Raw genomic sequence first — 72,089 nt, 5'->3', positions numbered from 1 at the left:
AAAGGAAACCGTTGGGGTGGCTGTGCTTTGTAGGATGACTTACTTTGGCTCAGCTCATTTAATTAGTAAACTAAGTATCTTCTGAACTAACTGATCCCACTTCGATTTTGTCACATTTTCATTATTTAATTAGCTTGAAATGCAGTACACACCATTTATCAAAATAATAAACAAGGTAAAACAAGTTATACCTTCTTTTGTGTGCAAGTGTGCAACAGTTCACCTGAGGACCAGCAGTACTTCGGATATGGTGAGTGGACATTGAGATGGATGCCCAGCAATCATTTTTCACTCTACAGTCAATGGTCATACTTTCTACTGAAGTTAAGATAAATTTTTTTTTGCTGGTGTCTCACATCAGGAACACCTAAGAATTTTCCAGTGCATTTCTACTCAATGCCTATCCAAGGTGTGGAGGTGTAATTGGAAAGGGTCATCAGCATGATGGCTCAGGTAAATTACAGATTAAGTAGTTTTAGTTTTCACTGAAGCCCAACCACCTTTTCTAATCTGACACAGGAACACATTTTTCCCATTGAAACAATCAGCGTAACACTCAACCTAATACTTTTAAGTCAGGAGGTAAACATAAGTGTATAACAGAGAGGCAAGGGAAGATCCAAAGAAACCCAAGTCTGGGCCTAGTGGTGCATGCCTAGAATCCCAGCATTTGGGAGGCCAAGGCAGGAGGATTGCTTGAGGCCAGGAGTTTGAGACCATCCTGGGCAACAGAGCAAGACCTTATCTCTATAATAAACAAATGAAATAAACCAAATACATGAATAGAATTTTTATTTTGTATAACAATAAAGTTATTTGGGAGATTGGGGTGAGGAAATGTGTTTATGGATTTGCAGAGTTGACCATGATGTAGTGATTTCGGGTAAGCTTTGAGGGGAAAACAATAAGGAGAATCTTTTGAGAGAAGGTGACTCAGCAGTAACTTGACAAGACTGGAAGACTAATAAATGAAGGATCACTTTCTAATGCTGTGATGTCCAAGGCCTGGGTTCAAATTTGAAAAAAGAAAAATTATTTTCCTGCCCTTGGACTCACTTTCCTCATCTCTTAACTGATAGGATTTCATTAATCAGTGGTTTGGACAATTAAACAAAATGCCACAGGCAATGCTGATATGATTACCTACTGATACCCATGTACCGAGATGATCTCTAAGGTCTCTTCCAGTTCCATAATCTGAATTTTCTTTTAAAAGACATTATTCTACTTATTACTTTTGTATAAGTAGCGTAAGAAACTAGGGAGAGGCAAACCAGGGAACTATATAGATTTAGTCATTTACTCTTGTTTTTGTATCAGAAAAGCTGCTTCAGGAAGTGGGGTTGCAATAGACAAACTATTAACTCACAGTCCTCTATTGGCACAAAAAACCATTCTAGCCGTTTTTTGGTTGGTTTTCTTCCTGTTTGTTTTCTTTTTTTTTTTAAGACAAACTATTCACTCACAGTCCTCTATTGGCGCAAAAAACCATTCTAGCCATTTTTTTGTTTTTTTGTTTTTTTTTTTTTTTTTTTGACAAACTGTTCACTCACAGTCCTCTATTGGTGCAAAAACCATTCCAGCCATTTGTTTGTTTTTGAGACGAAGTTTCGCTCTTGTTGCCCAGGCTGGAGTGCAGTGGCGCCATCTCCGCTCACCGCAACCTCCGCTCCCGGGTTCAAGCGATTCTTCTGCCTCAGCCTCCCGAGTAGCTGGGATTACAGGCATGCACCACGCCCGGCTAATTTTGTGTTTTTGGTAGAGACGGGGTTTCACCACATTGGTCAGGCTGGCCTCAAACTCCAGACCTCAGGCGATCCGCCCGCCTGAGCCTCCCAAAGTGCTGGGATTACAGGCGTGAGCCACTGCGCTCAGCCTCTAGCCCATTTTATTCTCAAATCTTGGCTACCGGAACAAACATATTAGGGTTGAACCACAGCACCCTCTAGCCTGCATGTCTGCACAGCCAGAGGCTAGACTCCAGGATTCTGTAAGCGCTGGACTTTGTTACTTGGAAATTTTTTTCATACAATATGTTTTCTTATCATTTGTTTATGTAATTTATAGACTTCAAAAGTGTTGCTCCCTCTTCAAGTTAAAGGAAACTGTTACTCGTTTTAGGGAAATGGGTAACACCACACCCCTCCTCTACTCCACTTGTCTAACATTCCTTGACAGTTTTAATTTTTAAAAACTGCCTGTCGGATACTTTATCCCTACTAAGAAAAGCGATTTATAGCAAAATACCCTGGTATACACGGCCGAATCACTGAGTATATTATGATCATATGTTTTAAAAAGTATATGCATCTAATATTGAATGGAACCACATTATATTTTCTTAAACTGTGTTTGATCTGTAAAATGACTTTTCTGCATGGTTCACCCTAATAACTAAAAGGATAAATAAGAAACTAGGGAGAGGTGAACTGGGGAACTAGAAGACATATGACAGGCAGACAATTACTTCCACATATTCTTCGAAATCCAAGAACATTTTAACCATATGCATATATTACCTATTCAAAAGTTAATATAAAACATCTTAAGAGGAGACAAAATAAAAATATATGGTCATAAATTTCACTAGACTGACTTTCTTCTCTTTCCACATTTTTCTACATTCTTTTCTTCACTTTTCAGCAGAGTTATTAGTAAACATACTGATAATCTATTATTTCCAAACTTCTGGCAAATGGTTTTTAGAAATGTAACCCAAAGAAATATATCATCCAAGTACAGAAATCTCTGTAAGAGTTTTTACTGTACCATTATTTTAGAGTAGTGAAGAATTTAAAACATAGATGGGAGATAGTATAAATAAAATATGGTGCATTCTTTTATTAGAATACTATGTAGGCATTAAAAATATGATGTAATTATTGGCATGGAAATACGTTTATAAGAGAACGTTTATGATATATCTAATTTTTTTTTTTTAGAGACCAAGTTTTGCTCTTGCTGCCCAGGCTGGAGTGCAATGGCGCAATCTCGGCTCACTGCAACCTCTGCCTCCTGGGTTCAAGCGATCCTCATGCCTCAGCCTCCTGAGTAGCTGGGATTTACAGGTGCCTGCCACATACCTGGCTAATTTTTGTATTATGATAGAAATGGGGTTTCACCATGTTGGTCAGGCTGGTCTCAAACTCCTAACCTCAGGTGATCCACCCACCTCAGCCTCCCAAAGTGCTGGGTTTATAGACATGAGCCATCATGCCTGGCCAATATATCCAATTTTTATAACATATTAAATACTATTTTATAAATATACTTAAAAATAAATTCTTGGATTACTTTGATTTTTTTACTTTTGCTTTGAAAATTTTTTTCTTTTTTCAGTGGAAGGACTCATTTGGAGGAAGAGAGATCTCTGCAAGTGATTTGAGTTGCGTTTTTAATGAGACACTGAGGTTCTTGCTAATGAGCATTAAGGGATATTACAAGAGAAACTGGAGATGTGTATAGGGCAAAAAAGAGCAGACAAAGGAAGTCAGGGTCTAGGAAAGGAAGGCAAAATTTGCAGCCTGGACACCAGGAGTTTCCATATAGAAAATGTCACCCAAAGGAGGGCCCCTCTCCAGAAGGTGGAAGGCCAGTAGGTCTAAGAAAGGACTGCTGTGAGTGCTCAGAGCCACATTGGACCAGAGACCTTGCCAGTCAGGCAACTACCCACACTTCCTACGACAGAGAATTCACATGGCCCACCTCCAGGGACTGTGCCTTCAATCTGTGCTTTGGAGGAGCTATCTTCTATCTGAACCACAGACTCACCAGCTGATCATCTATCATGACAATGCCCAGCCCGATGCCACAAAGCCTTTTCTTTCTGCCACCACAGGGTTTCTCACCTTAGACATCTTCTAATGATGTCCTCAGAACACGTATTCGCCTGAAGGAACCCATTGGTGTGGCAGTGGCATGAAGAAGATGGGACTGACAAACTATAAATGCTTGAGAATCCTAAACTGAAGAAATGGGGACTGGACTCCACTGTTCTGTCTGAATATGTAGGAAAAGGTCTGGGAAGAAATGCATCACATTAGTATAGGATATTTTGGCCTTTCTGTGGGACAATTTTTTCACAATATTTTTATACAAGATTATTTTGATTTTGTTTCTAAGTATCGGCACTTTCATATTTGTTTATAGCTTTGATGGATATTTGCAGTTAAAATATTACTTTCCACATTCGTTTTTATTTTACTGAAAGTATTTTCTTTGAGAGACAACTTTTCTCTGTAAATTTTACAATTAAGATTTTTGTTGATGATGGCACCTCATATTTCACCTTTATTTGGGTGCATTATGTATTAGTTCATTCTCACATTGCTGTAAAGAACTGCTTGAGACTGGGTAATTTATAAAGTAAAGAGGTTTAATCAACTCACAGTTCCTCAGGGCTGCAGAGGCCTTAGAAAAGTTACAACCATGGTGGAAGGGGAAGGAAAGGAGAAGTGCAGAGTGAAGCAGGGGAAAAGCCCCTTATAAAACCATCAGATCTCTTGAGAAGTCACTATCATGAGAACAGCGTAGGTGGACCACCCCTACAATCTAATCACCTCCCATGGGGTCCCTCCTCCAACCTGTGGGCATTACAATTCGAATTAAAATTCATTATGAGATTTGGGTGGGGACACAGAGCCAGACCATATCATTCCGCCCTTGGCCCCTCTCAAATCTTATCTTTCTCATACGTGATTATTTCAAAATGCGATTATGCCTTCCCAGCAGTTCCCCAAAGTCTTAACTCATTTCAGCATTAAACCAAAAATCCAAGTCCAGTTCCCAAAAAGTTTCCCATCTCCATGTGAGACCACCTCAGCTTGGACTTCATTGTCCATATCACTATCGGCATTTTGATCAATACCGTTCAACAAATCTCTAAAGTTTCATATTTTCCCACATCTTCCTGTCTTCTTCTGAGCCCTCCACACTGTTCCAACCTCTGCCTGTTACTCATATCCAAAGTCGCTTACACATTTCCAGGTGTCTTTATAGCAGTGTCCCACTCCCAGTACCAATTTACTGTATTAGTTTCTTCTCATGCTGTGATAAAGAACTGCCTGAGACTGGGTAATTTATAAAGGAAAGAGGTTTAATTGACTCACAATTCCACAGGGCTGAGGGGGCCTCAGGAAACTTAACAATTATGGTGGAAAGGAAAGCAAATATATCCTTCTTCACATGGCAGCAGGAAGGAGAAGTGCAGTGTGAAGCAGGGAAAAGCCCCTTATAAAAACATCAGACATCATGAGAACTCACTCACTCTCATGAGAACAGCATGGGGGCACCAACCCTACGATCTACTCATCTCCCATGGTGTCCCTCCCCCGACGCGTGGAGATTACAATTCGAATTACAATTCAAGATAAGATTTGGGTGGGGTCACAGAGCCAGACCATGTAACATTATTACTACCAAATTTAATTTTCTCGAGTCAAGTTTTGCAAATCTAATCTTTTCAAGGAGATTGAATTCATTCATTAATTTTATTCAAATTTTTATTGTATATAGGCTTAGAGATTTTCAGTTTTATTTTGTGCTTATTATTTCTTCTAAGCCTAATTTGTTCTGGGTTAATGTGTGCACTTATCCTTCAGCCGGTTTCCTGTTATAAAGAAGTGGAGTCCGGAGCACTTAAAGAGACAAGAGAAAAGGCAGATGCAGAAAGCAGGTGGATTTGGTGGGGGGAAGATGAGACAATGTCTAATAGTTTCTATTTTCTCTGTGATGTATGAGACATAGTGAACAACTGAAAAGAAGGAGGAGAAAGGACATGAATAAGTTTTCAGAGAGAGGAGAAACCATCGTAATAAGGAAATATGGTAGGATTGCTGGTTGGTGTTAAATGCCCATTTGAGATATGTGGTCACAGATTTTAAGCGAGATCAGCTGTGTATTTTTCTTCCTCTATGTTCAGCCTAGCTGAGTTCAGGAGAGTGGCAGACGGTTGAGTTTCACCTGAGTTGGAAATTGGCAAGGTGTTTATGGCTGAGGAAGAAGCAGCGCTCCCATAATTATCTCTGCTCTCTCCAGCACCATTTAACTTTTACTTACTGATTATTTCCTTTGGTATCAAATATGCTGCAGTACCTGTCCTTCTTAAATAACAACAAATACAAACAATCTTTCTTTTATCCCACTCTTTTTAAGAGTCAAGCTACCAACCCATTTATCTGTTCTTCTTTAGGGTTTCACTTAAATGAATTTTCTGTCATCTCAGCTCCATTTTGTCTCACTTCATATTTCTCTCAACCCATTCCTATTAGGCTTCTATCTCATCACTCCACTGAGTTTATGCTTATCATAGAACCAGTGACCACCATGGTACAGAAGCAATAGTAATTATCAGTCCTCATCTTATTTGACGTCTGACATGTGGACACTTGGCACACTTTCTTCTCTCGGCTATCTTGATACCACACATCCCTCTTTCCCAGCCCTGTCCATATTTCACTGGCTGCTCCTTTGAGGTCTCCTCTGCAAGATGTTTAAGTAAAGAGAAAACTAGAAAAATAACTTTAAGTTTTCTAGACTAGAAAACTAGAAAAATTACTTTTTCTAGTCTATTTTTTATTTCCTTGGGAATCTTTTTTATTACCAAGAATTTTAAGATTGCTTATATGACCAAGACCTCCATAAATAGGTTTTCCAATGTTGGAAAATCCTTGAATTCCTAGATCCACAAATGAAATAGTGCTATTTTTGTGCATTAAATGAGAACAAATTGCTAATGGTTTATTTAGGGGTTTTGCATCTGTATTTATCAATGATATTACCTATAATTTTCTTTTGTTATACAATCCTTGTCCAGGTTTTGGTGTCAAAATTATCTTGGCTTTGTGAAATAAGTCAAGTAGCTTTGTATCTGCTCATATTTGCTCTTCTTTTAAAAAAATGTGTTTTAGGATAGTGATTAACTTTTTTTTTGTAAGTCTGATAAAGCATGGTTATAAAACTGTCAACATATTATCAACTTTTGAGGAAGAATTTAGATTATTTTTGCTTTTTAGTAGTTATGGTTTATTCCAATTTTATACTTCTTCCTGAGCCAATTTTGGTAATAAGTGTCTTGGTTTTAAATTTTATCTTTTTTAAATCTAAGATTTTCAAATTGTTTGAAAAAATTAGCTCATAATAGCCCAGTATAGTAGATATAATGAAGCATCGCTCAATATCCATTTAATTTTCCTCCACCATGCATTTCCATAGAATACAGGCCGGAAAGCTAACGCTTGTACCTCCAAGGCTTTCTTGCAGTTATTGATCTAGATGCAAATTAGGTTTTGCCAGGTAGTTGTGTAAGATGTGAGATTTGGAAGATAAAGTGAGGCCTAGGTCACAATCTTTTGCTTCAACTGACGCTGCTTGCCGATGTAGTCATTGACTAGGTATTGGCTTTTTATTACATGAGCCCTTCAGTGTTCAGACACTAGTTTTATGAATATTGGGCAGCAGATTTGACAGTGGTAGTTTCCTTATCTGTAAGTGCCAAGTAAGTCTTTGTGTTCTTGAGTTAACATTTCCAATGGGGTCTTGGTGATTGCATATTTTTGTGATGGTATTAGTTGTCTATTGCTGTGTAATAAATTATACCAAATGTTTAGCAGCTTCAAACAAACATATCTTAGGCATTTTCTGTGAGTCAGGAATCCAAAGTGGCTTAGCCTGCTGGTTTTCTCTTAGGGTTTCTCACAGAGTTGCAGGCAAGCTATCAACTAAGTCTGTAGTCATCTGAAGGCTTGACTGAGGCTGAAGGATATGCTTATCAGGTGGCCATTAGTGAGAGAACTCAATTTCTCACCATGTTGGACCTTCCACAGACCTGCTTACAACATGGCAATGGGTTTCCCCCAAAGCGAGTCATCTGAGAGAGAAATCGAGGGAGGAGAGAGTAAGAGAGTGTTCAAGACAGAAGTAGCAGTGCCTTTTGTAACCTAATCTCAGAGGTGACCTGCTGTCGTTTCCACTGTATACTGCTGTTCACACAGACCAAGTCTGGCGCAATGTGGAAGGAGACTATGCAAGGATCTGAATACTAGGAAGAGAGGATCATTGGGGACCATGTTGGAGGCTGGCTCCCACTATAACCAGCACTGCTTCAGCACATTTAAAATATCTGCCAACTCTGGAGGGATTTGCATTTTTAACTTTTGATTTCTTTGTTTTTCTCTTAGGTGGATAAATTCCAAGGGTGCTGACTCAAAACAAATTACTTTTTTTTTTTTTTTGAGACAGAGTCTCGCTCTGTCACCAGGTTGGAGTGTATTAGCGCCAATCTCAGCTCACTGTAACCTCTGCCTCCTAGGTTCAGGTGATTCTCCTGCCTCAGCCTCCCAAGTAGCTGGGATTACAGGCACACGCCACCACGCCCAGCTAGTTTTTGTAATTTTAGTACAAATTACAAAATTTGTACTGTTGGCCAGGCTCGTCTAAAACTCTTGGTCTCAAGCCATCCACCCACCTCAACCTCCCAAATTGCTAGGATTACAGGCATGAGCAGATGCACCCAACCAAATTACTTACAAAAAAACAAAAACCAAAAACACAAAACAACAACAACAACAAAAAAAAGTGAGATGGGAGAATTAGAAAGCATGTGAAAGCTTGACTTTAAAAAAATCCTAGAAAATGTTATGTTTGAGGCTCGTGTTCTTCATGCTCAAAAAATATTTTAATTCAATGTGGAGAGCATGCAGTTGAAGGTAGAAGGCTCTCAGAACTCTCACTCTCTGGGGTAGATACACCCAGCTCTGCACTCCTGAAATCAGCATCAATATGATAGCTGAAAACCTCTGCCCAGGAAAGCAATTTGTCACTCTACCATTTCCTCATTCCTTTTTCTCCTGCCAATTAAGTTCCTAAGGGTTTTTTCAACTCCTCTAATGTGAAGATACAATTGCATGGCTGGCCAACAATCATTCCTTTCTTGCTTGGTGTCAGGGTACCAGTTTTGTTTGGAATGAGGTGATAGATTGGATCTGTGTTCCCAATCCATTCCCATTCTACAATTGAATTATACATATACACCTCTCGACATGTGACTTTGTAGTACTTTCCAATGGAGTATACAGAGTATGTCTCCTCACTCCATTTATGTTGGACTTAGCCAGGTGATTTGTCTGGCAAGTGGAATGTTACTGGATATCACACGAACAGAGACTGTAAACGTATTTGTGTGCTTTTATCTGACTTCTTGCACATCTTCTTGCACTTTTCCATGAGAAGAACATGCTATGGGTGGCCAGTAGTGTCATAACGAACATACATGTGGAGTTGGCTGGGCATGGTGGCTCATGCCTCTAATCCCAGCACTTTGGGAAGCCAAGATGGGAGGATCGCTTGAGCCCAGGAGTTTGAGACCAACCTGGGGAATAGAGTGAAACCCTGTCTCTATAAAAAGTAGAAAAATTAGCCAGACATGATGGCTTGCACCTAAAGTCACGTCTCAGCTACTTTGGAGGCTGAGATGAGAGGATTGCTTGAGCACAGGAGGTTGAGGCTGCAGTGAGCTGTGATCATGCCACTGCTCTCCAGCCTGGATGACAGAGCAAGACCATGTCTCAAAAACAAACAAACAAAATTATATGCAGGGCAGACATAAAAACATACACGTCCCATATATATCCTGGATCCAAGCCCAGTCAGTCCTGAGCAAACCTAGCAGAGTCATAAATGACCTACATGTCCATAAGCGAGGAACAGATACTTGTTCTTATAAACCACTAAGGTTTGGGGAATTGCTTATTTTGAAGCACAGTATTACAGGCAGCAATCTGCCCAGCTCCAGAGGATGCACTATAACCAGTCAAAACTAATCCTGTTGTTCTTTTCCAGACACTTGATTTCTAGATTATCTTGGCCAAATGACTCAATCTTAGCCAATAAATATATAAAAATTCTGCTGTAGACTTCTGGAAATGCTTTTGCTTCCCTGATAAAAATCTGTCAGCACTATTTTCCAACAGAATGTGACCACTTCATGTCTCTATGTCACATTTTGGCAATTCCCACAATATTTCAAATTTTTCATTATTATATGTATTATGATGATCTGCAATCAATGATCTTTGATGTTACTGTTGTAATTGTTTTGGGTGCCATGAACCATGCTTATAGAAAAAGGTGAACTTAATTGGTAAATGTATTCTGACTGATCCACCGACCAGACATTCCCCTGTCTGTACAGGTATGTACATTTTTATTAGGTGTAATATTATTGTACATTTAATAGGCGACAGTAGAGTTTAAACGTAACTTTTATATGTACTGAGAAACCAAAAAATATGTGTGATGCACTTTATTGCAATAATTTGTTTTATTGCCGTCGTCTGGAACTAAATAGGGATAACCTATTGCTCCTAGGATACAAACCTGTACGGCATGTTGCTGTACTTAATACTGTAAACAATTGTGACCCTATGGCAAGGATCTGTGATCTAAACATAGAAGAGGTATAGTTAAAATCTGGTATAAAATTAAAAGTATACCTTTTTTTTTTTTTGAGACAGAGTTTTGCTCTTGTTGCCCAGGCAGGAATGCAATGGTTTGATCTTGGCTCACTGCAACCTCCATCTCCCAGGTTCAAGTGTTTCTCCTGCCTCAGCCTCCTGAGTAGCTGGGATTACAGGCATGCACCACCATGCCCGGCTAATTTTGTATTTTTAGTAGAAACGGGGTTTCTCCATGTTGGTCAGGCTGGTCTTGAACTCCCAACCTCAGGTGATCCACCTGCCTCAGCCTCCCAAAGTACTGGGATTACAGGTGTGAGCCACCGAACCTGGCTAAAAGTATACTTTGTGAGACCAAGGTGGCAGGATCACTTGAGCCCGGGAGTTTGAGACCAGCCTGGGCAACTTTAGTGAGACCCTGTCTCTACAATTTTTTACGAAATTAGCTAGATATGGTGGTGCATGCCTGGTGGTGTGCCTGTAGTCCTAGCTACTTGGGAGGCTGAAGTAGGAGGATTGCTTGAGCCTGGGAGGTCGAGGCTGCAGTGAACCATGATCACACCACTGTACTCCAGCTTGACAGAGTGAGACCCTGTCTCAAAATAAATAAATGATAGATAGATAGATAGATAGATAAAAAATACTACACCTGTGGATGAGGCACTTATCATGAGTGGAGCTCGCCTGTTGGAAGTTGCTCTGGGTGCATCAGTGAGTGAGTGGTGATTGAATGTGAAGGCCTAGGACATTACCGTATACTACTGTAGACTTTACAAACACTGTACACTTAGGCTACACTAAATGTAGTTAAAAATTTTATCTTTCTTCAATAATAAATTAACCTTAGCTTACTGTAACTTTTTCACTTTATAAACTTTTTAATTTTTTAGCATTTTGATCTTTTTGTAATGGCACAGCTCAAAATATAAACACATGCTACAAAAATATTTCCCCTCTTTATATTCTATTGTATAAGCTGTTTTCTACTTTTAAACTTTTAAAAACTTTTTTTACTTTTTACTTTTTTAGTTAAAAACTAATATATATAAACATACATACACATTAACCTAGGCCCACAGATTGATGATTGATGATGAGATCATCAATATTACTGTCTTCCATCTCTGTATCTTGTCCTCCTGGAAGGTCTTCATAGGCAATAACATACATGGAGCTGTCATCTCCTCTGATAACAACACTTTCTTTTGGAATACTTCCTGAAGGACCTTCCTGAGGCTTTTTTATAGATAATTTTTTTAAGTAGAAAAAGTATACTCTAAAATAACAAAAAGTACAGTATAGTAAATACATAAGTCAGTAATGTCATTTATTATCATTATCAAATATAATGGCTATATATAATAATTGTATTGCTATACTTTTATATGACTGGCAGCACTGTCATATAAAAGTTTATATGATGATTCCTGGAAAAACTCTCCATACTATTGGAGATTGTTCATTTTGTAAGAGCAAAATGTGGAATAAAGGCAGATTGTTTCTGTTCAAATAGGCAATCCAAGCTCTTAAGAAAGCCAATCTCAAAGGAAGACATAAAACAGACTTCAATAGTTGGAGAAAAACCTACTCGTGGTACAGTGCTCCAGCAGAATTCCTCAGTGTTGGCACAGCAGCCATGGGCGGAGATGTAGCCTCCAAGCCAGCCAGAGGCACGAAGTCTGCCTGTCCAGCCAGCACATCTGCTTTAAACTGGCTGACTGACCTAACCGTTGGGAACATCGACAAGACAAACAAAGACAAAAAATGGATTCAAGAATACACCAAAAATCCTTGATGACATCTGTGCTTCTTTAGTGGAAAACAAAATGTCCTCTGATTTAGCTAAGCAGCCTCAGGGACGGATGACAAGCCAGCGTGCTGACACTCCTCATACCTGGCTATGAGATAATTGCCTGCTATGTTTGCAAGATCCCCACAGGAGCAACTGGAATGTGTTCAAGGAGTGATGGAAATAGGACAGCCAGTGAGGGTTTGTGGGGTGCATCGTAAATTAAATGGTGAACCTTGGAAGCCTGAATCCTTCACCAAAGAGTGTGGGGATATGGAAGTCAACGTAATTAATGGCAGGACCTAATGAAATGATCACAGAAGCCACAGTAGACTTCTAGAGTGGATTTGAAGTTATTCCAAATAGCTTTAAAATGAAAAATAATGATGTGGAAACTTAAGGACTAGCCACAAGGAGAAGATTTTAGAGATATGATGCCTTCAAGGTTTGATAATCTGATTGCCAACATTCCATTGCCTGAGCGCACTTGAGTACACAAAGTGAGATGGCAAACTAAATTTGTTCTCTAGACTGCCAAACTACTTTGTTTGGCCAGATCTGGTTCTGAAGATACATAATACTTACAGGCCAATTAGAGATTGGAAATATGGAGCCTCAAGTCTTTATTTAGATATATCTGATGTAGCCAATGTTATGGTCTATGTGGAAATTTCCAAAGGATAGTGTGACCGTGAAGAACTCCTTAAAACTATCCAAGATGGAATGCTGACAAACTCACAACAAACTCAAGAAAACCCAGCAGGCATGGTGGCTCACACCTGTAATCCCAGAACTTTGGGAGGCCAAGGCTGGTGGATCGCTGAGCCCAGGAATTCAAGACCAGTCTGGGCCACATGGCAAAACTCCATCTCTACAAAAAATAAAGAAATTAGCTGGGTGTGGTGGTGTGCATCTGTGGTCCCAGCTGCTCGAGAAGCTGAAGCAGGAGGATGGCTTGAGCCAAGGAGGTCAAGGCTGCAGCAAGCTGTGTTTGTGCCACTACACTCCAGCCTGAGCAACAGAGTGAGACGCCTTCTCAGAAAAGAAAAGAAAAGAAAAGAAAAGACAAGAGTAAAGAAAAGAAAAGAAAAGAAAAGGAAGATAAGAAAGAAAATAAAAGAAAAAAGAAAATCCAGCGGACCATGATCCTGTTTGTGATCAGAGCCGGTATTTAGACAGATCGCTAAGAAAGCATCTTCATGAAGAGATGGAGGTAAAGGCTGAGCTATTATACAATTTCTCAGAGAAGCAATGTTTATCCCAGCAGGGACTCCACATCAGGCCCATATATACTGGTATCAAAATGACTGAAGATTTTGTTTCTTTAGAGCATGTTAAACAGTGCTCCTGGTTTACTCAGTAATTCCATTTTCTGTCACAGATTCATACCAATCATGAAGATGTATCACAGGTGAAGCACATTATCTACCATGCATTGAAAGATGTTGCTGCTATACTAAAAACCAGTGGATCCGGTTTTGTTAAACTCCAGGGTCTCAGAGATGCCTCTACCCACGCACAAATGGAAGTGAAATATTGGCAGCTGCTCAAACTCTTCAGGCAAGATTCTGGTGGACTTTGAGGATCATGTTACCTCATCTTTTATTTTATTTTTAAACTGTATTGACTGGCGAGAGTACTCTGTTTAATATATATTTATGGTGTCTACAGATAATAAGTGTGTATGCATAGTAATTGCAGAATATGGAGCTTTAAATTGCAACTTCTCATCTAGTGCAGAACTTTTACTAAGCTCAAAAACAAAACCTCTTTGCAGTTCTGGAACAATACCTGCAGTTAACCCCCAGCTATTTGGTTGGACAACTGAGTCAAAATGTATTTACAACTATTAGGAGTCACTCTGGGCAATTAATGAGTCGCGTTTTGTTTCGTGTTTGTTTAGTAGCCCTCTCCCACTCCTTTGGAACGGGTTCAGAAGAGCAATGGAGAAAATAAACAGCTATGATGCAGTTCTTATTGTATTGCATAGGCTCGACATTGTATAGCAGAAGTCAACTACCATACAATTCTCAGAGTTAACCATTTTTAGTTAAATGGAGTTTTAATTTAAATGAAATTTTGCTGATTTTAAGGGTTAAACATTTTGCACTCAAGCATTCATATAATAAAGTGTTTATAAAATACCCTTGTTAAAAAAAAGTGATATCATCTTAGATTATCACACAATTAGCCCACTTCCTAACATCAGTTCCTAGTATTAGAGTTGTGACATATGGCAAAAAGTGGGTCTTCAATTTATATATATATTTTTTATGGCCAAAAAATTCCATGCCATTCAATTCTTATACGATATTTTAAGCTGATCTGTTTTAAAAAGTTTTGACATCTTGATTTCCTAAGAAGTAGAATGAGAATAACAACTATTTCAATAATTAACCTTCTATTATTAACATTACTGAGGGTCTACATAGAACAAAGGAAGTGGAAAGAATTCCAGTTTTGTAATCAAAAGGTCTGAATTAGGATTTGAATTCTATCAGTTATTCATCATTTGACTTTGGGGAAGTAACAGCTTCTGTGCTATATAACTCTTCTGTCTATAGTTACTGAGATTGATGAGATATTCAATGTGCATTGCATTTTGTAAACTGCAGAGGAGTCTGGATAGACAAGTTTCTTCTAATAGTACATGCCCCCAGAACAGCTGTGTGCAGTGACAGTGAGGCAGCAATTTTCATGGGATTATTTGAAGGCAGGACATCTGGTTAGAATCTTCTCTTGCTATTTAACATTAAGCCTGCCTATCTGTGATGATGGTGGGCCTACTGTGAAACTGAGGAAGGCATAGTTTCAGGTATCAGGGGCTTACAACAAATTGATCATATAGACTGTTGCAACTTAAGGATAGAAGCTGGATCTTGTTCACTTTTATGCAAAGTATAAACTCAAAAACTTGTTGAGAAAAATTGAACATTTGTATCCTAGAAATTTCTAGGCACTCCTTGGTATGATTAGGACATTGTGGTTATTTGAGAGGAAGTAAAGCTTCCCTGGATTTCTTAATGCTCCTGTAACAAACCCCAGCCTCCTGACACTCTTCACATAGAATTAGATCTATGTCCACTTGTCTAATTAATTGCTCTGATCTGGGCTGGGCACAGTGGCTCACACCTGTAATATCAGCACTTTGGGAGGTTGAGGTGGGTGGATCACGAGGTCAGGGGTTTGAGACCAGCCTGGCCAACATGGTGAAACCCCGTCTCTACTAAAAATACAAAAATAAGCTGGGTGTGGTGGCACACACCTAGAGTCCTAGCTATTCGGGAGGCTGAGGCTTGAACTCGGGAGGCGGAGGTTGCAGTGAGCCTAAACTGCACATTGCACTCCAGCCTGGTGACAGAGCAAGACTCCATCTAAAAAAACAAAAAACAAAACAAACAAACAAAAAAAAATTGCTCCTATGAGAACTGATTGTGCAATTTATTTTATATCCTTGAGAGAGCCAAATAATTATAATACAGACAAGGTCCCTGAATTAGTCTGCTTTTAGAGAACACTGACAAATACAGTTCCTAAATTAAGCCCTGAGGGGCCAGGAAGATGATAGTGCTATCTGTCTCAGGATGAAACACAGGCCTGGGAGATATCTCTAGGCCATAAAAGCTGAGCAGCATGAGGCTATCTAGCCCCTGGAAATATTTTGTTTACATAAGGAGCAAGTAATCTGGGATTTCAAGCCCCAGATGACGATGAGGACCATCCAGCAGGAAGGGATCAGAGTCAGTTCCAGGATGAGGAAGGTAATCCTGGAGGTAAGCACCAGGTGGGTCCATGGACTCCTTGTCCTCCACACAGGTATTATGCCAGGCTGTGCAGAGGCAACCCAGCTGGTCCAGCAGTGCCACAAGGAGGGTGGTGATACAGGGTATAGACAGCCTGCAGCTTCTTGGGCAGCACCGGCAGCAAGGCCTGCACTGCATCTGAATGGTGCTCTGTACCAGGCACGCACTTACAGCCCTTCTCACACCAGCTGAGATGGCAGCAGTGCTGTTGCCCAGGCAGGCATTCACCTTCCACAGGAGAAGAGTCCAGGCTTTCATTCACCCACCGGAACAGCTTCAGGATGATGCCTGGAATCTGCAGAGCAGCTGAGGCTATGGTAAGATTGAGAGGAGGTACAAAGGAGACCAAAGGGCCTCCAGTCGGTGGGGACAGTGGCACAGGCAGACATCACTCAAGGATGGCCGGAGGCCAGGTGGGGCAGAGACCCCACCCCACCCAGCCTCATCAGAATGGGAATGTTCCAGACCCGGGGTGCTGCACTTGTAGGAGGCCTGAGGGTGGTGGTGAGGAAGCCCTCTTGCTGATTTTGGGGACCACTGTGGCTAAGGAACGAGTCCTAGAGCCAAATGGAGCTGGAGCATTGGCTTATCCATTTACTAGTGCTGTGACCCTGGGCAATTCACTAAACCTTCCTGGGCCTCAGTGTCTTACTCTGCAAACTAGAGATTACAAAACTGCATTTTCAAATTCAACTGCATCTTAAGGTGTGGATTAAATGGCACATGATGAGCTTTAGAAAGATGTTGGATATTCTCATAATTATTATGTTACTATTATACCTCTGAGGCCCTTAAGAAACTTGCAGTAATCTCTGCCATAAGTTGTTCATGTCTAAGCCACCCCCCGACTTCACCCCCAACAACATACATAAACCCAGGCTTGAGCACCGCTAGAGTTGGACCTATGTGGATGTCACTGCAGTTCTATGTCGTGAGGAGATGTCCATGCCTCCCTTTTCAGTTGTATAAAAAATTTTGTGCAACATAGTAAGATTCTCTATTACCATATTCTTCAATGATTATCATATCAATGCATTAATTACCATCTTAATTACAAAAAGTATTACATAGTACACTTGTAATCAAGGACTATCAGAGTTGGAAGGCCCCTGAGGTGCCTCAGTCTCTTCTCGCTTCACTGTTGAGGAAAGGGATGCCCATGGAAGTTTGAGTGTTTTTCTCATAAGTCAGCAGAGCCACTGTGGCTGAGCTGGGGTTGAGCTACATTTTCTTTGTACTCCAAAAGCACCCTGGGGGTAAATTCCATAACATCCTGAAGAGTAAATGTGGACCGGAGGGACTCGTGTGCAAATTTCTTCTCCTATATTCTCCAAAAACAAGCAGACATTTTCAGAGTAGTCCAATTTCCCACTGAAAGAGGAAGTTAGATGAGTAAGGAAGAAGGCAAAGGCAAATATAACACAGGAAGTTCTTGTCCTTGTCTCAAGATATTCCCAATTCTAGCACATACCAATAAAGATGTGTTCTCTGAGTTGTTCGGTTTTCAGTAGCCAGTGATGCTTCTCTCTGTGCCTTTATCTAAGAGACCTGGACGTATGTGGTATATCTCGTGGTGTGTTCAGTGTTTCCTTTAGCTTGCTTTATATAGTCAAGAGGATATTTTCTGCCAAGGTCATGAATTAGGGGGATGAGAGAAGAGTGTTACACAGGTTGGACATAGCAGAGGGATGGAGTGGAATGAAGTCAGACATATTTAGCTGGCAGGAGTTCCAAAAATCCCTTCACTGCCTAAAATTCATGAAATCCTTGCTCATGTTATAGAATATATCACTCTTCAGTGGCTTAAGGGGGTACTTGGAGCCTGGGAAAAAGATTTGCTTATAAAGAGCAAGTTTTGGCCCTTCATTTTCACCTTGACTGTTAAGTAAAGCCATAACCCTACCAGCTCTTATCTTGTTCATTCTATGGCCACCTTCATTCAACAAATAGGAGAGCTCCTTGTGTGTCCTATAGCCTGCTCCCTTATTCCCTGTTTTATTAAGCCCTGTGGGGGCAGCCTGCCCCTGGGAGCCATATTAAATACTTAGCTCATAGTTTCTCTGGAGATGTTGCTAATGGGAGTTCTGACTCCAATCCTGCTCTCTGGGGTAAAGCCTAAAGAGATTCAGGCAAAGGATACTTCAAGCCTTCTTTAGTTAGTGCAGGATCTTCTCTCTTATACAGAAATTAGTCTTCAAAGCTGCTTATTTTCTCTTCTGTCCAGCACCAAGGAGGCTGCAATTAAGTAGCAAGGCCACACATATATTTTTGGATAGGGCTAACAGAGTTCTGGGCATTTTGGAGAATCACAATTTAAGAGTCAACAAAGGGGTTCAGAAGACCATCTAATGAAACCCAGGCTTTGTACAGACTAAAACCATGAGACCTCAAATAACTTAAGAGAAGTACAAACCTAGGCAGAGGCAGAACTGGAGCTAGTAGTCTTCTGGCTCCTAGACCAGTGCTCTTTCTGGCAGAGATACCAAATTGAGCTGGGCTAGTGGACTCAATTTCACAACTACAGACAGGCATTTCTGAAGGAATAAGAATTTTAACTTACATTCCTATGTGAGCTACAGCATAATATCAATATTTGCATTTAAAGTGCTTGTTTTCAGAGCACTTATATTCATTCTTCCGTTAAAGTAGACAACCACTGAGTAACAAGGATTATCAAAACTCAACAAAACAATGAAAGGAACTGGTGCACTTTCATGTCTGATTATTTCATTTTGTGAACCAAGTGCTCTGATTTCCCAGGGAGTTTCTAAGCCAGGGGTATGTCATGCCTGAAGATGGAAAACTAAGATAGCCATCTCTCCACCTATTTATATACATGTACCAAAGATTTAGTACTTGCAAGACCAGTTTCTTGGCATTTTGAGGCATGGGATGGGATGTGGGGCCTATGCTATAATATTCTGGTATCTAAGTTTTGATGTCACAGAATATCAGAGCTGGAAGGGTCAGTTTGTCTAATTCTGCAATTTAGATGAAGGAACTGAGACTCAGCAATTAAGTGGTTTGCTCATGGTTTTCGAAAAACAAAGCAATTTGAGCAACGTAATTGTTGATTGCATCTCTGTGGTTGAGTTGTTCATTTTCATTCTAGTCTACTCACCTCCTGTTCTCATAGTATACTACTATCAAATCCCAGTTACTTTCATTTCTATTTTGTTTTAACCTCAAAGGTATTCATCAGGAATAAATAAGCTACCTGGGATCCAAAATCCTTCCTAGGTCTTTTCTCATTTCTATGAAGATTGTGTGGTGACAGAATTATGACTTTGGTGTCTTAAGGTGATTTTGTCATTTTTGTTGCTATCGAGAAACACAACTAACAGAGGAAGCACAATTTCAAGAAGTAGTAGGTCAGATAGAGCAGCCTCGAAGAGAAGTTGGTGCCATTTACAAGATTTAGTTAATTTTAACCAGATAGTTATGTTAATAGGTTTCTGTTAAAGACTCCATTATAGTCACAGTACAAAGAACTGAAGTTATTTAAAACACATTATCCTCAACATTTCAACATATTGTAAAATTTCTATATTGGGTGCTAGTCTATGATGGGAGGAAAAAACCAAAGAGGACTGTTGTTTCAGCACATTGACAACGAAGCTATTTTAATCAATATGTATTCAATTAGTAGATTTTTCATTAAAATTTTGTATCTACTCAAGTGTATAATCTTGTACAATATTCAAATTTTACACGCATTTCCTATGTGTGCAATATAATCATATTAGTCAGGTAAACAAAACCATTTGCATGGTGCAAGAGCACATTTTACTGATGAGGGGATTTAAGCCCAGACAGTTGAAAGGATTATAGCCAGGTCACAGAGCTAGCTAACTCATTTACAGCTGAGATTAGCTCTAAATCTGGGCTATTTTGTTTGATTCTTATCATAATTCCTCCCCAATTATAGATCCCTCTGTAATGCTAATTAGCTGCTTTAAGTGTCTGGTAGACAATATGTTATTCTAGAAGTGCACAAGATTTGGGATTTGATAGGCAGAGGTCCTCCTGTTTTAGCCCCACCTCTGATAGCTCAGTGACCTAAATAGGATTTACTTAATCTCTCTGAAACCGGTTTCCTCCTGTGTGAAATTGGGGTAACACCTGACACATATTATAGACAAAGTATGATGTGTGTGAAATGCATAGCACATAGTTGGTGATTAACATGCGGTCCGTTCCCCAGTGAAGTTGAGATTGTATATTTCCTGAATTATAAGCTATGCTTTTCATTATGAAAGGCATACCAGTGAGAGCACCAAGTGTAACAGGCTCATGTCTTGATAGATAAATGAAATGAACAATGAGGAAGGATAGAAGGTGAGTAGTCTACAATGAAAGCACCAAGTGTAACAGGCTCATATCTTGATAGATAAATGAAATGAACAATGAGGAAGGATAGAAAGTGAGTAGTCTTTATGAATTCACCTTCTATGACCGGACCAGCTTCTAGTAGGAAAGGAACTGAGGGACAGCATTATAGAACGGCTAGATGAAAGTCCAGGTTTTAAGGAATCAAGCAGCCATTTCCCTATTACTTGTATAGTATTCTTTGAGAAAAGAATTAATATTGAAGCAGGAATTAAAATAATCTTCCCTGGCAAGGTTTTAGTGTAAGAGTGATCAACTTATTCGAAAAAGTAATTAAGTCCACACTTACACAGTGATTTTTCAGGTTATATAGTAATCACTATTTTAAAAAGACATGTCTTGAAGTTAAGTTATTTGATTTGAAAGTATAAAATCTTTCATGTACAACTGCAAAAAATAAGTATTTCTTATGCTTGGAAGTACCACGTCAGTGTCTGCATAGGGCAAAATAATAATAAAATTTATTTGTAATTATGTCAATATGCCCCAGTCTCCTAAAGGAAGAGGGAGAAGCTGAAAAGATCAAAATGAATGTTGACACAATCTTGTTTTACTTAAAATTTCCAAGTAAATCTGATCAAGCTTCCAGATTCATGCTGTCCAAAACCATAGCTACTGGGCGCAGGTAGCTAACTAAGTACTGGAAGTGTGGCTAGTTCAAATGGAAATGTGCTGTAAGTATAAAATATACACTGAGTTTTGAAGGCAGTATAGAAAAAAATGTAAAATATCCCAATAAATCATTTAAAACTTGGTTATAGGTTGAAATATTTTAGACACATGGAATTTAATAAAACATCGTTTTAGGGTTTTAGAAAATATATCATTAGCATTAATTTCATTTGGTTTTTACTTTTTTATTGTAACTATTAGAGAATTTAAAGTTATACATAGGACTTGCATTATACTTCTATTGCATAGTGCTACTCTAGATACAACTACCAATATATAGAGGGTCATGTTAAAAGCCATGAAAGAAATCTGCAAAATCAGTGAGGAACTCACAGGGCAAACTTGAGTTTTTCAACAAATTGTGCACAGAAAGAAAGAAGAAAAAAAGGAAAAAAAGAAGAGGCAAAGAAGAAAATGTAAACCGAGACTTGAGAGGTCTACTTCAATGGCAGTCTGAAATCCATGGACCTGCTCCTTAGAACAACCGTAATCGGTAAGTTACTTTCAAAAACCTAACCATTTAAAGTCTCCAGAAATTGGCTGGGCACAGTGGCTGAGGCCTGTAATCCCAGCACTTTGGGAGGCCCAGGTGGGCGGATCCCTTGAGGTCAGGAGTTTGACACCAGCCTTGCCAACATGGTGAAACCCCATCTCTACTAAAAACACAAAAAATAGCTGGACATGGTGGCTGGTGCCTGTAGTCCCAGATAGGAGGCTGAGGCAGAAGAATCGCTTGAACCTGGGAGGCGGAGGCGGCAGTGAGCCAAGATTGCACCACTGTACTACAACCTGGGTAATAGGGAGACTCTGTCTCAAAAATAAATAAATAAATAAATAAATAAATAAATAAAGTCTCCAGAAATTGTTTTAAGGGTATACAGCAAATGAAGAAACATTTATTCAACACATTCTAATAAATCTTGGTGGCAAGAACAGTGAGAGTCTGTGGTACTCAAGTCACAAAGTTCTCCTTCCTCCTCTATTCAGCCAGCATGATAGAAACTCCATTCTGGGCAGCCGTGGCCAAAGATTCCTCTCCCCTCAGCTGTCAGCATTTCTCATTGCCTCCAATTCTCTGTTGCAGAGGCTACATTCCAGGCCAGAGGTTGGAATCTCCCTTCCTTCACCAATCTCCCTCCCCTACTCACAGAGTGGAGCCTCTACTCCAGGGATGGTAGGCTAAGAATACTGGAGCTCTGGTCACCACTGCCCCAGCTTGCTGATAGGCTACTGCCTCTGCCCAGTTTGTAAAGCAGGGGTGTCACTCTTGAGAGAATTGGTCCTTTGTGCTTACCCATGGTTCTGGAGCAGTGGCTCAGATATCTCGCCCAGGGGCAAGAGGCAGTCCATAAGAATACAGTTCTGACAGAAGCCTCAAAAACAATGGAGATTTGGGTGGTAAGCAATTAAGACGAGGCTGGTAGCAGTGAAAATACTCTTGAGTAATACTATACCGATGGATACATACGTTGTGTAAATCCACAGAATTACACCAAGACTGCACCCTAATTCAAATTAGACTGGGTGATTATGATGGGTTGAGGTAGGTTCTTTGATTGTAAAAAATGTACCACTCTGGTGCACCAGAGATGTTGATAATGGAGTAGGCTATTGCATTGCATGTGTTGGGGGAGTGGGTATATGGGAAATCTCTGTACTTTCAATTTTCTTGACCTAAAACTACACTAAAAAAAATATTTAAAACAACAAAAGCAGCCCTGAAAAAGGATGTCAATTTTTTTAAAATTTCCACCTTCCATCCCACCACCAGTAAAAGGGGACTCAATATAGTGGATGACTGTGGAGCAATTTATGTGCTACAATGTAAGTAATGTAAAATGCTGCAGTTGATATGTAAAGTCTGGTAGTTCTTCAAAAGGTTAAACATAGTTACCAAATAACCCAGTAATTCCACTTGTAGGTATACTCACAAAAGTGAAAATAAAAAGGAATGAAGTACTGATATATCTACAACATGGATGCTAAGTGAAAGCAGCCAGTTACAAAAGATCACATATTGTATGAGTCCATTTACATGAAATGTCCAGAATAGGCAAATTTACAGAGATGGGATGAATAGTTGCATTGTTGGTGAGGTGAGGGAGCTTAAGGGAAATGGCTAGTTTTGGGGTGATGAAAATGTTCTAAAATTGATTGTGGTGATGGTGTGCAACCCTGAATGTATTAAAAACCACTAAATTGTCCTCTTTAAATGCATGACTTGTATGGTTTGTGAGTTACATCTCAAATCTCAATGCAGCTTATTTTTTAAAAATGTAGCCGAGGTGGGAGGATCGCTAGAGGTCAAAGAGTTCGAGACTAGCCTGGACAACATAGCAAGACATCTCTACAAAAAATTAAAAAATTAGCCAGGCGTGGTGGTGCCTGTAGTTCCAGCTACTTTAGAGTCTCAGGTGGGAGTTGGGGGCTTGAAAAAAAAAAGTTAAGATTTTATATAAATAGTGATTGAAAAACATTTTAAGTCTGTTTAGGATGCTACAGACGAGGTGGCTTATCAACAGAAACTTAGGTCTCAGTTCTGGAAGCCGGAAAGTCTAACAAAAAGGCACCAGATTTGCTGTTTGGTGAGGCTCCACCTCATCGTTCCGATGGTTTTCTTCTTGCTGTGTCCCCACATATTAGAACGGGCCTAAAGGAGCTCTCCAGAATCTCTTTTATAATGGCATTTATTCTATTCACAAAGGCTCCTGTCTCATGACCTAATCATCTCCTAAAGGCCCCATCTCCAAATACCACATTGAGGATTAGATTCCAACATTTGAATTTTAGGGGGTGCACAAACATTTGGTCTACAGCACAAACTAAAAAGCCATTTGCAGCAATTTTTGTGAACATTCATTGAGATGTGCTCTTACAAACACTTTGTTTTTTGTGCTTTTAAATATAAATTTTACAGAAGTACATTAGGTAAGTGGAAAACTCAAAATGCTAGGTGGTTAAGATGTAGTAGCGTCACTGCTTTAACATGAAACAGGGGATTTGGATCGTTTTCTACTAGCAACGGGACTTTGGGCCAGATGATCTGAATTCAGAATTTTAGGCAGCCCATGTTACTACATAATATCCTCAGTGAGGTTTGTGGAACACCACATAATCAACTTGTCTCTAAATTTCTCTAAGAGAAATAAATACACTAAGAGGAATAAATCAGGACTAAAGAAACCTCACTCCAGCTCAGGTCATATTTGGCCACCAAATGAATTTCAGTGTTAAACTTAAGACAATTATATCAACAAAGACTTTTAATTTTCAACTTTTCGTATCTCCAAACTGCAGCTAAGGGGACATATGCTGTACAGTTCAAGTCTCAGTTCTCCTGTATCACCTGTGAAGCAAATACCTACTTGTTTTATAAGGCTGACGTGTGACTCAAAATAAAAAAATGAGATGATGTGGTATACCAATGATCCAGTAACTCTAAAGCATGATGCAAATCCATGTTCATATTATGTTTTTTTTTAAAAGCAAAGCTTAATATTTATTATCTTGTTTTTAGAACAGAAATAACATTAAAATAGATGTTTTTGGAATATCAACATACAATCAGAAACAAAGTCCAAGAATCCTCCCCATCTCCAAGGCCTAAAGGGCAGCTATCCAGCTGTAGTCTATTTTCCTAAATTTTCTCAGTTCTTTTTCTTCAGATTTTGACAACTGATGTATAATGTCCTCTCCTAAACCTGTGTTATTTGTATCCTGGACCTTTTCGATAAAATCATTTTCTTCATCTGAATCTTCACTTTCTTTTTCTTCTTCCATATCTACATCTTCAGGAATTTCTTTAGCACTTTAACAATAACAGAATAAAAAAACACTATTAAAAAAAGTTTCTAAACAGTAACTTTCTAATTTGACACCTATGTAGAAATACCATACAAAGTAAATGAAGACTTTTCTTACTAAGTACACTTTAAAAATTATGGGTTATTTATAAAAGAGCAGGTGAATTTACAAAAGTATAATTTTAAATTATGTACCAAACCCTTAGAACACACAAAGATCTTTTTTGAAACTTATTTTCAATATATTTTACTTGACTTAATAATCCTATAGCCTTTAAATCGGTTTTAATTTATGAAATAAAAAGAAATACAGTGGAAGAACATTCTAAAAAAGGATAAACACAAACCATCCTGTTTCCCAAAACAGTGCATCTAAACCTGTCTTAAGAACTGCTTTACCTCTTAGTCTCTGTAGACAGCAGCAATGAATTTACAAACATGGAGCACAGGAAAGCAGCAGATGGCAGGACATGGGCTGGAGTGTGAAGAAGCTGGAATCAAACAGAAAACAGAGTTCCAGTTAAAATGGTTATCCTCCACCGCAGTCTGTTCCTACAGTGTCCTCACAGAGGCCCTTTTATTGTAAATGCCAAGAGTGAAATGTGAAAAAGCTTTCCCCATACAAAAGCCAAACCAAAGAAAAATGCATTTTTACCTTCCTACATTTATGCCAACAACCACCTCTACCCCTACCCCAGGTCCAGGCCAAAACAATCCCAGATCACAAGGTTAACTTATTCAGTTTGTTGTTAGTTATTTATTTGGGTATTAAAGTTGTACAGCATACAAATTACAGATTGACTGTGTCAAAACTCCAGCTTCGGGTGCTTTAAGTGCATTTAATCTGTTTCACATGGTTTGCTTTCATAATTACTTACCTCACTAACTGCGGGTATGTTTTCTGTTAAGGGTAGTTGTACCAGCTCATTCTCTAAAGTTTCATTTAATTTTTCATCCTGCAGTTGCCTGTGTTTTCCCAATATGAAATAAAATGGGGTTGTGGGAAGACTTTCTTCTGCTAGCAGCTATAAGGATTTAAGACAAAGGGAAATTATTTCAGAAGAAAGGAAGAACTGCTTTTGACTTAACAGTAAGTACTACAGAATCGTAAGTCTGTGAGGAAAGGGATTTTACAAATTATCCAGCTAGTATGATTCTCTCATTTCACTGAGAAAGCAGCTGAGGCCTAGCATCGCACTTATGAGAAGAGCTAACAGTGGACACTTAGATGACAGAATAAAACATGCATTTACCACTAGTTCTTCACCAAATCCCACAAAAATGACAGCAAAAGGGTTTTCGAAGGGCACATACTCACAATGATAGAAAATGAGGGAAAAGGCCTCAACAGTAACATGTTGGAAGCTGGAGAGCAGGCTGAAGGATGGTATTGAGCTCAGTAGAGCTGAGAAAGCACAATTCTAAGCTGGCTGTAGGGAAAGCCAAGCATCCCAGTTCATACTACAGAATCCTGCACATGCTCAGGAGTTGGTAATAATAGTAACTCTGCATGTGGGGTGAAAATGGGACTAGACAAACCAGATGGGCTGGTCAAAAGTCTATTTAGAAAGCACCCAGATTGCTACAGCTCCTCCTCAGCCACAGCAGAGGGCTCTAGGTCTTTAGGCTGGGTATGGGTAGCAGTGGTGGTGGTGGTGGTGGTATCTTCATATCTAGGCAGTTGTACTTCATTAGGGGGTTCTCAGAACACTGGCAGGCAGGTCTAAGTCCTTCAGGCAAGAACGCAGAAGAATTTTATATGGTTAATTTGACCAGCCTAAGTAAATAACAAGGGTTCGAATAACACGGCTATGTCAAGTTTATTCTATTTCTGCCAGAGCTGAGATGGCAACATCAACCCCTTTTCTTCCTTAGCCTACTTGATGTGAAGATAAGGATGAAGACCTTTGTGATGATCTATTTCCACTTAATGAATAAACATATTTTTCTTTTCCTTACAGTATTTTTTATTTTTTTTGAGACGGAGTCTAGTTCTGTCACCCAGGCTGGAGTACAGAGGTATGACCTGGGCTCACTGCAACCTCTACCTCCCAGGTTCAAGTGATTCTCCTGCCTCAGCCCCTCGAGTAGGTGGGATTACAGGCGTGCACCACCACGTCAGGCTAATTTTTGTATTTTTAGTAGAGATGGGGTTTTGCCATGTTGGCCAGGCTGGTCTTGAACTCCTGACCTCAAGTGATCCACCTGCCCCGGCCTCGCTAAGTGCTGGGATTACAGGCATGAACCACCGTGCCCAGCCTCCTTATGATTTTCTTAACATTTTTTTTTTCCTCTAGCTTACTTTGTTGTAAGAATACAGTATATAACACATATAACACAAATAACTGTTATTGGTAAGGCTTCAGATTAAGTTCTGGAAAGTCAAAAGTTATACATAGGTTTTCAATCTCTATGTTGCTCAAGGGTCAATTGTAATGACATTTGAGATTGTCTCAATAAATTAGCTCACATAGTGGAAGCCAGGGGATAAGTTCTGCACAGGCAGAGAACTTCCAAGTGGCTTTTTAACCCACTTTTAAATCCAAAGACAGTCAAGAATCATCAGACTCTGATGAAAACCTCTAGATGAAAGGCAGCAACCAAAACAAACCAAAACCAAACAAAAATGTGATGGAAACAGACCATGAAAAAGAAAAAAAGATGTGATGATAAAGATGAAGAAATCTTCCAGAAAACAAACAAAAAATAGGTAAAACAATAAGAATCATAGAGAACCATTTTAGAAGGTCCAGCACTAAATAATAGGAGTTCTAGAAAATAGAGAAAATACAGGGAAAGAAGTAATTAGCTCCTCCTTAGTTCTCTACTCAAAACCCTCCAAGGGGCCCTATATGTAACTCAGATAAAAAATCAGAATCTTTTCAAAAAGGCCTACCTAGACTTCCCTGTTTAAAATTATAAGCTGTATCCCGTGCATGCCGTCTTTTCATCTATCCCCCACCCCACCGTAATTCTTACCACCTTCTCTATTCCATATTTTACTTAATGCATGTTGTTTACTGTCTCGATCTTCTGGTGGACTGTGAATACCACAAATTTATAGGGACTTGACTACTTTTCTCACTACTGTATCCCAAGGGTCTAGAATGGTCCCCGGCATACAGTAAATAACAAAAAAATTATTGAATTAATCCAATGAGTTTCAAAGGAAAATAAACAAGCCAAGTTACAGATGAAGGAACAAGAATAAGAATGGTATTGAACTTCTAGTAATACTGGAAATTAGAAAATAATAGGACAATAATGTCAAAGTTCTGCAAGAATGATTTTCAACCTACAACTCTATAATAATCAAGTGAAAGAGAATAAAAACATTTCCAAACATGCAAGGTCTTCAATTGACCTCCAATGCACTAAAAGAATGCTTCACCAAAACGGGGGAGTGACCAAAGAAAGAGAAAAACTATGCCACTAATAGAGTAGAGGTCAAATAAATCCCCAGAATGATGGTGAATATAGATCCTAGGATGACTACTCTGTAGCAGGTTTCCAGAGCAATCAGTCCAGACTGAAGACAGTCAGAAGCCTCTTGGAAATAATCCTTCATGACTTGAAAAAATACCTAAGGTATCTGAAAACACTCAGAGAAGACTTATACAACTTGAGCAGAATTGGGGTTGAATTACATGAGAATAGAAAACTAAGCAAATGAAAAAAGAAGGCAATCATTAACTCCAGAGAAAATAAAAACTTGGTCACAAAAGGAAAAACAATCTGCCTATTACTACTACATGGCTTGGCTATGAATTGTGTTAATACAGCTATGACAATGACTACTAAACTAACCTATTTAACATTTACCCATATGGGGAAAATTGGGGGACAAGTAGGGAAAGTGTGTGTTGTGTATATGCAAGCAGTGCTGATGTAAAAAAGGGCTAAAAATTCAGCTTCAATAGATCAGAGTTAATAGATAATACCTAAATCTGAAAAATCTATAATTAGAAATATAAACATTTCTTAGAGATTTCTTAGAGATTCAGAGTTAAAAAAAAACTTCAGCTAAAAGATTTGAGAGTGATTGTCTTTGAGGGTAATGGTAGTGGTGATGGAGTTTTTTCTGAAGAGCCTTGTAAAAATATTTGACTCTTTAAATCGGAAGCATGTTACCGATATTATAAATTAAAACAATTTTAAAAGAGCACTAAAACTTTCAAGAGAGACATATCAGTTTATAAGTATATGACTTCTAATTCCATTTTAGGGTCAAGTGAAATATTTTTCTCATAGTTGACTTCTAAAAGGTAATTGTATCCTTTCAGGTGGGCAATGCATCCTGCTATGAATGGCTAAAACATACCTGTTTGCTTGTTGGTGTGAGTTTTTCTTCTGGAGACTTTGTACTGAATGTCAATAAACTCTGAAAAGAGAGATCAATTAACGATGCAAAAGACAAACTCTAGAGTGCAAATCTAAACAAGGTGTTATAGGGTGTTAAAAAATGGGAAGGTCAAATTTTTCATTTTGATATATATATTTGACAATAGAAAAGGAATAAAAGATTTAAACCTATTTAATAACCACTATGAGAGTTACAAGATTATGTCTGAGAGATACTTAAGAAATGGAAATGAATAAAAAATAACTGACAGACCAAACTCAAGCCACCATTTTAAAAACTGCAAATCAAACACTAAAACAAAAACAAAAACAAAACATTTACGCAATTTGAAGTATTTTAGTTGTCTTCTGCTTCTTTGCTGTCACAGAGTTAATGCAAGCAATACCTAAGGAACCTCAAAGGTGTGGGGTAAAATGATAATACATTTACATTAATAATACTGTTGTACTGAGCATATTAGACCTAATTTTTGGGGAAATAATCCTTTAATGAAGTTATTTCACCTAGAACAAACTCACACCAACAGTCATGGGCTATTAGTCTAAAATTCCATGTACAAAGTGATTGCCTTTTTTGAGGGGGGCAGTTACCTGTGATTTTGTTAGGAAGTAAAACTGGGATCTATTTAGCCACTGGTAAGCTTCTGAGGTGAAAGACTCAGGGACATCTCGTGGAACAAACACTCCCCACTGGACTTCCTCTCTGGAGATACCCTTTTGAATATACAATGGCCTTGGCTCACTAGGTTTAAATACAAACACTAGAGGAAAAAAACAAAGAAACAATAACATTTTGCCTGAAAAGGTTAGTTCTAGCCTTAGACTGGCAGATCACACTAATCCTGGGACTCACCCCATTGAGTAACTGGCCCAAGTCATGACTGTTTTAGGCTGATTCAAGAGGTATCTACTGTGTGCCTACTATGGGCCAGGCAGGTTAGGAATGAGGGCTATGAGGATGAAAAAGAGAAAGAAGAATTCCTGCTCCAGAGGCCAGGGCCTACTGCAGAAGACAGAAACCACAGTAGTATTTTGTCTGTAAGTACTAGAAATGAGATATGTAGAAACTGCTTCAAGAACACAGAGGATGACCAATTAAAGCTTCTCAGGGGCAGTTGGGAATGTGTCAAAGTGGTGAAATCTCCTGAATTTTAAAGACTGAGTAGGAACTGGCTTGTGGAAAAATAAGAAACGTATTGGAGCTCTCCTAGAACTAAGTATGGACTTACACAATGACAAAGTGTTAGGGCGAGGAAGGGCCGTGCCTCGAGCAAAATGGCTTCCAATTAACATCTGATTTGAAGGCAAGTTTGACTCAAATTATATTAAGAAGAAAACTTAGGTCATAGATATTCTCTTACTACAAAGTGTGGTTTGTACTTACAGTCTGAACCCACTGAAGACTGAGAGATTGCTGCAATATTCTCTGAATTAGGATCAGGTTCCATAACTCTAACGTTTAATTTTGCATTCCACTCCACTGAGGGGGGAAAAAAAAGGTGATTCACTTCTAAGGAAAGATTTACCAAAAGCTTTAAAAAACTTCCATTATTCTTAGGAAGAGGAATCTTATGCTTCCAACTAACACACATGGAGACACACTGAAACGATCTGTGGAAGGCTGCACTAAAGTGAGAGGCCGAAAGAGAAACACACTGGAACTTTAGCGCTCCTTGTACAAACTATGAAAAGATTATTATTTCACTGAAATTTATGTCTAGTGCTTTTCTGATGCTGCTAAATGTGGATAGTATGTTAAGCAGAGTTAACTGTAAAGAATACTGAAAAAAGTTACCACACACATTCATTTAATAAGCAACTACTATGCCTTCCAAACATACACTCAAATGGGTAAAATGTTCACATTTGTTAGGACTGTGACAGATTACATTTGAATTTAAGCTGTCAGGGGTAATGCAGATTAGTAAGCATTAAAAATGAGCAGAAAACATTATTCAAATTGTTATGAGGATGGGGATGTAGAGGGCATCAGAAAGTCACACACACTAAAAACAGTAGAAAAAGGTAAGGATAATGGAAGACGACTTACCAACAATTAAGCAGTTAATAAATAATGTCTATTACAGGCTCAGTATTCCAAATTTTGGTGGTATAATATGTCATGTAAAAAACTGACTATTCCAAGTACAGACCTGATGATATGATCCCTAAGTCCTAAAATGCCAAAGTTTAATGTCAACTCCCTATGCGCTTTGCTAGATCACTTTAGAGTAAAAAAAATCTTACATGCACAACTCAGCAGATTCCAACAGCAAAGAATGCCATTTTCAGTAGCACCAAGTAGATACTTTGAACATGTCAATCTCCCAAAGCAAAGGTGCCTAGATTAAAACCACAAGGAAGTTAGTAACAGTCAGTTCTATCAAATTCAGTTACAAAGAACTGCAGGCTTCCAGCGGCTGTATTAGTTCTATGTGATGCAGATTTTAATATAGACACATATGTTTTTGTTTATAATTATCCTGAAGAAAAAAGTGTCTAAGGAGTACAAAAGGAAGGGTTTAACTATTTCTTTAGGAAAATAGATCGGATGACCAATTCTTTAACATACTGTGCAGTATACCAATTAACATGTAACAGAGAAAATGTACATCAAATGTACAAAGTCATCTGACAAAAATCCTATTTTATTTACTGAGAAGAAGAAAACTTGCAATTTCAATTCTGAAGAAAGTTTTACAAAGTAAATTCAGAATCAGACTTGCTGGCAATTAGAGACGATCTCAGTAGGCATCTGATTCCGTTCTCAGGACCAACTACCTGAAAATGCTTCTGCTACTTTCCCCTGCGCCTCTCAGAAACGATGAGGTTGGCACATAACATGGTTTTTATGGGAATACACTGAAAATAAGAAGGTTTGGATCCCCTGAGGCTTATGTATGGCTTCTGTTATCATTCAGCACATCCATGAAAGTATTCCAAAGAAAAAATATGTAGGCCAAGAGTTAAATGTTAACCTGAATTTCAGAAATGTTGGCACACTTTGTGAACTCAGAATTTTTGGCTTTCCAGCATTTTTGGCTTTTCAGCTTGCCCCACTGACCTTCAGGCTACTTTTGGAGAGGGCATAAATGACTACTGAAGTTTTAAGACTTGCTTAAACAAGTTAAAAAATAGCACTACATACTTCCCAAATGATTTACCTACCTTATTTTCCCAGCTCGTTGGCAAAATGTACATTTAAGTTCCCATGTTATGGAATCCCATATTGTGACTATTTCCTCAAAACTAACGGCTAGTAAAGAACCATCTTCGGAGAAACAACAGTTAGTTGCCTGATATTTGTGATAACTACCAACAAAGTCACAGGTCCAGCCAACAGCTTTTTCTGTGGAAATATAAGCCATAATGTTCAGAAATTGTGTAAATGCTAGAGAATGCTACAGTAGTTCCCCCTAGTCTCCCGTTATCTGAGGGTTCACTTTCTGTGGTTTCAGTTCCCGGGGGTCAACTGAGGTCTGAAAATAGCTGAGTACAGTACAAAAAGATATTTTGAAAGACAGAGAAAGGCAGAGACAGAGCACACACATATTCACTTAACTTTTATTATAGTATATTATTGTAATCATTCTATTATTAGTTATTAACCTCTTACTGTGCCTAACTTATAAATTAAACTAATTTATTCCTATATGTATGTATAGGAAAAACAGTATATATAGGGTTCGGTACTATCTGCAGTTTCAGGCATCAGCTGGGGCGGTGGCGTGGGGGGGCTCTTGGAATGTATCCCCCACTGTTAAAGGAAGACTGCTACACAAGGAACATTATAAGCAGTAGGGATTAAGAAACAAAGAAACAAAGATACACACACAAATAAAAAATAAAATAAAAAAGAAACAAAGACACAAAACAAAAAAACCTGTTCCCCACAACTTCTTTAAGTCAGAATTGCTACAAAATCTGAACTGTTTTGAAATTTATGCCCTCTCCTGGAGACCTTGACCTCCCTCTAGTGGAGGAGTGAAAGGACTCTTGGTAAAAGTCCCTTTTACTTTACCCTAAAAAACCAGAATAATCAGCACATGATTAATCAAGAATGCCATTTAAAAAGAACAGATTTGAGGAAAAAGGCATGTAAAATGTAATTTCTTAAATCTATTAAAATTAAGCAATATCCTGTAGAATTCAATACAGCAGAAAATGTCCTCCCAGGATGGATACAAGTCATGAGAAAAAGAAATTAATTCCTAAAATTGTGCACACTTTAAACGTAACATATTTAATTCACGTACTGTATATATCAGAGTCATCTGTTAATATCCACACTTTGAAGTAACCATCTTTGCTAGCTGTAACCAAGGTGGGCTGTTCAGATTTTTCTGCATTGCAGAAACAGAGAGCTGTAATGCAGTCTTCGTGTGGCATGTTAATCTTAGTGTTAAGAATAAACCTAGCAGGAAGGAAACCACAAATTTATTCTTGCATGAGGACAAAGTGATGTATAGAAGAATTTCTGACATGCTGTACATTTTACAATAGCATCTTGAACAACAGGCAACTGATAATCACCTAGAATGACAAACAATTGAGTGCTCTACCTTTAATGGCCACAGGATGCAAAGAGTTCTAATATATCACCTTTGCCCTTTTGTAACTTTAGAGAACATTACGTGTACTAGTCAACCCAGTGGTACAAAATGAGAATAAAACAGGTCACCAATCAATGATACTCAAAAGCCTACTGTATCAAACTCTGCAGGAACTTGTATAGAACCCAGATTCCTGCCTACTTTTGAAAATAAAAAATGGAATGGCTGTGAAACACCCCGCTTGGGCCAAGGAAAAATAGACAGGAAACTACTTAGTCAAACTGGCTGGTCATTATTTACTATTTTTAGTCACCTAAATGACCTCTTAAAGCTTGTTTCGAGCTTAGAGGGCAACGCTATGAATTAAAGATAACTAGGACTGTGTTCTTAAAAGAACATCAAGGCAGCATAGGGTTGTGATTTTTAAAAAGCACAAGTTATAAAAACAGTGACTAGGGACAACCACTTAATCTCTCTGGGCCTATTTCTTCACCTATAAAATACAGACAACAGGCTTATCTTACAGTGTTCTTTTGAAGAGTAAGACAATGGGTACAAAGCTCTAAGCCAAGTTCTTGGCACACAGCAAAGATTTGATAAATGGTTATTATAGCCACAGTACGAGAATGGATTCCTTATCTAATCACAACATCCACGCTACACTATACTACGCTACACTTCTACCTATACTCCCTCTTTTCCAAAGGCAGTATGCTGTTTATGGAAGTGCAAGGGAACATTTGGATTCTAATCCTGGATTTGTCTAGAATTTGGTATTATGCCCTTGAGGAGGTGTCACTTTTCCATGTGTCTTTATTCATTATGAGATGACATTATGATTTAGAGGACACCAGTGCTTTCTCAGAGCAAAAACCTTAAAGGTTTTATTAGAATAACACCTCTCCCGTATCTCTAAATCTAAACCTTGTCAAGATGAAACATCTTAAAGACAACTGAAACCGTAAAATGGGAAGTGAAATATTTTATACTTTGAAATTAAGTGGCTACACAGATAGTATTACCCTTGTGTTTTCTTATTATACATCCACAGTTTCATTTGCAATTCAAGCTCAGTTTCCTTTTCTTGCCGCTGTTCCACTGTTGCAAGCCAGTTACCAAAGCAGCCAAATGCAGCCTTTGTTAGTTCAATTTGGATCAGACCATAATCATTAATATATTCTTGCTGTATAATATCTAACTGATGAGTAAAAAAAAAAAAACAAAAAAACCAAAATGTTTATTAACATAAATACACAAACGTTACAGCATTCAAGGAATGATAATTAACTACATCCAAGACAACTTCTATAATCTATAGTAATAGATTTTTAAATAAAGGTAAACATGAACTAATTGTTACTGTGGACACTAGAATTGTCATTAAAAAAGGGAACACATTATATAGTATCAATTTGGTGGTAATTATTCTTCAATGACCTTGAATATTAGCGATTACTAACACCCACTATATGATACAAGAGAACCGTTAATTTATAGTAGTGCTTTTCTTTTGTTTCTAAGAACATACAGCTTTACATCATCTCAAGGCTAGATTCTCCATCACTAGAAATAAGCAGAACAGAAATAAACCTACAATCTTTAAGAAATGAAAAAGATAGCCAATGTAAGTAGGCAGCATTTATTTATGGTTGTTTTACAAAATCCCATTTCCTTGCCTATACTAAGTAAATAAAATGCCTACTATTAAGTGTACTAAATGCCTACAATTTACAGGTATTATACTTGAGATAAGCATAAAAAGATTAATACGCTTCCTTTTTTTTCGGGGTCTAAAGGCCACGGTGAGAGAGCTAGTGTCACATTTGCTATGACAGAGATCTATAAAGAGTACTGTGGGGCACAAGAAAAGTGGAACATCTGGATTGGACTTATCAGGATTGTAAGAAGTGTTCCTCTTTAATCGACACTGAACATTTTATCTTCAATATGTGAATATGACAGTGTTTCACTACGAAGCAGATACAAATTTGTATTGTCAATCTACCTATTTTTGTTTCTTTATCCTTGTGACTCAAAGGCACAGATGTATAGGACAGCTAATAGGAAGGCATTCTGAAACAAAAGATAGAGAGAGCAAGTGCAGGGGTGCCAACTGGCTTACATTTAATCTGCAACTGTGGCCTCAACGGAATTATGCTCTGAACAACGGAACTAAGTAACCATGAATAATACTATGTTCAAGTAAATATCTGCACAGGATCTTGTTTTAAAGGCTACTAAACAAACTGCTTGACTCCAGTGGTATTGTAAAAAGCTTTCATTAATTTCAAGGCTAATGAATCAAAATCTTACATTGTATAACTGCTTATCACTCTGGAGAGAATAAAACTGCAAGTGGCCAGGCTTTCCATTCAAAACCAAAGCTTTAGTTCTTGGATCAATCATCAAACCAGTGAAGATACTCCTATCTGCAGAAGTAGTGACAAATAACAGGTGAAATCAGAGAAATATGCACTCTTTAAAATGTTCATGATTCCAAATCCACTGAGTTCTGCAATACCTTTCACTAGGCCTTGAATTACTGCGGATGCCTCAAGGTTTCGGTGAATAATTATTATCTCTGTGGGTAGAAAAAAATAGGTATTTAAATATCAATAGGTTAGAGAAAGCTTGTCCAACCTGTGGCTCAGGGTGGCTTTTTATGCAGCCCAACACAAATTCATAAACTTTCTGGAAACATTATATTATTATTGTTTTTAGCTCATCAGCTATCATTAGTGTTAGTATATTTTATGTCTGGCCCAAGACAATTCTTCTTCCAATGTGGCTCAGGGAAGCCAAAAGATTGGACACCCCTGGGTTAGAGCTTCAAGGTGAAGGAGTCATCTGAGTTTATATCATTCTGAAATATACCAGAATACAAAACAACCCAGTAAGTTCAATGAACTCAGAGTACTACTAGAAAATCAGGAATATATTTTGTGGTTTAGTGGAAAATCTAGGGGTGGGGATAGGGGTTTTCTGTTGGAGTCTTTAAGTTTTTTATCAGTTGTGCCTATTAACACATTTTAAGTGTTAATGCAAAATCTATCAAGAATATATCTAATAAAGATAGTTTAACTCTTTCATGCCACTAAATGAACTGTTCACAGTTATGTTCTTTTTTGAAAGAAAAGGAAGTGGATTTACAAAGACACCATAGTCTAGGCTGAGCAGTCACTGGTTGAACAAAGTTTTGGAGAAATACAAGACCACCTCTATTTCTATCAAATCTACAGGACTCATGCCCCGAGGTAACAGCTGTATCAAGAGAATCTTGCAGTATTCTTTTGAAAATGCCACGTTTATGAAAGCACCAATGTCTTCTTCCAAACCTTCCCTTTACTTCCCCACGTCATCCCACACTAAGACTTTGAAAATGTAAGTGGCACATCAATAACCAAATATACTTAGCCTCCACTTGATAAAAATAATTCTCAAAAACGTTGAATTCTGGTGGTGCCTGGGGGTAGAGGGGGGTGGATAAGAGAGGAGTAATGCAAGGAAAAGAAGGCTTATTAAATCTCATATGCTACTCTTAGTTTTATGTCTCTTTATTCTCTGTTCCCTACAGATGCTAGCTAATTTATGGTGTTTATATATTTCCTCACAATAAAAGTTTAGACTTACTATTATCAGAGTGAGAAGTGCAGAATAAATCTCCTGCAGGCGAGACTGAGATATGTTCAATAGTAGCTCCTAAACGTGGGAGAAACTCCTTATTCTTCTCTGTTGCATCGCGCCACTCTACAAGTACGGATTCACGACCGCCACTCAGCAGGCTGGTGCCTTCATATCCATCAAAGAAATTAAAAGGACGGTGTTTTGGGGAAAAAAGAGAAAGAAAAATATAATTAACACTTTATTTTTTCCTACCGTACTAGAGAAATAAACTCATTTAAAGCTACAAAAAGTGTCTTCATATGTTTTAATATACTCTGAAGACAAATGATCACTGGCTCAGGAATTTTTTTTCCAGTGATATCTGATTAGTTTGTTGCTGACCAACTCTTCTGTCGACAACTAGAAAAGCTGGACAAACAAACATCTTTTAGGACAAGACAGCTTTACTGATAAATTTTTCGAAACACTTAAGAAATAAACCAATTTTATACTCTTACATGTAACCAAAAGAGGACACTTCCTACTTTGCTTCACAAGATCCTAATAATACTATACCAAAAATATTATATATATATAAAAAATACAAGCCAATTTCATGACAGATGAAAACTCTCAAGTAAAATACTATACCAACGATATATTAAATGGATATCATGTCATCACAGAGTTTACTGCAAGAGTGAGATTACTTAACAGCTGAAAAATAAATTAATGGAACCCCACTTACAGAACAGAAGGAAAAAATCATGATTATTTGAATAGATGCAGAAAAAGCAAATGACAGAATTCTATACCCATTCATGATAACACCTCTCAGAAACTCAGGAATGGATGGGACCCTTTGAATCTCATCAAGAATACCTGGATAACATCTATAGAGAACACCACACTAAAAGTTAAACTATCGAAAACTTTCCCTTTGTGATTAAGAATACTATTACCATTTTGATTCAATGTTAACTGGATGTCTAGTGCACTGAAATGAAACTGGAAAGGCTTAAGGATTGGAAAGAAGGAAATAATCACTTCCATGTTCACAGACAGCATGACTACATCAAGGCACAGCCAAAATAGTTTACAGATAAACTTACAAAATAAGTAAATTTAGCTGATTATAAGAGAAATATACAACAATCATTTTTATTTTTCAATACTAGCAAGTCAATTAGAATATAGAGTAAAAAATACTATCAAAAGACCATCAAATGTCTAGTGAAAAATATATGTGAGAACCCTACAGAAAAAAAATCCTAACTCATGGAGATAAAGACCTAAAAAGTGGAAAAGTATTTATTATGATTACAAATTAAAATACTCAATACTATAAAAACATCAATTCTCCTCAAACTGATCAATAGCTGTATTGTCAACACGGTAGCCACCAGTCAAATGTGGCCACCTAAATCTAATGGTTTGAAAACAAACAAAAACCTGCAAGAGACTGTCTTAATGACTACATGGATAGATAGGACACTGTTTCAGACTGTTTTCTCAGAAGTATTCCATCAAATAACCATTTTTCATTCTTTCAGGAATCTAAAACGACTGGTTTTAAAGATCACTGGTTGATAACGGGGTTTTTATCAAATTTTCTAAAGCTGCAGGCTGATAAAATCTAGCTAAACAGAAGACTAAAGGTATGTAGTTGTGATGTACACAAAATTAAGAAGTTGAATCTGATATATACACATATGATACATTGTGCATACAGTTCATATATGCCTTAAGTTATAAAGTTTTCAACAACAACTAAAATCTGTGTTTCTTTTACATTTACACAGCTATTTTTTTCTTTTTCTATTAACTCATACCTACACAGTCAGTAAGGACATTTCATTGAAAACTACATACTGTAACCATTATTTCTCATTTTAAAATATTCATGCTACTTGAAATATAACATCAAGAATTCAAATCGCGGCTGGGCACGGTAGCTCACGCCTGCAATCCCAGCACTTCAGGAGGCAGAGGCAGGGGGATCATCTGAGGTCAGGAGTTTGAGACCAGCCTGGCAACATGGTGAAACCCTGTCTCTACAAAAATACAAATAATTAGCTGGGCGTAGTGGTGCGTGTCTGTAGTCCCAGCTACTTAGGGGGCTGAGGTGGGAGGACCGCTTGAGCCTCGGAAGTCGAGGTTGCAGTGATCCAAGATGGTGCCACTGCACTCCAGCTTGGGTGACAAAATGAGACCTTGTCTTAAAAGAAAAAAAAAACAAAAACAAAAAACAGACCCTGCCTGGAACATATACAGATGTGTACATAAGGATACCAAGCACTCACTAGTATTTTCGGGGTGTGGAGTGGGAAGGAGGGTAGAGAATACAAATAAGCAGCCTACATTGTCTCCATACACTAGTCATTACTCCCCAAACCATAATCGGGTTGAAGGTGCCTCTTATTTTCTGGGGCTTCTGGGCATTAAACCTAAGTAAGCCTCTAAGGATCCCACAGCATATGGTACCATCTAAGACTTGTCCTTTCAGTCTCCAGGAAGACCTGCAGAAAGAAAAATCACTTTTCCTGGTTTCTCATTTTTTAAATTATTATTAAAGTTCTAGGGTACATGTGCACAACGTGCAGGTTTGTTACATATGTACAAATGTGCCATGTTGGTGTGCTGCACCCATTAACTCGTCATTTACATTAGGTATTTCTCCTAATGCTATCCCTCCCCCCTCCTCCCACGCCACGACAGGCCCCGGTGTGTGATGTTCTCCATCCTGTGACCAAGTGTTCTCATTGTTCAATTCCCACCTATGAGTGAGAACATGCGGTGTTTGGTTTTCTGTCCTTGCGATAGTTTCCTCAGAATGATGGTTTCCAGCTTCATCCATGTCCATGCAAAGGACATGAACTCATCCTTTTTTATGGCTGCACAGTATTCCATGGTGTATATGTGCCACATTTTCTTAATCTAGTCTATCATTGATGGGCATTTGGGTTGGTTCCAAGTCTTTGCTATTGTGAATAGTGCTGCAATACACATACGTGTGCATGTGTCTTTATAGTAGCATGATTTATACTCCTTTGGGTAGATACTCAGTAATGGAATGGCTGGGTCAAATGGTATTTCTAGTTCTAGATCCTTGAGGAATCACCACATTGTCTTCCACAATGGTTGAACTAGTTTATAGTCCCACCAACAGTGTAAAAGTGCTCCTATTTCTCCGCATCCTCTCCAGCACCTATTGTTTCCTGACTTTTTAATGATCGGATTCTAACTTGTGTGAGATGGTATCTTATTATGGTTTTGATCTGCATTTCTCTGATGGCCAGTGATGATGAGCATTTTTTCATGTGTCTGTTGGCTGCATAAATGTCTTCTTTTGAGAAGTGTCTGTTCATACCCTTCACCTACTTTTTGATGGGGTTGATTTTTTTTCTTGTAAATTTGTTTGAGTTCTTTGTAGGTTCTGGATATTAGCCCTTTGTCAGATGAGTAGATTGCAAAAATTTTTTCCCATTCTGTAGGTTGCCTGTTAACTCTGATGGTAGTTTCTTTGCTGTGCAGAAGCTCTTTAGTTTAATTAGATCCCATTTGTCAATTCTGGCATTTGTTGTTATTGCTTTTGGTATTTTAGACATGAAGTCCTTGCCCATGCCTATGTCCTGAATGGTATTGCCTAGGTTTTCTTCTAGGGTTTTTATGGTTTTAGGTCTAACATTTAAGTCTTTAATCCATCTTGAATTAATTTTTGTATAAGATGTTAGGAAGGGATCCAGTTTCAGCTTTCTACATATGGCTAGCCAGTTTTTCCAGCACCATTTATTAAATAGGGAATCCTTTCCCCATTTCTTGTTTCTGTCAGGTTTGTCAAAGATCAGATGGCTGTAGATGTGTGGTGTTATTTCTGAGGCCTCTGTTCTGTTCCATTGGTCTATATCTGTTTTGGTACCAGTACCATGCTGTTTTGGTTATTGTAGCCTTGTAGTATAGTTTGAAGTCAGGTAGCATGATGCTTCCAGTTTTGTTCTTTTTGCTTGTCTTGGCAGTGTGGGCTCTTTTTTGGTTCCATATGAACTTTAAAGTAGTTTTTTCCAATTCTGTGAAGAAAGTAATTGGTAGCTTGATGGGGATGGCATCGAATCTATAAATTACCTTGGGCAGTATGGCTGTTTTCACGATATTGATCCTTTCTATCCATCAGCATGGAATGTTCTTCCATTTGTTTGTGTCCTCTTTTATTTTGTTGAGCAGTGGTTTGCAGTTCTCCTTGAAGAGGTCCTTCACATCCCTTGTAAGTTGGATTCCTAGGTATTTTACTCTCTTTGAAGCAATTGTGAATGGGAGTTCACTCATGATTTGGCTCTCTGTTTGTCTGTTATTGGTGTATAGGAATGCTTGTGATTTTTGCACAGATTTTGTACCCTGAGACTTTGCTGAAGTTGCTTATCAGCTTAAGGAGATTTTGGGCTGAGACAACAGGGTTTTCTAAATATACAATCATGTTATCTGCAAACAGGGACAATTTGACTTCCTCTTTTCCTAACTGAATACCCTTTATTTCTTTCTCCTGCCTGATTGCCCTGGCCAGAACTTTCAACACTATGTTGAATAGGAGTGGTGAGACAGGGCATCCCCGTCTTGTGCCAGTTTTCTAAGGGAATGCTTCCAGTTTTTGCCCATTCAGTATATTGGCTGTGGGTCTGTCATAAATAGCTCTTATTATTTTGAGATACATCCCATCAATACCTAATTTATTGAGAGTTTTTAGCATGAAGGGCTGCTGAATTTGGTCGAAGGACTTTTCTGCATCTATTGAGATAATCGTGTGGTTTTTGTCTTTGGTTCTGTTTATGTGATGGATTACGTTTATTGATTTGTGTATGTTGAACCAGCCTGGCTTCTCATTTTTAGGCACACAATCTTCTCTAGTATGTAGTAACTTTCTTACAGGACCAGTCACAATAAACTGACACAACTTTCACCACATGGGTGTGAGGACACTAAAAGTAAACAAAAACAAGATGTACTTCTCTGTATTTCTGTTGAAGACCACCTTACTTTAAAGGTATTTTTACTCTCTATAGCTACACTACACAAAGCTGCGACAGAAGTCATGCAACTTAAATGAAATAATGATGGAGATTAATTTAAAATAGTTAATGTCAAATAAGGCCATGTAACAGTTAAAAACAAGAGCTTTAAAATCAGAACCAGGTCTAAATCCCACCTACTCGCCATGTCATGTTAGGCTAATTATCAAATCCAAATCCTACTTCCTTTATCTGTAGAATGAGTATAATGCCGCTCATTTCCTAGGGTCAATGATTAAATCAGATAATGGATGTAAAATGTTAGAATAGTTACTTGCACCTGATAAGCTACAGTTATGGAGGACACACAGTTATGTAGACAGACATACCTTCAAAACGTCATATAATTTAAATAGGTTATTTATGTTAACAACAGAGATTTTTATCACAAATGTACACTTTAGAGCTTTGAAGGGCTTCAAAACCCTCAGTACATTGTGCTGAGCAAAGCCTGAAATACAGGGGTAATACACAAGTGTTTGGAATTCATTTGGCCTATGCACTTTTAAATCTTCCAAACTAAACATACAGTGAATTAAAACACTTGATTCATATACTTCAAGTTCATTTTAATAATTAAACCTGCACTTACCTGTCACTGAAAATGCCAAATCCATAACCATATCATGGTGCCAATGTAAACATGTGTATGTATATTTCTTATCATCATAAAAATTCCTCCTATTGGAGAAAAACAAAACTCTTATTTTGACCATAGGTTTAAGTTAGGAAAATAATGGCATGCCAAATATAATAAACATAATATATAACCAAACATAATAAATCATAATATGAAGCCTTCTGGTCTTAATGTGCACACTTTCTATTTCTAACCAGAGTGACTGACTTCCATAAATAATAAGCCATCTGTGGTACCCTCCTAGATATTCACTATTGTCAGTCTTTCCTTTTAGGATAAAGGCAAACAAAAAAAGTTTTCTTCAATAAATGATTATAGGCAACAATAAATTTTTCACTTGCTTTATAAGCCCAAGGCTAGAAATCCTGAAACAGTAAGTCTGAAATGAAAAGCACACAAAAAAGGAAAGGGAGGCTGTTTCCTTGGACTCAGAGATAGCCCTGTTCTACAGGACTAACATAAAATAGTACATAAATGATCACCATGCTCTTCATAAGTAAACTGACCAAAGACGAATTTTGCCATCCATGTGACCAGATGCGATGCAGTCTTCTGTTGGGTGACATGCTACACATGTAAAATTGTTCTTAGCATGCTTCTTATTTCTTGATGATGATAAAGTAAACCTAGGAAAAAAAAACAAATTCCCTTAATTATTAAAGTCTCTTGGTGAGTGGTGATGTAGTTAAGTAAAGCAGAGTTCCCAGCAATAGCAACCGAAATTGTAGAGCTCTGAATTCAATAAATATAACTGCAGGATTTTTTTTAAAAAGAAAATTTTGATCAAGAATCAAGCATGCTGTTTTGTAAACGTACATTAATATACAATATAAATTCATGTAACTAATATTCTACCATAATAATTTATCTATGGAAGCCACTGACATTTAAGTAGAGATTTTAGTGATTTTTTTTGGCCTAGGCAAAGCTTGTTCAAATTTCTCACTGAACCTACGTTTTAGCATGAGGCATAATCAAACCTGAGACATTAGATCTGAGACAATGGCTAATGCATCTGAAAGGACAAATAAAAAGGGATCAATCTACTTGTTATAATATCTAGCCTATTTCTTATTCTTTGGCTGAATACTTGTCAATCTTCAGGCTCTGAAGAAGTCAGGATCCTTATTATACTAAGAAGAAAGCAATCGGCCAGGCATGGTGGCTCACACCTGTAATCCCAGCACTTTGGGAGGCTAAGGCGGGTGGATCACCTGAGGTCAGGAATTCAAGACCAGCCTGACCAATATGGTGAAACCCGTCTCTACTAAAAATACAAAAATTTGCCTGGCCTGGTGGCAGACGCCTGAAGTCCTAGCTACTCAGGAGGCTGTGACAGGATAATCACTGGAACCCAGGAGGCGGAGGTTGCAGTGAGCCGAGATCATGCCACTGCACCAGCCTGGGCGACAGAGCAAGACTCCATCTCAAAAAAATAAAAAAATTAAAAAAAAGAAAGCAATCTTGGCAAGGTAAAAGGGAAGAGGTAGTTATTACTTTCAAATAGTAACTACTCAATACTTAGCACTAGCTGCTCTAAATATGTCACCTTATTCATCATTACAACTCTGTTAGGTAGATATCTCCATTTCAAATATGTTTTAAATTGAGGTGCATTGGGGATCAAATAGACTAAATCTGATCCAATTAAAATTTACATATCCCAAAGCCTATATTCAGTCCTACATTCATAAAATGGCAATGAGAATCATGTGGTGAAACTCTGTCAAACTACATCCAACTCTGACTCCAAGAATGCAGACTAGAATTTAGGTGTATAGGGCTTTTGGCTAGAAAAAGCTTCCTAGGTTTTCGTGACAGTATGGTTAAAAACGGTATCTCTATACTTCACAGTCTTACACTCTCTTGTAATGTAAAAGTAGGAATAGCTCTGGATTATAGGTACAAGGAAGAAATTATAATGAACCCTTGAGGAAATAAAATAAAGCTAATAAAAAATAATTCTTACCTTGATGTTGTTTTCTTTTTGAAAAAATAAACAGACAAGTAAAATTCCCGTACTGCAGCAACATATACTCCCTGGTATTTCAAAAAGAAGATAAACATTCATAAAAATAGTCAACGCTTTTTTTTTTTTTTTTTTTTTGAGACAAAGTCTCGCTCTTATCCGCCAGGCTGGAGTGCAATGGCGCAATCTTGGCTCACTGCAACCTCCGCCTCCCGAGTTCAAGTGATTCTCCTGCCTCAGCCTCCCGAGTAGCTGGGATTACAGGTGCCTACTGCCACGCCTGGCTAATTTTTGTATTTTTAGTAGAGACCGGGTTTCACCATGTTGGCCAGGCTGATCTCGAACTCCTGACCTCAGGTGATCCACTCGCCTCAGCCTCCCAAAGTGCTGGGATTACAGGCATGAGTCACCACGCCAGCCTAACACTCTTTAAAAAGAAACATTCCCCCACGAAAGTTAACTGTAACTTTGTTCAGCTGATAAGGGTATATTAATATGATATCTTCTACTTTGGCTGTAGAAAGAATAATCATACTATTAAAACAATGATAGAAAATTAAAAGATGAACTTAGGTCTTAAATCCTAAAACTAGACTCTCAAGCTTAAAGTACAATGATTAGAATTTTTTTCCATTAGGAATAATTTACATACACTAAAATGCAATGTTTGACATACATGTACATCTACATAACCACTGCCACAATCAGGATCTCGAACATTTCCTTCTTCAGAAATGCACCGCCCCCCCCTTTACAGTCATTCCTTAATGTCCCCACCCCACCTATCTGTTTCTATCGCCACAGCTTATTTCTCTGCTTGTTGTAGAATTTCACGTTCATGGAATGGTAAAATACACACTCTTTTGTGCTTGTCCTCTGTGGCTCAACATCATCCATCATCTTTCTGAATTTCACCCACATTTTCATGTGTGTTATTAGCTCCTTTTTACTGCTGAGCGGCATTCCACTGCATACATATCACATTTGTTTATTCTCTTGCTGAAGAACATTTGGGTTAATTTATATTTTGGAGCTACTATGAATAATCACTCTTGTACACATCATTTTGTGGTTATGTTTTCATTTCTTTCTATGTAGGAATGGAATCGCTAGGTAAATGGATCTAACTTTGCTCTATATCCTGTCAATATTAGCTATTCTAGTGGACCTAAAGTGGTACGTTGCTATGTTTTTAATTTGTATTTATTTGATGACTAACAATGCTGAAGAATGCTGACATTAATGATGTTAAAAAAGTTTACTCTGAGAAATTAACTCTTTTCAGAATAATGCCAGAATAATGCTACAAAACTTAAGACTAAAGAAACATGCTCCTATAGTGATGTCCGGAGGCTTTTCATAGCATTTGATTTTAAAATAGTAAAGTAACTGTTAACAGCGAATGGCTGAAGAAATCACAGTATAAACATCAGTTATTATTTATGAAAAACATGTTAGTATACACACAGGCGGCAAAGTTAAGTGAAAAAAAAGATAAAAAGACTTCTGATCTTAATTCTTTTTGGGAAAAGCTATTTTAAGAATGTTAAGAAAAAAGCCTAGAAAGAGATTCTTCAATGATCACTAGTAAGATTATAGGTTTTATTTCCTCATTATATTTTTCTGTAGTTTCCAAATTTTCTATAATGGGCATATTAATTATGAACAGGGAGGCCATAATTTCTAAAGACACATAGTCTAAGAGAGTTTACCAAGGCAATAGGACAGAATACACAAAAATAAGGATAGTCCTAAAAAAATGTATACCATAAATACATGCTAAAGCAATGAAGAGGCTTCTTAGTGACTAATAAAAATATAGTAATTCAAGGGAATATAAAATCACTGTAACATAAAATGCTCAGAAGAGAGATTGCAGGAGAGAAATTTTAGGTACAAAACAGAAAACCAACAAAACAAAATTTACCTCGTTTCCAAAGGCAATGCACTTGGGTGACTGGTTTATGTAATCCAAAACAAAGGACAGCTCCTTGGCTTCTACTTCCTGGCTTGATGATTTTGGCAGTTTCACTGAAACCAGCTGAAATATATCTAGCCAAAGGAAGCTATATTAATATAAAGCTTCTCTAGAGAGAGCAAACGTGCATTTATTCATATGATTTTTTTTTTTTTTTTTGAGACGAAGTCTTGCTCTGTCACCCAGGCTGGAGTGCAGTGGCGTGATCTTGGCTCCCTGCAACCTCTGCCTCCCAGGTTCAAGCAATTCTCTTGGCTCAGTCTCCCGAGTAGCTGGGACTACAGGCCTGTGCCACCACGCTTGGCTAATTTTTGTATTTTTAGTAGAGATGGGGTTTCACCATGTTGGCCAGGCTGGTCTCGAACTCCTGACCTCAAGTGATCCACCTGTCTTGCCTCCCAAATTGCTGCGATTATAAGCGTGAGCCACTGTGCCTGGCCCTATGAAACTGCTAATCAGTACTCTAGAATGTATTTGATGCCAAGATAATAATTCTAGGCTAATCTTGAACAAAATATATCTTAAAGTTGGACTCTTTGTTTGAATGAACAAGTTTTAAATGGAAGTCTAATTCCATAACTCATGTACATAAATGCCCCAAATATATAGAAATAGAAATCAACTTGTGTCTTACTGGTGCATTGTACATTCCAAAGTATTAAGCTGAGTGTTAAAATGGAAAAAGAATATGAATGTTGGTGAATTGAGTAACCAAATGCAACAAACCATCTGAGAGTTTTCAGAAATGCTATCATGGGCCTGCCATAATATTTATAGGGTAAAATCTCCTTTCTTGTAATACCAACAAATTCTTCTCTTTATATCCCTTTAAAAAGTATCTCCTTAAGGGTATTCTTTTTACTCACAGTAAAAGCAAAAGTCCTTCCAATAGCCTATGATGCTAAATATAATCTATTCTTCACTGGCTCACTCCCGCCCGCCTCCCTTCTCCAATATAGCTGCACAGCTCTTCTTCTCTTATTTAATATTTATTCCTCCTATGTTGCCCATTTCCGCCCCCTGCTTTATTTTTCTCTAGACCACCTTTCATCTTACTGTATCATATTAACTGATCCAGTCAGTTTACTACTGGGACTTAGAAGTGTTTTGTTTTGTGCAACCATAACAGTATTCAGCACACGGTGGGTGCTCAATTAAGTGGTGAATGACTATATGACACATAGTCAAGAAATAATACCATCAAAAATAACATGTAAACAAGAGCCTAATTTGTTTTTAAACCAGATAAGTAACTGCAATATGATTTTCAGAGACTCTGCTTTTGGGCTGTGGAACACAGATAACACAAAAAGGGTACACATATATGTATATGTTTTTGTATTTGAGTATGAGAGGCCTGTGGTACAGTAAGTAAGCCATAAGCACAGGGGATCTTTTCAAGACTGACTCACATTTTTATGTAGCAGCTATCCAGATTTTCATATGCTGGCTGCCCATTATATGCCAAGTACTGAAGACTAATAATAGATCTCATTATGAGAAGAATTTAGATTACAACACAGGATCTTTACTTTAGATCAGTAGTTTTCCACCCTGTCTTGCATATTAGACACAACTGAGAACTTTTTCAGTAAACTAGGCCCCAGCACACAGAAACTTACTAAGTTCTTCATGTTATGTGCAGTCAGTGTTTCGCATCATGGCTAAAAAGTTTTGCTACAGCTATTGGCAACTACTTTTCCAACTGAGGAATTATGGAGTGAGTATAGGAAGTTGCTAAGAAATATGAGTGATGAGCAGAATCACCTGGGATGATATTAAGAATGCAGATTCCTAAAGTACATCCCAAACCTAGTGATCAACTGCTCATCAGGAAGATTAGGAATCTGAATTTTTCGTAAACATGTGAACTGTTATCAGGAATCCATGTATTCAATATACAAAATCGAACTTAAATATCAAAAAAAGTGCTATGTTTGAAGTAGTCATCTGGCAAGATGACTGAATTATTTTTAAGAACGTTGCCATCTCCAGAACATTTTTTGAAATGTCCTTTGGAGGTGGTTTAGTGATCCTCCCACCTCAGCCTCCTGAGTAGACAGGACTATAGCCACCATATCTAACCTACTTTTCTTTCTTTTTTTTTCTTTTCAGAGACAGGGTCATGGTATATATTGCCTAGGCTGGTCTCAAACTCCTGACCTCAAGCAATCCTCCCGCACTGGCCTCCCAAAAAAGTGCTGGGATTACAGTTGTCAGCCATCATGCCCAGCCCCACTATCATCTTAAAGCTGCTTCATATTCTTCATTCTGAACACAACTGTATTTTATAGAGGACACCACAGGATACAGTAGCATTCTTGAATCTGGGGATCAGAAAATTTCTTTAGATGTGACCTCATGTCAGTGTTCTGTTTTATCGAATTCTATGATAAAGGACAATTATTTGTAAGCACTGACAATATTCTAGGAATTCCTAAAATGCTGATGCACGGCAGTTTCAATGGAGTAATGTTCCAAAGACAGTGAAAATGTAATTAATGATAACTGAGTCACATTATTGGTTCTTAATATCAACCAATTTTTTTTTTTTTTTTGAGACAGAGTCTCGTTCTGTCACCTAGGCTGGAGTGCAGTGGCGCTATCTCGACTCACTGCAAGATCCGCCTCCTGAGTTCACGCCATTCTCCTGCCTCCTGAATAGCTGGGACTGCAGGTGCCCAACACCACGCCTGGCTAACTTTTTGTATTTTGTTTAGTAGAGATGGGGTTTCACTGTGTTAGCCAGGATGGTCCAGATCTCCTGACCTTGTGATCTACCCACCTCGGCCTCCCAAAGTGCTGGGATTACAGGTGTGAGCCACCTCGTCTGGCCAATATCAACCAATTTTCTATGCCATTTCCACCTTGACTCAAAAGAGTAAGAAGTGTTCAATGATGGATAAAATGATAGTGATGCTTAAGAATAACAGATTTAAGTTCAGCAGAAAGACAAATTCTATCCATCTTTGTAAAGCAGATTTAAAATTTGAGGTCTGCAGTCTGCTATTGCAACTACATATAAAATAATCCTTCCCTCACTGCGTATTTCAGAACTTATACAAAGCCTCTCCAAATGAACACAATAATGACAAAAGCAATTTAAATGCCCATTCTAAAAACTGTTAGCTTCAGATTAAAACCAAAATGTTAAATTTTGAGAAACTGTAAAATGTAAAGAGCCACTCAGTGCCATACATAGTAAGTTAATTACACCATACCTGGTTTTTCTTTATTTACTATAGCAAAGACAGAATCCTCAGCTTGGGCAACAGTAAAGAGGGCATGAAGTTTACATCCAACTGTGAAAGTCTGAAAGATAAAGAGCACCATAGTGTTTACTGTCTGTTCCTTCCAGTAGAACATAAAATCCATTAAGGCAGGGATTTTTACCTATTTTGCTCATTGCTGTATTCCCAACATAAGGAGAGTACCTGGCCTATAGAAGACAACTGATACATATTTGTTAAATACCCTTTCAAGTTTCCTACATATAGATCTGATTCTTTTTAATGGTTTTATGGTATTGTATTGAATGTATCATAATTTTAACTGATTTCAAGGTCATATTTAACTTTTTTCCTACCATAAACAATGCTATAAGGCCTTTGTGTACAGGCCATTATTTTAACAAGAGATTCTTAGAAGTGAGACTGCTGTAGCAAAACGTGTTTATTGATTTTCAGTTTTAACTCTCATTGTGTACAAAAGTGCCTGTTTCTCTATACTTTACCTATCACTAGATTTTTTTCAATCTACAATTTGGCTAAATTTATGAGGGGAAATATTGTGTCATTTGTCTTAGATTTCTTTATTAATGAGTTTAAGCAGCTCTTCATATTTATTGACTAATTGTATTTCTTTTCTGTGAATTTACATATTCCTACTTTATGCCAATTTCTTCTACCAGGCTTTTAGTTTTTCCTTATTGGTTTTTGGGAATATTTTTGTATATGTGGAATAGTATCTTTTGTAAATATCTTCTCCCAGCTTTAACTTGTCTTTTACAAGTAGAAAATTTTTATATAGTCAAATTAATTTTTTTGATGCTATTTTGTAACTTGTTTAGGAAGTCTATTTAAATATTTGGCCTTAAAAAAGAAACAGTACATCTACCATTAAATTACACTGCCGTTTTTTTTTCACATAAGGAAAAGTAAAGATCAATCCACATACCTTTATTAAGATGCCATCTATATAGTCCCACAGTTTAATTGTGCCATCAAGGGAACAAGAATATAGCTAAAAGGGTAAAACAATACAAAATTGATTAAAAAAAAGAAATTCATCAATATATCAAATGAATAATTAAACGCTGATGGGGCATTTTCTATTCATTAATTCACGCTTAATCTTAAAGAGGTAGAGTCATTTATTTACATTGCTTCTGCAAAACAATCTTTTCATAGCTTTCTGCAAGAAGCAGATCCATCCTTTTCAAGTTTTAACTAAAAGAGAGAGGAAAAAAGTCGACATTCTATCTTGAAGAGGGAGATGTTAAGGTTTTGAATGAGATATGAAAAGTACCTAGGTGCAGTGGCTCCCATCTGTAATCTCAGCACTTTGGGAGGCTCAGGCAGGTGCATCACTTGAGGCCAAGAGTTCGAGATCAGCCTGGCCAACATGGTGAAACCCCATCTCTAGTGAAAATACAAAAATTAGCCAGGCGTGGTGGCACATTCTGTAATCCTAGCTACTCAGGAGGCTGAGGTTGCAGTGAGCTGAGATCACATTGTTATACTCCAGCCTGGGAGACTGAGACTCTCCAAAAAAAAAAAAAACCAGAAACACACACACACAAGAGCTTGTTGCTCTTCCTGCCAGAACTCAGTTTACTCAGTTTTATCAGCCAAACTCCTTTCACCTTATATGAATATTAAGGGAGTGCTTCTCAAGTGACTGAAGAATATTCTGCTTAAAAAAAATTTCTTCCAATCCATCAAGGACCAATACTTTCATAAAATACAATAGAAATTATAATACACTTGGATGCTATGGCAATGTCAAAGTGTTCTGTGACACTCACTTTCTGTACTCTTATACAGAATGGTAACTAATGGTTTAGGACACTGGTCTGTGGACCATACTTTGGTAGTACCGGAAGACCTTACTAACACATAGGTTTACTTTTGTTCTAGTGTACTTAGTTTTAATAATACTAAGTTTCCACTAGATTTTTTTTGTTGTTGTTGTTATAGGAAAATACTTTGCTTATAATGTTGACAAAGAATTTTAATATTTTTAAAGAAAGTGGCAATTTTAGGATTTCTGCAAATAGAGACATGGAATCAAAGAAGAGAAATGTAAAAATGCTGGAGTAAAACCATGTTATCTATCCAAGTCAAAAAATTATAGTAACTAGGAAATGTATATCACAATTACTGCATATCAGAATCATAAATATGGACTAGTAGAATGTAACAAGTCAAACATATAATTACTGTCAAAACGATGGTTAATACACAAATACTGTGACTCCTAAGTCCAGAACTGCTGCCCCTGCACCTCAACCAAATCTACTGGTAAAACTGCCCTTCTCTAATTTTATTCACTTTTAGTCACCTGAAACAAAGATTTTATGCAATGTGTCTACATTTTTTTTTGCTATAAAACTTAGTATATGGACTTCACAAATTTCAATTTTAACAAAATAATAGTTTTGCTATTGAAAACATTCAAATACCACACATAGTGATAAACTTTTGTCAAACCCTCAGAGGATGGCAAGGATAAAATATGTACTTGGGTCCTGCAGGAAAGTTACCTAACTTTGAGTTTTAGGAGTAGCTCATTTAATTTTGGAAAGAAAAGATCGGTGCTACTTTATTTCCTTTGGAATAAGAGTATATGGCAATGCAAATCCATCCTTGATCAGTAATTTCCAAGTTGGCTGTGACTAATCCAGGAAAATGGAATTGGATTAAAAATAAGAACAAGAACAAAATATTGTTGAGATAAAATTTTAGTAGATTTGCTGAAACTTAAGAACAGAATTAAAATGACCATTTCATTATTCTTAAATACTGAGAAAGAAGGGCTGCTTTGTGGGGGAAGTGGGAAAATTTGCACTAAATTAAATTCCCAAATTTGTCTTGAAACTAACTAATTGACCCACTCACCAAATAAATTTTCTTATCTAGATACCGGTATTAAGACTAGACAATATCTAGAGTAAGCCAGAGCCTCACTTCTAAAGGAACAGATCTACCAAATCAATACCTCCTGGCCCACATTTTTCAAAATGTGTTCTAGAAACCAAACAGTTCACAAGTCAAGTAAGTTTGAGAAACACCAAATACTACATACCCCTTTTGGACATTCACAATGCATGTAAGGGAACCTAAGAAGACCTACAATCAACAAATACATTTACCTGTGCCAAGCCCTTAATTTCAGAAACTCATACAGCCAAGAATATCCTTCTCAAGTAACACTTATTAGCATTCTGTGGAACAAATGATTCACAGAATACGCTATAGGCAATATAGTTTAGTAAGTGAAAAATACCCTACAACTGAAAATAAATATTTTACTTATAACCTGGAAAGTTTCCCAGCCAAATTCGACTCGAATTTTTCTGTAAAGAACAAAGCCAATCTTAAAGTATTCAGCTATAACTGTATGACACCTGTAGATGGTTGTTGGGGTTAAGTTGGATTCCAGTCACCAGATTTCTGTGTCCATGTAGTATGTGTACACACTCTTCTGTAACTGTGCTGTAAACTTTAACAAAGTCTCCAGAGACACAGAAGATATACCTGGAAAAAAAAGAAAGAAAAGTAAGTTTTACATACTGTATTAGTCTGTTTTCACACTGGTGAAGAACACATTTTTCATCATTGTTTCAGTGGTCTTGAACTCCCAGCCTCAAGTGATGCACCTGCCTGGGCCTCCCAAAATGCTGAGATTACAGGTGGGAGCCATTGTACCTGGTGCTTTTCATATTTCATTCAAAACCTTACCATCTCCTTCTTCAAATTTATAAAGGAAAGAGATTTAATGGATTCGCAGTTCCACGTGGCTGGGGAGGCTTCACAATCATGGTGGAAGCAAAAAGCATGTCTTACATGGTAGCAGGCAAAAACAGAACTTGTGCAGGGGAGCTCCCCTTTATAAATCCATCAGCTCTCGTGAGACTGATTCACTACCACAAGAACAGTATAGGGGAAACTGCCTCCATGATTCAGTTATCTCCAACTGGGTCCCTCCCACAACACGTGGAGATTATGGGAGCTACAATTCAAAATAAGATTTGGGTGGGGACACAGCCAAACCATATCACATACTCGACAGGTAGTAGGATCTTTTTACTGTCCATGATAAAAATGCAACAGAGGTTTCTTTTGGTATAGTTTAAGAATTGTGGCTGGGCGCGGTGGCTCAAGCCTGTAATCCCAGCACTTTGGGAGGCCGAGATGGGCGGATCATGAGGTCAGGACATCGAGACCATCCTGGCTAATACAGTGAAACCCCATCTCTACTAAAAAATACAAAAAACTAGCCGGGCGAGGTGGCGGGCGCCTGTAGTCCCAGCTACTCAGGAGGCTGAGGCAGGAGAATGGCGTAAACCCGGGAGGCGGAGCTTGCAGTGTGCTGAGATCCGGCCATTGCACTCCAGTCTGGGGACAGAGCGAGACTCCGTCTTAAAAAAAAAAAATTGTATACTCAAATTTGTGTGCCTTTTGTCTATGGGGACATCTATGACCAATCAGTTCATTAACTCAGAAGAGATTATTAACTCAGAAAAGATTAATGACGCCAATGTCATATCTCTTGCCTGTTTGTAGACAGAGGCTATAAATGGAATTATCCTGCAAAAACAGCCAACTTAACCAAGTTGCCTGCTCATTCAATGGATGCAGACAGTGTGCTAGTCACTATCAACTATTATTCTTCAATAGTACTGCCAACAGCAGTGTTTTTCCATGTCCCCAACCTCTCCATGGTTCACTGGCAACACCAGCTTACAAATGCTAAGTCAAAGGTTCTGCTCCAGTTGGTGAGGTCTGGGCCTTTTGTACAGAAAAATACAAAGACTTTATTCCATTTTTTTTTTCTTGTTGCTGAAATGCTGGCTTTGCTTTGTCTTTCTGGATTTGTGGATTTCTTCCATGTAGTAGCAGCTACTAAATTACTAAAAGTGGTGAAGTTGGGACACTATTTGACTTTCATGATATCATCACAGAACAAGGCTCAGAAATATAAATCTTCTTGTATCTTCCAAGTAAAAAATATTTGCTCCGTGCCTATTATATCTATAGCAGTACTCTTATTTATGGTTTCACTTTCCCTGGTTTTAATTACCTACAGTCAAGATCAATCTGAAAATATTAAATAGAAAATTCCAGAAACAATTCCTAAGTTTAAAATTTTATGCCATTCTCAGTAGTGATGAATTCCCCTTGTCTCACCTGAGATATGAATCATTCCTTTTTCCAGCATTCTCTGCTGTAGACACACCTGCCAGTTAATCACGTAGAAACTATCTAGGTTATCCTATCCACTATTGCTGTACTGTAGCACTTCTGTTCAAGTAACCCTTATTTTACTTAATAATGGCCCCAAAGTGTAAGAGTAATGATGCTGACATACTGTTATAATTGTTCTATTTTACTAGTTATTGATGTTAATCTCTGTGCCTAATTTATAACTTAAAATTTATCATAAGTATATATGTATAGGAAAACATATAGTATATATAGCGTTTGGTAGTACCTGTGGTTCTACGCATCCACTAAGGGTCCTGGAACATATCCTCTGTGGACAAGGGAGGGCCACTGTATTACAACACACTAAGAGTAAATCTGTTGCAAACTGGGACCACTACTATCCTATTTTATCAGTTCAAGATATTTGATTTTCACATGTTCATCTCTTGGAAATTAGGATGCATCTTATAATCCATGGAACCTTGTAAGTGCTGTCAGCCAGGAGGCATGGTTATATGAAATGGTATAAGATCAAGAATGTATGAGCAACAAAGCATTTACATAACCTCCCCTTTGGCTGCAGCCTCTTCTCCATTCCCATGAGTACTTCACTTCAGAGGCTTAACATCTCCAGCGTGGACCACTCTTCAGGGCTTCCTACAGTCTCCAGGTACAGTCCTTCAATGCAGCTTTGACAGTCACACCAGACTAATTTTGCAAATTTGACCATATCACTTCCTCAGATAAAGTTAAAATCCTTTAATGTTTTCCCTCTGCCTTTAGGAAATGATCCAATTTCTTAAGGCTTTGGTAGTCTGATCCCAGTCTAACCTGAACTACTTTTTCACTTAACATTGTGCTCTATTAAAATAGTTCATAACTCCAACAATTTCCCCCATCCCCCAGACACACCCTATCAATATGAAAGAAGTCGTTTAGATATGGCTTCCTTGAGACAGTGGTGGGTAGGGGGCTACTGCTGGCCAAGAAAACTTTCCCTAATTGCTTCTGATAAGCTTCCTCAGAAAAAAGGAACATCTTCTCTTCTGGTTTCTCAGCAAAGAACAATGGTTTCAATTACTTAAGTGCAATCCTTCAAAGTCAACTTTCTCTCCATGATTTTGCACTCTCTGGTATCTACATAGAACACGTTTTCTAACTTTTTTTTTTATTTCCTAAGAGTAAGCTTTTTATTTTTCAACTTTTAATTTTGAAATCATTTTAGATTTACAGAAGAACTACAGAGTTCCTATATACACTTCATCTGGCTTCCACAAATGTTAGCACTTTACATAAGCACAGTACATTAGTCAAAACTAAGATATTAACATTGGTACATGACTATTAACTACATAATTTATGAGTTCTTCACTTTTTCCATTAATGTCTTTTTTATGTTCCTAGAATCCAATCCAGCATACCACATTAGTTGTCATATCTTCTCAGAACCTTCCAATCAGTGACAGTTTTTCAGTCTTTCCCATTTCTCAGAACTCTTGACTACTGCTTTAAGATTCACCTCAGAATTTTCTCCCGGAAGCCCTTCCTCATCTTCCCATTCTAGATCAGCACCAGTCCTAATGTGCTTCTACACAACGGTGGGCTTAGCTCCATGACTGAACTTACCACAAGGCATTAAGACTGTGTACTATGTTTCTCCTCTACCAGACTGTGAGTTCTTTGAGGTGAGACACTGTGTTTTCACTTATTAGAAACAATAATAAGTCAAACACAAATGAATTCGAATGCCAGCTTTATTATGTATTAGCTGAATGACATTGGAGAATTTAAACTTCACATCTCCACTTACAGTTATCCATTGTAAAATGCAAATAACACTTCTCATAGAGTTTAAGTGAAACAATGCATGCAAATGCAAGCTTAGCATACACAGTAAGCACTCACTAAATAGGGATAATACCTTAACCTTGTAGACTGGAAGGTGTGTAATGCACCCACCACAACACCTGTCACATAGGATTCATTTTGTTGAGAAAGTGAAGAAGTAAGAAATTAGGGATGTTTCAAGTCAGAACCAGGATTTAAACTGGACTCTGAAGAATGTATGATTTAAGGGGTGGGAAGAAAAAAATAGCAACATAAGCAAAAGCAAGGAAATAGTATGATTATGTACAAGACACAGATAATGTACTTATCTGACAAGCAAAGTGTCTATAATGGGTAGTTTCAGGAAACAGTTGGGTAAGAAGAGTTGAGCTATATTAGAGAAGGGAATGAAAGCCACATAGAGGAGCTATAGTTGAGGCAACAAAAAACTGTTACAAAGTTCTGAGCAAGACTAGGAATAAGAGTTAGAGTAAAAATGTTATAACAGTAACAACTTAGGAAAATTGTTACAGCAGCAATACTCAGAATGATCTGTAAGGGAAAAATAGTGAGTTTGGGACATTAGCTTGTGGGTAGTTTAGGAAAGTAAAAGGCAAGGATGACTCATTGTTTCAGTTTTCTCTACCCTAACAACCCCAGTGCAATAATTCATAGCACCATATAATTGCGGGATGCCGCAGAATGGGATGCAAACAGAACTGGACTGTGAGTCAGTAATACCTAATACGGAACACCAGGAACTTACATATATACCCACATGCCCCTCAGAACAACCCACTCAAGTACCCAGAACAGAGTTTTTGTTTTAGTTTCAAGAGGAAGCTGCCAAAATTACACAAGTCTGTCGTTTTATGATTTTGGCTTTCTTGATAAGCACCTTGAGGTAAAATGCAAAATTATTCCTCTTTGTATAAGGCAGTCAACCCATTGTGGTACCTTGTAGATAATATTCAAATCTTTGCTGAGTTCATTATAATCCTGTTCATTTGTTTGAGAAATGGTTTTAATTATCAGCTTATATATAAATGACAAAAAAAAGAAAAAAAAAGAAAAAAAACCAACCTCTAAATCTTGACCAAGTTCCCCAAACTTCAGTCCTGAATTTCTACCTACTACTAGCTATATCCATCTGTTTTACAGGTACCTTAGAGTTAATAACCCTGAACTGAACTCTATCTTCCCATTAACACTGACTGTGAAATCACTCTAAAACCCTGTCTCTTTTTTCCATGTTCAATATTACCTTAGTTTGGGCAAGAGTGATTTCTTGCTTGGATGCCAGCACTGGCTAACCCCTGGTCTCTATTCTTCCAGAGTCTATTCTTGCCATCTCTTATACCCTATGCTGCAATTACACTGACTTTACACAGAAGGCTCAATCCCCCCAGTTTTCAAGGCCCCCAGATTTCAAGCTTGTTTGCCTGGCATTCCACCCCCCAGTATCACTGGCGAGGCAAACTCTTGCCATTGCTGCAAGATCCACTACTGAAGGGAAAACTGACTATGTAACTCCCTCTTCTATGCCATCACTGTACTTTGGGTACACCAGCCTACCCAGCTCTCATTTCTCCACTCACCAACATGTATCATAGTTTCACAGTTTTCAGGTTAACATTATTGAAGAAACACAGTCAAATTACAACTGATTACTGCTGTCCCCTTAAAGAATTAAAAAACCATTCTCTTTGGTCCAAACAACAACCAACAACTGGCTGCACGTGTCCTTTCCAACCTCATTTCCCACTATCTCCCTTATATATCATTCTCACTAGCTAGCTGTACCAGCCTGTTCAACAGATATCATTTCTGTCTGTCTTGCTTACACTGTCTTCCCCATCTGAAATGTCTTCTGTCCATATTCCCCACTTAAAATATCATCTAGGCCTAGCACAAATGTCACTTGCTCAGCAGCCTTCTCCATCCTTCTTAGTTTGGGAAGTAATCTCTTCTTATGAGCTCCTTCCTACAGGACCAAAGTAAGAAAAATCTGTTACTGAGTATTCCTTTTCCTCACTAGACTGTAAACTCCTTGAAGGCAGGATCAATATTAAAATTATCTTAGTTTTTGTCATTGCAGCATGTTATACATAATATATAGTTGACAAATACTTAAAAAATGAATTGTTGGGCTTAGCAAATGAAACACATAATGGACCTCATTATAATGAATAAGGTATAGAAACAGTACGCTGAAGAAACTGGTTACATGGATATGAGTCCGAAGTGTCAGAGTGTGAGCCTCTAAAAGTCTGTTTCTTCCTTTGATTCATAAGATCAATGTAAACAAAGCCTAAGGACTCATTTTTTTTTTTTTTTTTGGCTTCTAAGGCAATTTATGAAAGCTCTTTCAGTCATGCATGCATTGCCTTCAACAACTACCTGTCATACACTCATATGCAGAATATTGTGGGGGTGGGCCGGGCACGGTTGCTCACTGTAATCGCCGCACTTTGGGAGGTTCAGGTGGACAGATCACTTGAGGCCAGGAGTTCCAGGGCAGCCTGGCCAATATGGCGAAACCCTCTATCTACTAAAAATACAAAACTTAGCTGGTGTCGTGGCCCGCGCTTATAATACTTGCTACTCGGGAGGCCGAGGCACTAGAATTGCTTGAACCAGGGAGACGGAGGTTGTAATGAGCCTAGATTGAGCCACTGCACTCCAGCTTGGGTGACAGAGTGAGACTCTGTATCCAAAAAAAAAAAAAAAAAAAAAAAAAAGAATATTGTGGAGGCTACAAACTTTCATAAAATACTATCTCTACTCTTCTAAGACAGAAAGGGTTTTTTGATTTTATTAAGTGTCACTCTACCTAAAGTTATTTGAAAACCTGACAATACAGTAATAATGATTACAGCTACATACATTGAGCCATTATATGCTGGGCATTGCTGTCTGTAGTTTTAACATATTGAGGCATTTGATCCTCCCAATAACCGTGTGAGATAAACTAAATATTATCCCCCTTTTACAGACGATGGCAACTGAGGCAAAGATTAAAAAACTTACAAAGATTTCATAATGTAAGAAGTGGATTTTGAAGCCAGGGAATGGTTTGGTTTCCAGCTACACTGAGAAAAAAGACCAAGTCTTAGCGTATTTTTTTTACCTCATAAAGATCTAACATCTGTTTTCACGTAAAGTTCCAAAAAAACTGCACTATGCTCTATGCTTCAGGGGTGAGGAGTGGATAAAAAAAGCCTAATATTTTTAGGTTTTAGTCACTCCAAAACATGATTCTGTACGAAAGAGTAGGTACTGCAAAAGTAGTGGCATACACATCCACGCATGGACCATTTTCCAGCCGCCCGAGCACCTTCCAGATCCTCGACACGGAGACCGGCTCCAGGGCCTTTCAATCTACCTGCAGGTAAACTGTCCAGGAATCAGGGGGCGCACCCCAACCTGCAGTGCTAACCGGACCTCCCGGGTACCCTGGGGATCCCCCACACGCGCGTGCTCTACCCAAAGCCCATATCCACCAGGCTGGCGAGTCCGAACGCGACTGACAGTTCCTTCTCCCCGACCCTCGAGAAACTCACGCCCCGCCCCTCAGCCGACAAAGCGCGGTGCCCCTCATACTTAGAATCTGCAGAGAACACAGCTCTCCTAAAGTTCAACTCGCTGCCGCCACAACGAACCACGCGGATGTTCTCCTCTTCCACCATCTTTGCGCAGTCGCAGAATGACCAATCGCTGGTCCCGCCCTGAACTTCCTATATTGAGCCGGGTGTAACACGGCTGTTCCCAGCCCACAGAACCCACCCACGGGCCCTTCTAGGCCTGAGACTCCGTGGTTCCGTGCAGCCATCTTTTGTGTGGGCAATGCCAAACTAAGACTCGGCTTCCGTGCAGCCATCTTTTGTGTGGGCAATGCCAAACAAAGACACTTGTAAGAAAAGATGAAAGCAAAACAGAGACTTAGAGAGAATCAGTGTTTTATTATATACCTATACACAATTATTTAATACAGACATATTTCTCTCAAGCCTTGTCAGCCTGACTCTATGGCTTTTTCTGCCAGAAGGGAAAGGTGGTGCACAATGTACCACGTGACCTCCAGTAGTCTCATCGGAGGCGTCACTTTCTGGTGTCTGTGATCTCGGCGCTGCAGGATGACGCGAGCCTCTCGCGTCCCTGGTTTTCTTGGTCGCTGCGTTGCGTTATTGGGTGGAAAGGTAGCTTTCTCCTCCTTGTACAGCTTTTTGTTCCTCTCATTAACCATTCTTCTGTTCTTGTGAGCATCGCTTAGGTTCCTACAGAATCTCCACAGTCCTAGGGCCTAGTTTTCTTCCTTTGGAAATCTGGCTCCTACTGCGGTATTCTGGTGCATCTTCCCCAGCGTTCAGTGTAGCTGCTCGGGCTAATCTGACATTCGGCCAGTCCCGCCAGGTTTCAGGGCGCTGCTCTCTGGTTTCCTGGGTTTTACCTTTTCCCATTAGTGGATAGAGCCTGTGGGTTAGGAACCCCTAAAATACGAAGATGTTTATTTTTGCCAGTTTGTCTCCAGTTTTCCTTTGTAAAGTTACACGTATCATATTCTTGGACCCTGTATATCATGTTGCCTATTTTGATTTCGCTTCTTGATTTGTTGATTTACCACAAAATTACGAAAGTCACAAGTATAGTCACATGCCACGTAAGGATCTTTCAGTCAGTGCATATAACATAGTGATTCCTTAAGATTGTAATACTGTGTTTTTACTGTACCTTTTATGTATTTTAATACATCAATACTATTAACAGAATAGTATTGGTGTATTATGGCCGGGCGTGGTGGCTCACGCATGTAATCCCAGCACTTTGGGAGGTCGAGACAGGGGGATCACGAGGTCAGAAGATCGAGACCACAGTGAAACCCCGTCTCTACTAAAAATACAAAAAATTGGCCGGGCGCAGTGGCGGGCGCCTGTAGTCCCAGCTACTCTGGAGGCTGAGGCAGGAGAATGGCGCTAACCCGGGAGGCGGAGCTTGCAGTGAGCAGAGATCATGCCACTGCACTCCAGCCTGGGCAACAGAGTGAGACTCCGTCTCAAAAAAAAAAAAAAAAAAAAGAAAAGTATTGGTGTATTTAAATAATACAATTGTGTTAATAATACAATTGCCTGTAATATTGAGTATAGTAACATGTTGTTCAGATTTGTAGCCTAGAAGCAATCAGCTATAAGGTATAGCCTAGGTGTGTAGTAGGCTGTACCATCTAGGTTTCTGTAGGTACACTATGATATTCACGCAATGATGAAATCACCTAACATGCATTTCTTAGAGCATATCCCCATCATTAAGCCACACATGATTATACCCATAAGTTTATTTATTGTGGAGAAATACAGTGTTCACGAAGGTCAAGACATCCTGGGACAGCACCACTGTAAAAATCAGGGATAAATTTACTTTTTAACTGAGAAGTCTAGCTTATTAAAGGGCTCAAAACTTTATTATTTGGGGAGCCAGAACTAGAGAGAGAGATATTTAATAATTTTGGTTTATCTCAAGCTGTAACGAGCTTTCTCTTTCATGACTGTGATACCCTTTGTCACAGTGGATGAAGCGTAAAATATCACTTTTGATTCTGCAGCCTTAATCTCTTTTTGTTCAGTCTCTTGATGTCTGCACAGTAAATCTTTTAAAGACTCGGTTGGTACTTTGTAACCTGATACAGGCTTTTCCTTAGGGCCTGAGCCAAGAAACAAAATAAATATTTTCACTCAAATTAGTGTGACTTTAGTTGTATGTTACTGTATGGTAACTTTAGATTTTTCAGAAAAGAATCAGAAATCCTGATATGTACAAAAACTAGCTGGATTGATAAACCTGTAGGAGGATTATTTTACACAGGGTTTTAATTTACCCAAGTGCCCAGAAAGATAAGTCATTTGTATTTTGATTTCTTTTTACATAATTTTTAAGGAACCAATGCCGTTTAATTAATAGTGCCTTGTCTTTATCATATAACAAGAAGGCTGAGGTATGCAGAATAGGGCTACTGTAGTGGTTCATTCATGCCACCAGGGACCTATGCTTTCTCTACTTTGTTCTTTCCATTTACTGTCCTTAACTATATTGGTTTTGTCCTTATGCTCACAGTTCATGTTCCTTTCAGTCAGAAGAAATAAGGGAATAGCAAGAAAGAGCATAACCTATATACAGAAGAAAAAGGGTTTTCCACAAACATTTATTTTGCCTCTTCCATCCAGGAAATATTTACTAAGTGCCTAGATATGCCAGACATTCTTTCAGGCTCTGGGAATACTGGAGTGAGAAAAATAGTAAACAAAATCCGTGTCTTACTGGACCTTACCTTACCGTGGGAAGAAACAAAAACTTACTATACTTTTGATGTCTTTATGTGCCAAGGGGAAACTCAAAGTAGAAAAGAAAGTGAGTATAAGGGTTTGATTGCATTTAGAATGGGTTTTCAGGGAAAGCCTTACTGAGAAGATAACATTTGAAATGACCTGAAAAAGTTGAGAGCGTGAATAAGCCTGGAGCTGTTTGGTGAAAGAGTCAGCCAGAGGCAAGAGTATTCCTTTCCATGTTCGAGATAAGGCAAGAGGCCAGTGTGGCTGGAGAATAATCATCAAAGGGGTATAGTAAAAGATGGGGTCAGAGAGGTAATAAGAGGCCAGTTCATAGGGTCTCCTAGATCATTGTAACAGCTTTGGGTTTTATGAAGACAGTGTGGCCTTTGTGTTAAAAAGTGAAATGATTAGGCTAATTTAAAAAAATGTACGTACAATAAAATCTGCTTTCTTTGATATCTATAATGCACAAATTATTGTATCCACCATCACAAATAGGATACAGAAGAATTCCAACACCCAAAGAATTCCCTAGTGCTTCTCCTTCGCTCCCCAAGACCCATCCCCTGGCAACCACTAATATGTTCTCCATCCATAGAGTTTTGCCTTTTCCAGAAAGCCGTATATAAATGGGATCATATAGTATATAACATTTTCAGTCTAGCTTCTTTCACTTAGCATATTGCATTTATGTTATGTGCATCAGTGCTTTATATTGCTGAGTGGTATTCCATTGTATGGCTATTTCACAGTTTATTTGTTGAATGTGTATATTTTACCCCCAGATTTTAGAAATTATGAATAATACATCTCTAAACATTCATATGTAGGTTTATGTGTGAACATAAGCTTTTGTTGCTCTAGGATAAATACCAGCAAATGGGATTGCTCAAGTCATAAGTGTATGTTTATTTAGGAAATTGCCAAACTTTTTTTCCCCAGAGTTACTGTCCTATTTTTGCATTTCCATAAGTAATGTGTGAAAGTTGTAGTTACTTTACACCCTTGTCAGGGCTTGGTATTATCAAGCTTTGTAAATTTTATTTTAGGCATCATAATAAGTTTGTAGTGGTATTTCATTGTGGTTTTAATTTTCACTTCCCTAATGACTAATGCTGAGCATCATTGGTGAAGTGTCAAGTCCTTCACCCATTGCTTTATTGGTTATCTTCTTCTTGCTGAGTTTTGAGCATTCTCTTTTAAAATTTTTTTATTTTTATTTATTTTTTATTTAATAAAATTTAAAAAAACTTTCCCATTAGTGAGAAGGATTTAGCCACATTTTTACTGCTTAGTATCTTCATGTATGTTTCTGTTCCTTTCAAAAGATAATAAACATCATGTACAGTCTTTCACACCGCTGCCCTGCATAATGTACTTAGGAGACATCTTCAAGCAGATTACATTAATTTTGTATTCATGTCATGAATTACTTAGTGATAGTCCCTTGGGCTCTGCTGTTTCCTCATTCCCTAATAATGGTGCAATTTTTATCTTTTCTTAGGTTTTCTGTGATGCTGAAATCTTTATCTGTCCTATATATTTTTCATTCTGCACTTTCTTTCTTGTATACCTGTGCCCTGGGACCCCCAGGCAGTTAAGTGTATTAGTGATGATTAACACAAGTGGGTTACGTTCCATTTAAGGCTAACAGTTCTCATGGTTATAATTACACCTTTTCTGTTTGGGCTATGCTTAAACTCATAGATTAAACCTAGTATTTTCCAGGGAAAATATCGTATGATCTCTTGTACCCAGTGGCTAAAACGAAATTTTAGAATGTTTTGATATATTGTTGTACAAAATGTGGTCCATGGACCAGCAACAGCAGTGTCACCTGGGAGCTTGTTAGAAATGCAGACACTCATGTCCTACCCAGATATGTGGGATCAGAATCTGCGTTCTAACAAGATCTGCAGGTGATTCCTATGCATATTTAAATTTGAGAAGTATTACTTTAAAACATAATCTAATGGCAGATCTATATACAAATGGCTCTCAGTTGGTGCCTCCCATGGGCCAGCCACATGCTTGATGCTTCATATATTTCTTTTTTCTTTTTTTCCAGTGGAAAATAACTTTTATTGAGACCCCACCAGCTGCAAAATCTGTTCCTGGCATTAAGCTCCTTCTTCCTTTGCAATTTGGTCTTTCTTGAGTGGTCCCATGAATGCTTTCTTCTCCTCTATGGTCTGGAAGCGGCCATGGCCAAACTTGGAGGTGGTGTCAATGAACTTAAGGTCAATCTTCTCCAGAGCCCGCCGCTTTGTCTGCACTAGCAAGGACTTGCGGAGAGTGAGCACTCGCTTCTTGGTTCCCACCACACAGCCTTTTAGCATGACAAAGTCATTGGTCACTTCACTATAGTGGACAAAGCCACCCAGAGGGTTGATGCTCTTGTCAGACAGGTCATAGTCAGTGGAGGCATTGTTCTTGATCAGCTTGCCGTCCTTGATAAGGTAGCCCTGGCCAATCTTATAGATCTTCTTATTGATCTCAGTGCGGTGATGGTAGCCTTTCTGCCCAGCACGTGCCACAGAGAAGGCCACACGAGCAGGATGCCATGCCCCAATACAGGCCACCTTGCGCAGGCCTCGGTGGGTCTTGCGGGGCAGCTTCTTGGTGTGCCAATGACTGGTGACCCCTTTGTAGCCTTTGCCCTTGGTCACCCCGATGACGTCGATCATCTCATCCTGCCCAAACACTTGGTTCACAGGTACCTGCTGCTCGAGCCTCTCGCGGGCCCAGTCCAGCTTTTCAGCCACGGTGCCTCTGTTCACCTGGATCTCCATCAGGTGGGCCTTCTTCTGGCGCAGAGGAAGCAGGCGCATCTGGGTGTGGGCAATGACATGGATGACTTGGCAGTACTTCTTCATGCTGCTGAAGTCCTTCTCCAGCTGCTTCTTGCCATCCTCATCCTGCCATTTCTTGCAGTACTTGGTAAAGGCCTTCTTCTTAGATTTATGCTAGTTCTTATAGAAACGCCTCTTGAATTCATCACCGATGTGCTCAGCGAAGACAGTCTTGAAGGTTCGGAGGCCTCGAGGGGTTTCCATGTAGCCTGCAATGCCCACAACCACCATGGGTGGCATCTCCACAATGGTTACAGCCTCCACCACCTCCTTCTTGTTCACCTTCTTGTAGATCCTGGCCTCTCGACTTCCCACACGATGTGGGTCATGCCAGCCTTGTATCCCAGGAAGGCTGTGAGGTGGACCGGCTTAGACGGGTCATCCTTAGGGAAGCTCTTAACCTTCCCATAATGCCTGCTGCTGCGCTTCCGAGGCAGGAAGCCAAGGGACCCATGTCTGGGAGCAGAGAACTTTCTGTGAGACATCACGCCATCAAATCCCACCGGTAGAGAATGCTTCATATATTTCTAATTATCTCAAGAGCCCTGGAGGTGATATTTCTGTTTTACAGGAGAAAAACATATTATGCTAACTTACCCCAGATCATTCTACTTATAATCAGTAGCACTGATCTTGGAACACAGCACTGTCTGCTTCAAAGACTACCTCTTTCAGAGTTTCTTTCTTTCTTTTTTTTTTTTTAAATCAACTTTTATTTTAAGTTCCAGGGTACCAGTGCAGGATGTGCAGGTTTGTTACATAGATAAATCTGTGCCATGGTGGTTTGCTGAACAGATCAACCTATGACCTAGGTACTAAGCCCAGCATCAAATTAGCTATTCTTCCTGATGCTCTCCTTCCACCTGGCCACCCCTGCGACAGGCCCCAGTGTGTGTTGTTCCCCTCTATGTGTTCATGTATTCTCATCACCAGCTCCCACTTATAGGTGAGAACATGTGGTGTTTTTGTTTGTTTGTTTGTTTGTTTTGTCTGTTTGTTTCCATGTTAGTTTGCTGAGGATAATGGCTTCCAGCTCCATACATGTCCCTGCAAAGGACATGATCTTGTTCCTTTTCGTGGCTGCATAGTATTCCATAGTGTATATGTACCATATTTTCTTCAACCAGTCTATCACTGATGGGCATTTAGGTTGATTCCACATCTTCAGTATTGTAAATAGTGCTACAGTGAACATACACATGCACGTATCTTTATAACAGAATGATTTATTTTCCTTTGGGTATATACCCAGAAATGGGATTGCTGTGTCAAATGATATTCCAGATCTTTGAGGAATTACCACACAATCTTGCAAAACGATTGAGCAAATTCACATTCCCACCAATAGCGTAAAAGTGTTTCTTTTTCCTTGTAACCCCACCAGCATCTGTTGTTTCTTGACTTTTTAATAATCACCATTCTGACCGGCGTGAGATGGTATCTCATTGTCATTTTGGTTTGTGTTTCTCTAATGATCAGTGATGTTGAGCTTTTCTTCATATGTTTGTTGGTTGCATGTATGTCTTTTTTTGAGAAGTATCTGTTCATGTCCTCTGCCCACTTTTTAATGGTTTTTTTTTTTAATTGTAAATGTGTTTAAGTTCCTTGTAGACTCTGGATATTAGACCTTTGTCAGATGACTAGATGGCAAAAAATTTCTCCCATTCTGTAGATTGTCTGTTCATTCTGATGATAGTTTCTTTTGCTGTGCAGAAGCTCTTTAGTTTAATTATATCCCATTTGTCAATTTTTGCTTTTGTTGCAGTTGCTTTTGGTGTTTTCATCATAAAATTTTTGCCCATGCCTATGTCCTGAATGGTATTGCCTAGATTTTCTCTAGGGTTTTTATTGTTTTGGGTTTTACATTTAAGTATGTAATCCACCTTGAGTTCATTTTTGTATGTGGTATAAGGAAGGGGTCCAGTTTCAATTTTCTGCATATGGCTAGTCAGTTCTTCTAGCACCAGTTATTAAATAGGGTATCCTTTCCCCATTGCTTGATTTTGTCAGGTTTGTCAAAGATCAGATGGTTGTAGGTGTGTGGTCTTATTTCTGAGGTCTCTATTCTGGTCCATTGGTCTATATATCTGTTTTTGTTTGTACCAGGACTGTGCTGTTTTGGTTACTGTAGCCTTGTAGTAGAGTTTGAAGTCGGGTAGCATGATGCCTCCAGCTTCGTTCTTTTTGCTGAGATTCGTCTTGGCTATACCAGCTCTCTTTTGGTGCCATATGAGTTTTAACATGTTTTTTTCTGATTCTGTGAAGAATGTCAATGGAAGTTTAATGAGAATAACATTGAATCTATAAATTACTTTGGGCATTATGGCCATTTTCATGATAATGATTCTTCCTATCCATGGGCAGGGAATGTTTTACCGTTTGTGTCCTCTCTTATTTTATTGAGCAGTCATTTGTAGTTCTTTTTGAAGAGGTCCTTCACTTCCCTTCTTAACTGTATTCTTAGGTATTTTATTTGTAGCAACTGTCAATGGGAGTTTATTAATGATTTGCTTCTCTGCATGTCTGTTGTTGGTGTGTAGGAATGCTAGTGATTTTTGCACATTGATTTTGTATCCTGAGACTTTGCTGAAGTTGCTTAACAGCTTAAGCAACTTTTTGGCTGAGACATGGGGTTTTCTAAATATAGGATCATGTCATCTGCAAACAAAGATAGTTTGACTTCCTCTCTTCCTATTTGAATACCCTTTATTTCTTTCTCTTGCTCAATTGCTCTGGCTAGAATTTCCAATGCTATGTTGAATAGGAGTGGTGAGAGAGGGCATCCTTGTCTTGTGCCAGTTTTCAAGGGGAATGCTTTCAGCTTTTGCCCATTCAATATATTGGTTGTGGGTTTGTTATATGTGGCTCTTATTATTTTGATGTATGTTCCCTCAATACAAAGTTTATGGAGAGTTTTTAACGTGAAGGGATATCAAAGGCCTTCTTTGTTTCTATTGAGATAATCATGTAGTTTTTGTCTTTAGTTGTTTATGTGATGGATTATATTTATTGATTTGCATATGTTGAACCAACCTTGCATCCCAGGGATGAAGCCAACTTGATTGTGGTGGATAAGCTTTCCGATGTGCTGCTGGATTTGGTTTGCCAGTATTTTATTGAAGATTTTTACGTCAATGTTCATCAGGGATACCGGCCTGAAGTTTTCTTTTTAATGTTGTCTCTCTGCCCAGTTTTAGTATCAGGTTGGTGCTGGCCTCATAAAATGAGTTAGGGAGGAGCCCTCCTTTTCAACTGTTTGGAATAGTTTCAGTAGAAATGGTACCAGCTCCTCTTTGTACCTCTAGTAGAATTCAGCTGTAAATCTGTCTGGTCCTGGGCTTTTTTTTTTTTTTTGGTTGCTAGGCTATTTATTATGCCTCAATTTCAGAACCTGTTATTGGTCTATTCAGGGATTCAATTTCTTCCTTGTTCAGGAAGGTCTGCAGATAAGGTCTCCCCAGCCCCCACTGGGGCTTCATCCCTGGGAAAGATCAGAGTTCTGTCCACAAAATCCATGCTGGAGTTGTTGAAATTCCTGCAGGGAGGTGCTAACTAGTGAGAAGGGATGGATGGGGGTCCCACTTAAAGAAGCAGTCTGGCCACGATCTGCCATAGCAGCTGTGCTGCGCTATGAGATATTCCTCCTGGTCTGGCTGCCCAGGCTCGATGGCAGGCCAAAACAGTCAACTTGAGCTCTAGAGATGGCAGCCACCCATCCCCACACAAACTCGGTTGTCTCAGGCAGTCTCCAGCCTGCTGCTGCTGGCCGGCTGGAATTCCAAACCAGTGGTTCTTAACTTGTGAGGTACCGTGGGAGTGGAGTCCAAGGAAGGACACCACTTGGCTCCCTGGATTCAGCCCCCTTCCTAGGGGAATACACGGAGGATCTCCCGTCTCACTGGAATTCCCGGGGTAGCAGTATGCAAAAATCTCCTGTGTCTCTGTGCAAGCCTGAGTGGCCACGGAGAGTCTGCTCAGCTGTGTACTTTGGACCCAAGGCGTTGGTGGTGTGAGCTCACGAGGGGGTCTCCTGATCCACGGGTTGCAAAGATCCGTGGGAAAAGCCAATAATTCTTTATATATTTGGATACACTTCCTTTGTTGAATACGTGAATTGTAAATATTTTCTCCCAGACTGACTTTTCATTTCATTTTGTTAGTAGCGTCTTTGATGAAACCAAAGTTTAAAATTTTCATTAAGTACGGTTAATCAGGTTTTTAAATCTTATGAATTGTGCTTTTGTTGTATCTAAGAACTCTACCTATTTTAAGTTTTTGAATATTTTCTCCTCTGTTTTATTTGAAGAGTCTTACAGTATTTTTTTTTTTTTACATATTAATATTTAGGTCTACGATCCATTCATTTTAAAAATACTTACTCTTTTTGGAGTATTATTATTATTATTGTTGTTGAGGCGGTGTCTCACTCTGTTGCCCAGGCTGGAGTGCAGTGGTGCAATCTAGGCTCACTGCAAGCTCCGCCTCCTGGGTTCAGGCCATTCTCCTGCCTCAGCCTGCCGAGTAGCTGGGACTACAGGCGCCCGTTACCATGCCTGGCTAATTTTTTGTATTTTTAGTAGAGACCGGGTTTCATGGTGTTAGCCAGGATGGTCTCCATATCCTGACATCATGATCTGCCTGCCTCAGCCTTCCAAAGTGCTGGGATTACGGGCGCGGCACGCCTGGCTTGGAGTATTATTTTTACAACCAGTTTTCCCCACTGTTCCTCTTCTTCTTTCCCCATTTCCAACATTTCCCCACCATCCCTCTTCTTCTTTCCCACCATCTCATTTCTTTCCCACTATCCCTCTTCTTTCCCACCATCCCTCTTCTTTCCCACCATCTCTCTTCTTATTTCCTACCATCCCTCTTCTTTCCCCACCATCCCTCTTCTTCTTTCCTACCATCCCTCTTCTTTCCCACCATCCCTCTTCCCCGCCAACCCTCTTCTTTCCCACCATCCCTCTTCTTTCCCCACCATCCCTCTTCTTCTTTTCCACCATCCCTCTTCTTTCCCATCATCTCTCTTCTTCTTTCCCACCATCTCTCTTCTTTCCCACCATCTCTCTTCTTCTTTCCTACCATCCCTCTTCTTTCCCCACCATCCCTCTTCTTCTTTCCCACCATCCCTCTTCTTTACCATCTCTCTTCTTCGTTCCCGCCATCCCTTCTTTCCCACCATCTCTCTTCTTCTTTCGTACTATCCCTCTTCTTCTTTCCCCACCATCCCTCTTGTTCTTTCCCACCCTCCCTCTTCTTTCCCACCATCCCTCTTCTTCTTTCCCACCATCCCTCTTCTTCTTTCCCACATCCCTCTCCTTTCCCCACCATCCCTCTTCTTTTTTCCCACCCTCCCTCTTCTTTCCCACCATCACACTTCTTTCCCCACCATCCCTCTTCTTCTTTCCTACCTTCCTCTTCTTTCCCACCCTCCCTCTTCTTTCCCACCCTCCCTCTTCTTCTTTCCCACCATCCCTCTCCTTCTTTCCCCACCATCCCTCTTCTGCTTTCCCACCATCCTTCTCCTTTCCCCACCATCCCTCTTCTTCTTTCCCACCCTCCTTCTTCTTTCCCACCATCCCTCTT

At 38.7% G+C, this 72,089-nt stretch overlaps 1 protein-coding gene and 1 pseudogene across 3 annotated transcripts; both read right to left on the bottom strand.

Moving 5' to 3' along the window:
* Positions 1-24,577: 24,577 nt before the first annotated feature.
* WDR75 (WD repeat domain 75) lies at positions 24,578-61,077 on the bottom strand. 2 transcript variants are annotated; one of them, XM_025404825.1, is made up of 22 exons: positions 60,932-61,077; positions 53,701-53,830; positions 53,379-53,412; positions 51,249-51,314; positions 50,294-50,384; positions 47,022-47,146; positions 45,095-45,165; positions 43,632-43,751; positions 43,078-43,166; positions 37,453-37,611; positions 36,344-36,403; positions 36,136-36,251; positions 34,845-35,020; positions 33,526-33,683; positions 32,438-32,618; positions 31,517-31,611; positions 30,654-30,749; positions 29,861-30,030; positions 29,229-29,288; positions 25,786-25,932; positions 25,307-25,398; positions 24,578-24,912 (listed from the first exon to the last, which is right to left on the bottom strand). In XM_025404825.1, exons 3-22 carry the CDS (start codon positions 53,400-53,402, stop codon positions 24,708-24,710), a joined length of 2,301 nt encoding a protein of 766 aa, XP_025260610.1. In that variant the 5' UTR covers positions 53,403-53,412; positions 53,701-53,830; positions 60,932-61,077; the 3' UTR covers positions 24,578-24,707. The 2 variants fall into 2 exon arrangements, with proteins under 2 accessions (XP_025260610.1, XP_025260609.1); XM_025404824.1 differs by lacking the exon at positions 53,379-53,412.
* Positions 61,078-65,716: 4,639 nt separating this feature from the next.
* LOC112636546 lies at positions 65,717-66,992 on the bottom strand (annotated as a pseudogene). Its single transcript, XR_003122194.1, has one exon. The product of XR_003122194.1 is annotated as a 60S ribosomal protein L3 pseudogene (transcript).
* Between the last annotated feature and the right edge of the window lie 5,097 nt (positions 66,993-72,089).

The sequence above is a fragment of the Theropithecus gelada genome, chromosome 12 (assembly GCF_003255815.1).
Source record: "Theropithecus gelada isolate Dixy chromosome 12, Tgel_1.0, whole genome shotgun sequence".
Classification (NCBI taxonomy): Eukaryota; Metazoa; Chordata; class Mammalia; order Primates; family Cercopithecidae; genus Theropithecus; species Theropithecus gelada.
Note: the sequence above shows the minus strand (reverse complement) of the source record. Positions and strands in the feature narration are given on the sequence as shown.

Coding starts and splice junctions, on each gene's coding strand:
- WDR75 (XM_025404824.1), bottom strand. CDS start 61,017: ATGGTGGAAGAGGAGAACATCCGCGTGGTTCGTTGTGGCGGCAGCGAG. Junction 43,752..45,094: donor AAAAAGAAAACAACATCAAG/GTAAGAATTATT, acceptor TTTTTTTCCTAG/GTTTACTTTATCATCATCAA. Junction 36,252..36,343: donor AATTCAAGGCCTAGTGAAAG/GTATTGCAGAAC, acceptor CTACTTCTGCAG/ATAGGAGTATCTTCACTGGT.